The sequence below is a fragment of the Akebia trifoliata genome, chromosome 11 (genome assembly GCF_017979445.1).
Source record: "Akebia trifoliata isolate Shusen 1 chromosome 11, ASM1797944v1, whole genome shotgun sequence".
In the NCBI taxonomy this organism is placed as follows: Eukaryota; Viridiplantae; Streptophyta; class Magnoliopsida; order Ranunculales; family Lardizabalaceae; genus Akebia; species Akebia trifoliata.
Window position 1 is genome coordinate 15,854,926 of NC_141385.1, and position 72,089 is coordinate 15,927,014.

A 72,089-nucleotide genomic window follows, 5' to 3' on the forward strand; every position below is an offset into this window, starting at 1 on the left:
GGGATCAGATTAGGATGGTAAAAAGATGTTTCTTCTAAACCAATCAGACGGACATAGTATGATCCTTTGGTTCCTAGAACAGGGGGATCAGTCATCCACCAAGGGCACCTAAAACCAATATGACAGGCAAGGCGAGAGTCTAACCATTTGCTCCAAGCTTTGACTGAGTTGTGACGCACTAACAGGTTTCTCTTGGAAAAGTGTTCTGGCCCATATTCGAGGTTTGATGGAACCTCTACGATTTTGAGACGATCACAAAACCACATATAGAGTAAGTAGGGGCTTCCTTTGAAGCTTTCCCGCTCACCATTTTTTATGGCATCTAAACCTGAGAAAGTTTCAGCTAGGATGAGAGGTACTGGGTTGGCTTTCCTTGAGAGTTGTGAGGCTATATCTATGAAGGACTCAGGGATAGTTTGGCCATCACTATTGGAGGTCAGCATGTATTGGGTTAGGATTCCTAGACACAATCGAAAATCTCTAGTGGCTCGCCAGGCTTCGGGTTTTACATTGATAAGGTGACTGCGGGAGCGATACGGGCCCAGTAAAGGTACTAAGTTCAATCTTCCGTTATGAATTAAGGCCTTGGCTTCTTCCTTGGAAATGTTTAGTCCTGTGGCGAGTTCACCAGAATATCCGATCTTCAATGAGGGCCTGACTAGAGGTCCTGAAGTGGATATCCTCATGATGCCGCAATAATCTTCGTGAGTGGGGCACAAATGCATATACCCCATATGGAATATGTGAAGATAGGAGTTCCAACGCTTAGCCATAGCATGTAGGAGGTTCCAGTCTATCTCAAACTCATGGAAGTAAAGAGCACTCCTCAACATGAATCTCCCAAAATTGATCTTCTCCACAGGGTGCATCCCTACAACGGTCGTTTTGACTAACTGATTGATTGGGTTATCGCCTGCGACTAGCATCCTGGTTTGACACAAAAGGGTATTTTAGTACTCTTCCAATGGTCCATGTAAAAGATCAATTTTTTATTTTCTTTCAAAAAATCTTATTCTTCTGGAAAATATTTTTTTTTGGAAAACATTTCTTCTAAAGAACACTTCTTTTTGGAAAATAATCTTTTCTGGAAAATATTCTTTCGGGAAAACATTTCTTCTAAAGAACACTTCTTTTTGGAAAATAATATTTTCTGAAAAATATTCTTTCTGTAAACTATTTGTCTTCTTTTGCAAATTTGATTTCTATTTTCAATTTAAATAGCTCGGCCCGCCATGATTATTGGATCGGGATGGACTGTGTCATTATTGTAAAAGAATGGATTCTTTATTGGGTCGGTGCACCCATTTTAATTTTCAAAAACAACATTTGATCCTTGAGAACAATCATACACTCTGATCTACATCCTTCACAGCACTCACATACATTAATCAATTAACAGGTTCCAATCAATAAACAACCCGGGAACACCCATGATAAGTTCTAGTCGTGACCTACTAGGAAGGTTTCTAGACTCTAAGCTTACTACGTGCAATGCATTTTTATCTGGCCACCCTTACCCTTGCCCAAGTACACCTATATACCTTTCGATACGTGGTGACTTAGTTTGATATACCATGTAGGTGATAATCTAAAACCTCAATTCACTTCTTTGAAGCCAAAAACAGCCAGTTTGATCTCCAGTTGAGAGGTGGCGCACAATGCTGAGCAAGGGCCCACTTAAATACCTCTCGTCTAGAATAGACGTAGTCTATCCCCCTCGTACAGTAGGGTACAGCGGGGCAAGATCTGCTTAGGCACCGGTTTTGACCAAGAAGTGCAATTGATATACTTAGATTATTTTTTATACCTACGGGTACGAGTCAAGGGTTGTAGCTTTCATAAATGGTTTGGTATCCCACGAGGGGACCGACCACGTACTAGTACTACGTTGGCAATCGGGACATGTGACTGTGTGGCTCACAATAGGTCAAAGGCTCAGGTCGCTCCAGCCTGGATGCATCAATATATCTCTCAGAATCACCTGATCAGACGGTATTGATGCCCCAGTTTGATATACCCTAAGGTACGTGACTGGAGTTGTGGGTTTCATGAATGACGTCGCATCTCCGAAGAGACCGGGCCACGTACTAGTGCCACATTGGCTAAATGGGACGTGTAAGTGAGTAAAGCTATAAACGTGCATGTGGTGTGTGCCAAATAGGGTGGGGTGTGCCCGGGGCTTTTTTTCAAACAAATGGGCCCATGGGCCTGATCATACCATCATACATCGGATTACGTGAACATTTAATCAAGATCGACACCATTCACCTCATATGAACATTTAATCAAGATCAACATCATTTCAATCACATGAATATTTAATCACAATCAACATTATGATCAATATCAAACGTGTATTTCAAGCAAGATTATGGCATGTTAGAAGGGTGATTAACATGAACTAATAATATGGTCCGATTTAAGATCTAAACATGCACATCACCTTCCTACATCGATCATAGTAAATTAATCAATGGCATATGATAATCCATTAAATCCGATCATTGCAATAGGCGCAATTTTGATAATTTTTATAGTCCAATCAAGGGTGTTTTGGGGCTACTCTAACCAAATTAATATTTCTGAGGATATTGGGTTAAGAATGAAATATCAATCATCGGGATGAGAAATTATAATGATTAGATTGAGAAAGAGAGAAAAAAGTGAGACATTTTTTTAAGAATCAAGCAAATCGATTTCTTTTTTTTTGTAACCAATCTTAAAGGAAAACAATTTTTTTTTTAGAGCAACCATTGAAAGGATAATAAAAAATCAGTAGAGAAGAAACTAAAAAAATAGTAAAAGAAAACAAAATCAAAGGCAAAGTGGTAGGGCGCTGTTGAGTCATAACAGTTAATCATCGAAATTAATAAAGAGGGGGTGGCCTTAGTAAAACCAAAAAATTTTAACATTTGCACCATCTTCTCAAACGGCTCTCAGCCATGTTCGTCAAAAATTTATTTTAAGAAAAAAAAACAGAGGCTGGTTGAGTTTCTCAAACCAGTCGATTTGAAATCGGTTTGGTCGATTTAAAGTTCTTCGTTTATCACTGATTTCTCATGATTCCAACCTAAATTAACCACAATACCGCTGCCTTTAATGGCTCGTTTAACTCAAGATCAAAGTGGAACTGTCCCCACAGACTCCATGAGTCGTGGCTTCATCCATGATCAATTTAATGGTCGCAAGATTTTCGTGTTAAAAGCTGGTTGGAAAAGAAAATACCAAAGGGTTCTCGATTCGAGTTCGAAACCCAAAATCAATTTTTTTAAGGATTCTTCGTTTATCACTGATTGGGATCTTCCTATCTTGCTTCAAATCGAGGTTTCCATCGATTAAAACTTCGAAAATTCTTTGACAGACGAAAACAAAGAGAAAATCCGATAGAACCCTTACTCGAGTTGGTTGACGATACCAAGCTTCCCGAGGAAGAATCAGACATCTTCACGGGGAAGGATCGTGGACTGATTAGAACGAAGGATCTAAGATGATCGGCTTTGCCAAACCGATCAGTTTTCCATTCGGATCAGTCGGCCTTTGATGAGGACGAAGGAGCTTCGTTAGGATAGAAAACAAAACAGAGAAAATCTGGTTTAAAGCTTGTGGATTTGGCCGTAAAAAAAAAAAATTTACTTGAGACACCCCCCCTTTAGTAGTTAAACCGATGGGTAGCTTAACTCTTCAACAGAACCTCTAAATTATTTTATTTTCCTTTGCTTTTCTTTTTTTTTAATAATGGACAGCACAGCTTGGAAACAAAAAAAAATTTAAAAAAAAAAAAACAGCCAACAAATCGAACTCACATTAAAGAAAAACAAATCCACTTATACAAAAATTATTATCCCATCATTAATATCTCATCCTTAACAAAACCATTTACCTCGAACTATCGCATTATTTAGTATCATTCCGAGGGTCATTCCGAATGGCCCTTGATTGAACCATAAAGATTAACATATTATATCAAAGTACTCCGAGTAGAATCAGATGATTAATGACGTACTAAAAATAATAAACAAATAAAAAAACTAACTAAGAATTAAAAATAAACTAAAACAAAAACTAGGTCATCGGCAATACTCCCATACTTGGGGTTTTTCAAGTTTGATCCTCAAAAGTCCCCAGTGGAGTCGCTACTGAAAGCGCCCTCGATCCGCGGGGTGCGCGGATCCGCTTTTGACCCTTGAGGTTTGGGAGTCGCCACCTAGTTATTGTGGTCTAGGAACCAAACTGACCCTACAATGGATAAAAAAGAACTAATCTACTATAGAAATCTGAATCCGGGGATCATGTTACGGGGTTGGAAGGTGTTAGGCACCAACCCCGCCCGGTCAATGCCGGTCTCTACTTATCCCAAATAGATCTACATTGCCAATGAAAAACCTAAAAAAAAAAATAAAAAGCTTACCTTTGATCTGCAAAAGTGTTATTCCCTCAAATATGGTGAAAATGGCTCTTTGTACCGTGTTCCTTACTTCGTTCTATCTCCGGATCTGATTTCTGATCTCCGAGGTAAAGTATCTCTTGCTTAGATCTGGGTGCTTCGAATTTGTTGTGGATTTTTGGGATGTTTTTGAGAGATTTTTGGGTATTTTTTAGGCTAAAATAGGAGTATGGGTGTTAGGGAAGGAGTTGGGGCTCCAAAATTAGGGTTTTGGAGGGTTTGTGGAGGCTTCTTCACCTACTTTTCCTAGGATTTTTTCTTTGATACGAAAATAGGGTGTGGAGGCTCCTATTTATAAAGTTTTTAGAAGCATTAGGATTTGATTAGGATTTCTTTTTAGGGTTTCAATTAGGGTTTAGACTTTGGTCTCATGAGATGGACTTAGTTTTTAGGATTTTGACTTAGGATTTTGACTTTAGTCTTATGAGATTGACTTGATTAGATTAGGGTTTTGACTTTAGTCTTATGAGATTGACTTGATTAGTTTAGATTAGGGTTTTGATTTAGGGTTTTGACTTTAGTCTTATGAGATTGACTTTAATACTTGACTTTAGTCTTACTTAATCGACTTTAATTTTGACTTTAGTCTTATTTGATTGACTTTAATATCTTGACTTTAGTCTTGCTTGATTGACTTTAAATTTTTGGAGAACCCCCCTCTATTATATCTTTGATTCTTTGGACCCCCAAATGGAGGGGTCCTTAAAGAAATATCTTGCAAACCATCAACAATTTTTCTTGAAAGCCTGATTGATCAATTTTTTAGTTTAAATTTTATAATTAATTTTATTAATATTTCACTTTACATTATTTAATGATTTATTTATTAATTTTGAAATTTTTAATTATTAAAATTGTGAAATTACCATTTTGCCCTTAGAGAGGATTTTTTACGTTTTAAGTCATTTTTTAATGTTCTAGGATGTTTTGGAATCAGTTTTTCATAAGGAATTCAATGGGAATGTTGGTTTTTGTCATTTATGAAATTTTTGTGTGAAATGGTCGTGAATTTTATGAGGGGTATTTTTGTAATTTTGTCGAATTTTGTGAAAATTAGTGAAATGATTTATTTGGTTTCGATTTGTCGTTTTATGTATTTGAACGAATTTTCCTAAACGTAAGGTAGGCTCTAAGTTTGTTTTGATGTTAGGGGTATTTTGGTAATTTGGTCATTTTTAGTGATTATTATCGTGAAGTTTCTTTTTGGTTTGCAGGATGATGATTTTTATGTTTCTGGGGTAGTATTTTCCTAGCATAGCGTGGTTTCTAAGTTTTGTCAGTTCGAGATACCTCATCCGGATTTCTGAAACATATCTGGTAACAAAATAAAGCATTGGAATAGACATCCATCATTGGGAACATTTGCGATCGGGTTGACGACTTGATTAATCAGGCGGATGCAAAAATGGGGTGTCTACAGCAGTATAGCTACCAACTCTAAATCATGGGTCGGATAGTTCTTCTTGTGGATTTTCAATTGTCTCGATGCGTAAGTAATTACCTGTCCTACATTAGTACACACCCAAGTCCCGTATGAGAAGCGTCGATATAAATGACATATTTCTCTCATGGCTTGGGGACTATCAAAACGGGTGTCGTGGTTAATCGAGTCTTCAACTCCTGAAATGTTGTTTTGCAACTATTAGTCCATTCAAACTTGATCCCTTTCTGAGTTAACTTCGTTAATGACGAATCTATCTTCGAGAAGCCTTCTACAAACCTACAATAGTATCCCACAAGTCTAAGAAAACTCCTGATCTCAGTAACTGTAGTAGGTCTCTGCCAGTTCATAACCGTTTCAATCTTCGACGGGTCCATCGATATCCCATTCTTGGAAACCACATGACCCAAGAACTTCACTTCATCTAACCAGAATTCGTACTTGGAGAATTTAGCATACAACTTCTCCTGGTGCAACCTGTGAAGTATGACATTCAAATGATCCTCATACTCAAATTCCGTCTTCGAATAGATCAAGATATCGTCAGTGAAGATGATAATGAAGACATTCAAGAAATCCCAAAACACTCGTTGCATGAGATCCATAAATACCGCAGGTGCATAAGTCAAACCGAACGGCATTACTAGGTACTCAAAGTACCCTAATCGAGTTCGAAATGTTGTCTTCGAAACATCCTCCTCTTTGATCCTCAACTGGAGGTATCTCGATCTTAGATCAATTTTTGAGAAATACTTGGCACCTCTTAGTTGATCAAACAGATCATCAATCCTGGGGAGCGGATACTTGTTCTTTATTGTTATTGGTTCAATTTTCGATAGTCAAGGCATAATCTCATTGACCCATCCTTCTTTTTTATGAACAAAACTGGAACACCTCAAGGCGAGCTGCTCAGACGAATGAAACACAAACCTGTCAACTCTTCCAATTGACTTTTTACTCCTTCATTTTTGTTGGGGCCATTCGATAAGGTGGAATTGATATAAGTCTAGTTCCTGAAATCAGTTCGATTGAGAAGTCAATCTTCCTGATTGGGGGTAACCCAGGTAACTCTGTAAGAAAGACATCGGAATAGTCGCATACTATTTGGATTGCCTCCATGCCTAGGATGATGTCGAAATCTCAAAGGTCTAAGACTATCAAGTTCAATTCAAACGAACTGTCTCCTATCTTGAGAATGCACGAGTTACACACCCGATGTGGTATTGTTTTGTTTCCCAGGGGAGTCATCAATGAAAGTGTCATATTGGTGTCTATTGTAGAGAGTTTTAACTTATCTATCATGCCAGACGATATAAATGAATACGTAAAACCCGAATCCATCAGTACATGTGCTAAACAGTTGTATAACATAATTATACCTTTCACGACATCCTCGGAAGCTGTAGCATCAGTCTACGTCATAGCATAGACCCTTGCCTGGGTCATCGAATCACGGGTCTGTTGGGGAATCTTGGGGTACTGTCTCCTCAGATGTCCTAACTCTCCACACTCATAACATCTGATCGGCTTCCTACTGGCCTGACTTGTAGGTGTCCTCTGTGACAGTAGTGGAGGTCTAGTAGTCTGAACCTGAGGCCTCGAAGTCTGTCCCTGGCCTTTAGTCATCTAACTCTATGAACGAGTAGCCTGACCCCTACCCTAAACTAGTGCTGCTATCTTCTGTGGAACTAGTTTGTAGATACTGGGGGTCAAAAACTGCCCTAACCCTGTGGTTAGCTGGTCCACTGTTGTCCTGAACTACTAGGCCTGTAAATCATCTGCCTCTTGGTTGGTGGGGGTACCGTCCTCATCCCAACACTCTGCTCGTGAATGACCTCATCTGCTCGCTTTAACCTTTGGGCTCTCGTGACCACTTCAGAGTAGCTAGTAACCTCGAAGATTGCCATCCTACTCCTGAAGGTGACTTTCAACCCTCTAACAAACTTCTCAACTTACATCTAGTTGGTGGAAATCAACTCAGGAGCATAGCGAGCCAATTGGGTAAAGCGGGACTCGTACTAGTCCATAGTCATGTTGCCTTGTGCCAACCGATCAAACTCCATCTTCTTTCTGTCCCTCGAGCTAGCGGGAACATACTTCTCTAGGAACGTTCTTTAAAAGATCATCCAATTATTCTGAATCCTTGGTTGGTTATTTTTCACCGAAGTCCACCAATGTGCTGCACCCCTCTGAAGCATAAAAGAGGCACACAAGACCTTTTAGGAGTCTGAACACTCCATAGTGCACAAGTATTTATCAGACTCCTCCAACTACTCTTTCGCCATAACGGGATCCGCAGCTCCATCATAGCTGGGTGGCCTCATACTCCTATACCCTCTCAAAAGAGCACCCGTAAGACCCTGATATGGTGGTTGCACCAATTGCACATGTCTCGATATCTGTGTTGATGGAGGTGGGGGTATACCCTGATTAGGTGTAGAATCAGGAGTATGCTCCAGAGAAGCCTCGGGTATATGTGCATCTGACTGGTTCTGGCTTCCTATCAACCCGGTCAACTGTCTCATTAAGACCGCCTGATCCTCTATCATCTTCATCTGTCTTTCTTGTACTTTTTCCTGATTCTGGGATATCGTCATTATGGCTTGCATCATCAATTCCATCTCTGTCAACTGTCTAGTCTCAGATGTCCCTACATCTGTGGGTTGGTGCCTCTTGTCTGGCCTACCTCTGCTTGCCATCTAATCAAATTTGCAATTAAACAATCTTTATAATTTTTCCAAATCTAAAAGATATTTCATCAAATTTCAAGCAAAATAGTAATTACACATCAAGCATATATGCATTCAAATATATTTCATTTAATACTACTCAGTCCATTAATTCCTCAAATAATTATTTTCTCGTACTTAATACCTTTAAGAAATTTCATATTATTTCTTATCCTATCTCCAAATCTAGACTCTAATAGATCTCTAAACACAGAAGAGCTCTCGTCCCATTCGGAACTAATATTGAGCTCTGATACCACGCTGTCACGCCCCGAAATCCCAACATGAATCCCTATGATTCATCAGGCAGAATCTCGAGGTGTGAGGTAATCAATCACACAACCTGCTAGAACATTCACAAGTAATAATACTTATGGAAAAAAATATACGCAGTGGAATAAATATTTAACAAACATCTATACGAGAATGTAGAGTAAGCGGAAACAATCATCAAATACTGATATCATCCAAGTCCTCAGTCTTATAATATATGGGATTACCAAAATTTCTAAGACTAACATGTTTCTTATCTACAACCAAAAAATCGCTATGATCCTCTACTAGTCCTCAAAGGCATGGCGGCGGTAAGACATCAATCTGATCCTCCTCGGAGACTTCCTCAAAAAACTTCTCAAATAACAACTCCTCAAGAGCTGAATAATCTGAAATGTGAAGGATATGGTGAGTAACAAGAGAATGTTACTCAGTAAGATGAACGTCGTTCTAACAACGAGTCATACATGCACGAGTAATCATCAGAATAATTAAATGATGCAAGTTTTCATAATGTAACATACGATAAATGTCTAAGCATACTCAATAAACAGTTATAATAACTTTAATCTATCATTTTCAATCATTTAAAGTAGCATATGCATCTTTTAAATGAAAACATCTATCAATCATTACAAAATAAGGAAAAGATACATAATAAAAATACGGCGGTGTAATCGATAAGAGAGTAGAGGAACACGTCGATATTGTGGCGTCCCGCCGAACACTAACACAAATCCCCATGTCAGATCTCGAGGTACTGGTGGCACCTCGAAATTTCGGCATGGTCTCCTTTGTTTATGTTAGCATTCCAAGGCGTTCAACCTGCACCTAATAAACGAGATACAATCATGTATATAACAAACAAAATATAATACTAGCGGAAGCCTATATACGTCTAATAACGTACGAAAGATCAGAGCGTGGAAGAAGAAATTATAATACAGGATTATACGAAAATTTCTCACTTTAACATAAGTCCTATCGCTCAGAACAAAATCTATAATACTTTTTGGACAAATCGACACCACTAGTGGTAATAACCTTAATATTCACCAAGTGACAAACTCTGACTGTCTATCTGACCCACCAGATGATTCTCACTCGTGTTCTATACCTACCTCACCAAGTTTCGGATCCAAAACTAAAAAAATGGAGAAGGAAAGGGTGAGTAACAATGGTTACCTAGTAAGAAATAACACAATTTCTGCCAATAACCTCTTCTAACATGAACGAATAAGCATACTAAATCATTTTAAAATATCAAAAATTTTACAGAAGAAATTACGTTTAACTGGTACATATAGCCAGGGATGAATAACTAAACATTTTAAAACTCACATTACATCGATCAGTAGTACTCACTATAACATTCTCTTTTTATACAAATCTAATTGATCAAATGAAAACAATAAACATGGATTTCATTTTATATATCAAAATAAGCAACAGATACATAATACACAATGGTGGAGTATTGGAATTAGAGAGTTGGGATTCACGACTGGATCGCTCCCAGTTAGGACATGATGTTACAATTCTTCTCTGACTTTTAGTTCTTGATTTTGTAGTTGGTCGCTGTTTATCACGCTTGGTTGACCATTTATCCGGCTCAAGCAGGCCGTTTGACGTGACCGTAAGCAATGGGTTTTTCGATGTGTCAGAACGTTCGACTACAATAGATTGTTAGTGATCACTGACTAATCATCTTCGTCTATGCCTATCAGGCGTGCATGTGATTCTCAAATATACAAACCATTCGTATACGACCACCTTTACATTACAAGTTCACTGGTAAAGATAGAGACGAATATCTCGGATTCCAGTTGTGACTCCACTTTCATACGCGTCCCATACCACGTATGAGCTTGGTGGTTCCTACCGTACATCCCAGGATAGTACACCACTCCGGATGATATGATGCACTATCCCTTCAGGCATTCATAAACTCTTTAACAGCTCACAAAATAGTTACATATATATATTATTTTAATTTGAAAACAAAAGAGAAATTAACAATACAAGGTTGAGAATAGATATCCAGTTTCCTACCATGCAAGTGTGGCCACCCAGCCTAAAATAAATAACAAAACGGAAACGTAAACAGCGCCTCGCGCTAACAGAAATTTAAATAAACATGCAACTAGCAATATTATCCCTGGATATCTGTTCACCAACCTACACACAACATAACAACATAAAATGTAGACATCACCCCTCGGGTGTGACTTTGACATTTTACCGTTTCATACCCTTTTTCTGATTTTTACAGTTTTCAATCTCTTCATAAAATATCTATTTTTCTAATATTCATCAACTCAATATGAGTTCATTGAATATTAAATCACATTTTTCAACTATAGAATTTATTTCTATCAATAATATTGAAAAAAAATATAAATTTCATATCAAAACGGGGTCCGAGCAGTGCACAAGACCCAATTTATGGAAATAACCCGTTAAAATACCCTACCCACGTATAATTTATTAAAAATACAATTAAACATATCAAACATGCAATTTCTTGCGTGAATTTTTGAAATAACAAAAGAATTCTATATTTTAGAAATACATCCAAAAATTTTCGATAAAATTCTAAATGCAATTTTAACAATCTATGATTATTAATAGAAATTGAGAGTTCCTTACAATCTCTAGGCGAAAGGATCGAAGCACGTACGCAGAAATCGAGGTGATCGACATGGAAATCGAGACAGATCGAACTTCGAAGTGGCTGATTTTTGAATCTGACTTGATGATTTTGAAGATCTCAACGTCGTCGTCCTTTCTCCCTTCTGTGACGGAGGACAGTTTGACCCCGAAACCGATGAAATTCGAGGTCGAAGTTTTTGAAATTCCTGTATATAAATACGACTGATTTTTGACGATATCGGGTGAAATATGAAGTGAAACGAAAAAAGGTTGGGTGGGTTTTATAGATGTCGAGGCTGCGAACGTTTCTCCCTTCTGCTTCGGAAGACGGTTTGACCCAGAAACGACTGATTTTTTATGATACCGAGTGAAAGAGAAGATGAAATGAAGAGTTCTTGGGTGGTTTTTATAGATGTCGAAGCTACGGATCTTTTTCCCTTCTGCGGCGGTCGTCGACGGCGAGCTGTTTGCGAGAGATCTGAGGTAGAAGATCGAAGAAAAAACAAATCTTTCGTTTATATATATCGCGGTTTTTTGGGTGGGTTGGAGGAGATGAAGTTAAAAAAAAATTAAAATTTTTTATTTATATAAAATTTGGGACAAATTCGATATTTTGTCAATTATTTTGATCGACAATAACTTGACCATCCGGACTCTAAAACTGATAAATGAATACTCTATTTCGCCTAATTTTTCGTTCTGGATCTAATGGTACAGTTAATTTTTACAAATTATGTCTCCATAAAAAATTTACATTTTTTGCCTAAGGTGACCCCTAAACTTGATGTCGTTTTTGTTTTTGACGATAATTCGACTTCCTGATCTCCAAAAATGACAAATAAATAGTCCATGTTCAAAATTTTTTTGTTATGAACCCAATGGTATAATCGAATCTTAACAATTCTTTCTTTACCAACAAGTCACTATTTTAGCTTGGTCCGATCCGGTAATCGAGGATTTTGCAACTTTTATATTCGGACTCGCATTTATGCGTGCTTATAGGCTAAAGTATGTTTTTTGATCATTTTGAATCCAATGGTAAGGTCAGATTCCATTAAAAATGATCAGAAACATCCTAAAATTTTACTCCTAAGTCCCACTTGTAAGATTTTCTTAAAATTCCACTATTTATTTTTTCCTTGAGATACGAATCGAAAATTCGGGATTTTACAGATATAACTGTCTTGGCTATGGCAATACGATATTCCAAACTGAACCTCCGATGTGGAATCCCATCGTTATAATCTGATTTTGTGATCGGTCTAGCATACCACGGTTGGATGACCATTTATCCTACTCAGACTGGCCGTTGACCAAAAACCAATATTGATCAACTAACGGTGAGATCGACTGTTTGACGACTACAGACTAAAAGTGATCACTAACTAGTCTAGGAGACCCCTCGCGTCAAAGCTTATCAAGAGGCAATGCATGTGAACCCTGCCTACCTCTGCACTATATAGAGACCGCCTTTACACACAACGTTACCCAGAAAATAAGTAGGAGAAATTCCCGGATCTCATAAGCTATAATATGCTCTAAGGTATCCCATACTACCGAAGAGCATATGACATCTAACGCTATCCTAGATTGACTCGTCGCTTCCGGATACACAACAACACGTCACTCTTTATGGGTTTTCTACGAACCTTTTTCTGGTAAACAAAATAGTTTATTTTGTATATAGTATATCATTTCTTTTAATCGAAAAAACAAACAAAATTTGATAATGCCCCCCAATGACAATCATTTGTCATTTTCATCCATCAAATATCTCATATTTCTATCTATCACGTTTTACGTGGCATGGTCACTACGTAGAACTGGAGGCACTGTCCCATCAATTAGTCGAGAACATACGTTCTCTCTATCCATCCATCAATTAAATCGATCAATCTATCATCTAATTTCCTACATATCTATCAAAGTAATTTTACCTTTAGGGTATGTTTGATTGCATGGAAAGTCACTTTCCATGGAATTTGAAATCCATAGAAAATTAGTAGTGGAAAATAGGTAGGGTTGGAAAATCAAATTTCATTGTTTGATTTCACTTAGATAAAATCATGGAAAAAATATGAGAAAAAAGAAGAAAAGGAGAAGGAGGAAGAAGATGAGAGGAGGGGGAGAGGAAGAAGAAGATGACGAGGAAGAGGAAAAGGGGAGGATGTGGCGACGGTGACGGCGAAGGCGACGGTGGCGGCGGCGACGGCGACGGCTACGATAGTGGCGGCAACAACGGAGGTAAGTGAGGAAGATGGGGAGAAAACGTGGTGGTGGTGGTGGTGGCAGAGGAGGTGAGGGATGGAGAATAAGAAGAAGAAGAGAGAGAGAGAGAGAGAAAAAAGGTGGTCGGAGACGGAGCTGACGGCGACGGCGATGAAGACGACGACGACGACGACGAGGTTAGTGTAATGGTGGTAGTGGTGGTGGTGGTGATAGTGGTGGTGGTAGGGAAGAATTGAGGATGGAAAATATGGGTGGATTTCATTTTCCCACCCATATAGGTGGGAAAGTGAAATCCATGATTTAGTGGACTTTTTGAATGGGGTGGAAAATGATTTCCATTTCCATGTGCAATCAAACACTTGAAAAATGTCATTTTCCATGGAAATTGATTTTTCACCCTATTTTCCATGTGCAATCAAACATACCCTTAAAGTAATATGAAATCCATAGAGAATCAACCAATTCCATTCGGTGATTTTGGTTGAGTCGAAAGACTCAGAAACAAAGATTAAACCATAAGAAGTAAAAACTGGAAATCTGTGAAAATTTGGCTAAATTTTGAAAAAATGATTTTTCAAAGTCGAAATTGAAAACAAGTTATTATTTTTTTTTATATTCATTCCCAACGTTTCTAAATTGGAGGGTAAAATCTTCATTTTATTAAAGAACTTAAAATAATACTTAAGTGTTTTTAATGAAATAAAGGTAGGAAATAGGTATACATATTATATGGAAGAAACAAAAAAAAATTGGAACTAAACTCAACATTCAGATACTTTCTAAATTACTGATTTTTCATCGAAACTCGACAACAATTGATACAAACCTTATACTACTCATAAAATGCATAAAATATATCAAATGAACTAAAATTAATAAAAAATAACCATGCAAAAATGATCCAATACGTTCAAATATGTAAAAATATGATGAAACAATCAATTTATTGAAGATTGCATGGATTTTCTATGAAATTAGTGCATAACTAGAAGGTAGAAGGGAAGGCAACCTACCTCAAGCTATATTTAACGGTTGAACGGAGTTTAAAATCGCCTCCGGTCAATCTCCAAAATTTTCTTTCGGCGAAAATCGGATTTCTTTGCGTCCACGCGTAACCCTCAACGAGATGAACAACTTCCTTATTGAGGCTAAGCTCAGATCGTTCTCGTTTGGCGTAGATCTGAGTTTCAAATATCGAGGAAAAATGGTTGAGATTTATTTGGAGAGGAGAATAAGAAAATCTGATTTTTCTAATAGAATTCAGATATTTATATAACTTAAGTTGGGACATACTTATCATTTTAAGAATTATTTTTCTCGAATGCCAAATTGGACAAACTTATACTCTATTTCGGGTGATTTTTCGACACGAATCTAATGGTATGATCGATTTCCTTTAATTACGTATCTAAAGTATCATTTACCTGTTAGAAAAATATATAATGCAAAACTCGAGGATTTGATAACTTTTTTCCTTCGACTTCAGATTTAGGCGTACTTACAAGCTAACGTATGTTTTTCGATCCTTTTAAATCTATTGGTGAAGTTAATTTTATTCAAATATTAAAAATTAAGAATCCATACTTTTAAATTAATGCACGGATCTAAAATTCTTTGTTCGAAATACATTTTATGATTTTCAAGTCATTACATCAAACCTCGATCATCCAAATAATTATTGAAATTTTCATTGAAACTTCAAAAAAGAATTTAGTTATATATATATAATAAAATAAGCATCAACAAGATTTGTGAATTGGAGTTGTATGTAAATAAAAAATGTTTCCAAATAATGGTTTGTACCGGTACCATTGGCTTTGCGAGATAGCCAGAAATCCCTCATATGTACAATATATCTCTCAAGTAATGTTATATACTCTTAATTATTTCGAAATCCTTAATTTTGTTGTTTCTTTCCATAGTTATGATTTTGAATTTACTAATTTTTGTTTCAACAACGGAACTTGTATTATTTGCAAATACCATGTTAAAATTATTAATAATTTAAAATACCTCACGTCAATCGGGTTTTTAAACTTGAACTTCAAAATTTAGAATTTTTCTCCCTCTTGTGTATGGTTTTAGTATATTGGACTAGAACACACAAAAGAAAAATATGGTTTTAATCAATGGGTTGAACAACAATTGACTAATCAATGGGGTTTTCAATGGATTTTTCAAAATATATCAATGTTAAACTTGTAATAAAAAAGCACATCAAACAATGAAAAATTTTGAATGCAAAAAATGTGGCAAAATAAGATTTGGTATTGCCTATAATTGAACAAGATATTTTCTTTCAATTTTTATTCATTTACAATAATTTACTTTTAAATTAACAAATACATGCTAAATTTAGAGATTGATAACGCGACTATCACAATATGGGCCAATAAATTCCATAATGAGGTTGAAAAGCAATTTCAATATACTCATAAATAAATAAAAAAATCAATATAATGCTGATGACCTTAAAAAATTGAAGGTAAAAATTCTTTTACTTACAAATTTTAAAATTTTAATTTTAATTTTATTTACTTATTAAAGCAAATCTAACAAAAAAATTTATTTATTTTATGTATTTATATTTTGATCTCATTTACAGAGATCATGACTTTCCTAAATACATGAATGTTTTGAAAAATTGCCTGGAAAGATACTATTTTTTTCAACATTAAGACTCAATAATTTATAAATAGGGACCAAACAAACCTAAATTCTACTTGTGTGGATGGATGATATATTAATAGTTTTAAGAATGCAATTAACTATTTTGTATTGTTAAAACAAACTGATTTATTTGATGTTTACTTATCTATAGATTTACAGATAATATGATTGTGTTCTCTTCATTTAGTCCAAATAATGTATCTAAGCTTATGTATTGGTTCTTGTGTGACCTTATAAATTAACAACTTTCAAGTTTGAGAAGATCCATGAAAGGAGTTGTTCCATCAAATTTATTGATTAGATAAAGTAAAATCTATTTTGTGCATTATATCATAAATGAAAGAAATCCAATGGAGTTAATTGGTTGAATTGAAAATTATAAAAATAATAAATTTTATCTTTATGTTAAAAAAACATATATCCATGTGCAACGCACGTGCATTTTACCATTTTTTTTTAAAGATTAGATCACCCCATTTAAAGTTCAAACACTACAAACAAATAGATGAGTCTTACTAGTCTTACAAAATTAGTAAGGATTTCACCTTTACTAAGGGTCCTTGGTCTCATCTTGTGACATTAAGAGACATGGTATGATGATTTAGGATTGTAGAGGATTTTTCTATGAACTTTGAAAAAAAGTAAAAAATAAAAACATTCAAAAAGATTTATTTTTCAACGTTGAATTTTTAAAAAGTTGGGTGGAAGTTCGGTAGCAGTAAATTATTTTTATAAGAGTTTTTGGATGAAATTTAGATGGTTTTGGTGTTGGATTACTAATGTGATAATCCATTTGAAGAAAATGACCATTACAAATTAAGCCAAATTTATTTTTTTATTTTTTATTTTAATGGCATCCAATGGGTACCAGGTATTTTTTGTCTCATACATGAAATCAAAATTGATCGAACCGAAAATGATGTTCAAATTCAGGTACAGTTCTGGGTATATATAAGGAACTGACCTAAACTTAACCCATTGAGAACTCTAAGGGTATGTTTAATTGCACATGAAAAATAGGGTAAAAAATCAATTTCATGGAAAATGACATTTTTTAAGTATTTGATTGCACATGAAAATGGAAATTCATTTTCCACCCCAATCAAAAAGTCCACTAAAATATGGATTTCACTTTCTTACCAAAATATTTTCCATCCCCAATTCTTCCTCATTCATATCTTCTTCTTTCCTACCACCACCACCATCATTACACTAATCTCATCGTCATCACCGTCGCCGTCTCTATCATCACCATCTCCGACCACCTTTTCTCTCTCTCTCTCTTCTTCTCCATCCCTCACCTCCTCCGCCACCACCACCACCACATTTTCCTCCATCTTCTTCATCATCTTCTTCCTCACTTAACTTCGTCGCCGCCACCATCACCATTACGTTCTCCCTTCTTCTTCTTCACTTACCTCCACCGCCACCATTGCCGTCGTCGCCACCGCCGTCACATCCTCCCCCTCCCTCTCTCTCTTCCCCCTCATCTTCTCTTTTTTTTTTTCTCATATTTTTATTATGATTTTATCCAAGTAAAATCAAATAATGAAATTTGATTTTCCAACCCTACTTATTTTTCACCACTATTTTTTCATGGATTTCAAATTTCATGGAAAGTCACTTTCCATGCAATCAAACATACCCTAATTGAAAAACAAGACGAAAACATGCATTTGGAGTGCCTATTTTCAATTTCAAGGGTAAGTGGGTTACTCTAACCATCAGCATTTCAAAGTGCCTATTTTCAGAGCGCCTCAGAGTGGGGTGGGGGTGGGGATAATTTGGTGTCCATGTTGCCTTTTTCGAAGAGCTTTTGTAAGTAGAGATGACTTGGGCGAGTCAACTCGATTACTGATTCGTAACCGAGTTGACTCGCTCAAGTAATCAACTAACAGTAAAACTTCAGTAACCCAATTCACTGATTCAACAGAAACAGCAAATAGGTTTTAGCCATGACTCCGATCTTCAATTTCTATTTGGACGGGTGACGATGCCCCCATCTCAAAAATGTCTACAATTTTGGAGAGATACCAAAAGTTAGGATTGAGAGAATCCCTATCTCGAGTCTACGATTATCCATCTGCCTGCAACGAACTCAGCTTCATCTTGAGAGGTTCATACACTAAGGTTCCCAAGAACCTCCAATCCTTCTTGTTTCAGGACACTCTCGCTGCTTTTCGCCTTCTTCCCGAGTGAGTTCTTTGTTTTTTCTTCATAATTCCTCTTTGTATTAGTTTCTCCGTTGTTATTTTGATCTGGGTAATTGGAAAAATCGGATCTTTGATATTGGGTTAGCTCTTTATTTCTCAATTTTATGTGGGTTTGGTTCATTTTTCAGTTTAATTGTACATTATTAAAGAAATGAACCCTAAATTGAACTAATTATCTGTAAATTTTAAATTTTGGATCATAATTATCTTGATCTCAATTTTGGTTCGACTTGTGTCGATAACGATCCATCACATTTTTTTTATTTATTAATATAAGGTTGGATTGATCAAATTAATTTTCTAGTTCTGTTTGCAATTTGTATGATATTGGAGAATTTGGTAGCTATCATTGTCTTCGTCGTCACATCTTCTCTCAATTGTTGTGGTTGGTGACATGACTTTTATTTCGTAATCAACTACTCTATCTAGACCCATATGTCAAGAGTCTGAACTTGTTTCTTTTAGATATTTTCTTACTATCTCCATCCAAGTGATTTCTAGCCTTCCTCTCACTTGTGAATCAGAAATTCGTTTTTCGTTCCGAAATAAACAACCCCCCACCCCCCCCAAAAAAAAAAAAAAAAAAAATGTAATAATAATAAAAAGAAAAAAGAAAAGAACAATGATTTGAAGTTTTGTTTTTTAATCTGAAATAGGTTTAGCTTTAAGGAAATATGCATTCCTTCCACCCATTCTGTGTGTAGCAATACCACAAACCTAAGATCAAATCCCACCTTTACACTTGCACCAATTTAATATATATTCTTCAAATTTTCCAAAAAACTGTTGCTGAATCTTGAGACTATAATTTTATGACATTCCAACTTTTCTTCGTAATGTTGTCTTTTGACTGATCTTGGCACCTCACCTAGTTAGACATCCTTTCATCATCCATACCGCCCGTGCTATCATTCCCTATTAAAACTCCACCATCATCTAAAGAGCTTGGTGAATCTAAACATACCCCAGTTTCATTCTCCACCAATACACAAAAATTAGGTTGGTTGATAGATGTAGTACATATTTTAAATCTCTCTCATCAGTCTTAGTACAATTGATGTTCCCCATTGGTCTTTTATCATCCATCCATCCTAATTCTAGTATCCCCTCATTGTTTTTATATTTTAAGCAATACTTGCATGAATTAAATTTCCTTACATTGTGAATGTTGGGATGCTACAGAGTGCATACACGGCATGCGATATCAGCAGCTAACTTTCTCCTACAAGCAGCAGAGGTAGCATTGCCCAAGCAAAAGAGAGCATTGGCTGTTACAGAGTTCAAGCATGCAGTAGTTGCACATAAGAGACGTTGCAAATCCCATAAAGACAAAGAAGGTAGAGTAGTTCACTTTATCCTAGAGAATACTGATTTGGAATGTCCAACAGATAGAATTCCTTTTGGATGGGCCACAAGCCAAAAATCTGCTCACAGAGGAAACCGTCAGCTTTCTGATTAGTTGCTTTCTTTCGGATGGTCACCACAGCTATTTTGCATGAACCCACCAAGTTGTTCATTTAGTTTGAATTTTGGATTCCTTTGTGCTATAGCCCATCCAAAAAGTGGAAATTGTAGTCTTACATGTGCTCCTCCGCTAAGAGTCTAGGCTCTTGAATCCCTCTATGAGCCTACTAGGACAGTAGTTAAGAGCGAAAGGCGCATGCCTGAGTAAAACAAGGCATAATAAAATTTTAAAATAATAATAAAATTCAAGGAAAAGAGAGAGTGAAAGATATGTTTTAGATATTTAATTATAATTATAACATTATAAACATGAGTTTTATACATATGATATTCATTCAATAATTAAAAAGGAAGAAGGTTTGGTAGTAGCAGAAAAATTAGAGAGGAAGAACAAGAAAAGATTAGTATAAGCTAGCTAACAACATGTGTCGTTGCTGCTACAACATAACAACAATTAGGATTGTCAATGATCGGGTCCGGTCTGGGCTTGGATGAGCCCTAACCTATCCCTAAAGAGACAACTTGTACCTTAGGTCAACACTATACCCCTAGTGGGCGTAAGTTGATCCCTATCCCAACCCTAATGGGCTCGGGCCAAATACAAATGACAATGTAAAACTAAATATTTTTAATGGTAAAAAATGTATTTTTATTTTATTCAATTTTAAGTGAGGCGTGCGCCTTGCACCTTGACTGAGGCACAGTCAAGGTGTGCGCCTTGGTATGCCTCACTTACATTGCCCTGCCTCATATTTAATAAGACGTCTTCAGTCCACCCCGGCTTGAGGCGCTCCTGCGGCGCTAACCTTGACAACACTACTAGGACACCATACCCGACACTTGATAGTTCGTATGTATGAACCACTAAATAGACAATCCTCTGGATTGGCCACATGGATGTTGTCGTTTCTTCATTCTGCTTATACCTTACCATGTATTGTACTTTTCTCTTACAAATTGCAGTTTTTCCCCCTCCCCGACCACCCATCGACCCACTCACCCACCCTCTGAAATAAATAAATAAATAAATAATTGTCATGCCCCAAAATCTGACACTACATTGACTTGGCAACATGACTGGGGGATTGATGCAGGATGATGAGGGGATAAGAAAATGGAATTTGATTTTGGCAAAATAGGGGATTTTGAGTAATCTGGTTGAGGATTGGGTTAAGGATTTGGGCGACAATAAAAATGAAATTTGATTTTGGAAAAATAGGGGATTTAGGGTATTTGGTCGGGGATGGGGTTAAGGATGAAGTAAGGGTTAAAGAAAGTGGAGTATGATTAAAAGGTAACACAAAATGCTGTTTATAGGTTTCAAGAATCAAGAAAAATTAGGAATAAAGGATTAAAAGAAAATCAAAAACATCATTCTTGATGGATTCAAGAATTCAAGATTTCAAGAAAATCAAGAAAATTAAAAGAATGAAAAAAATAAAAATAAAAATAAAAATAAATAAAGATTAGAAGAAGAAAGAGATTGGCCTCACTCCAAAATGGCATCACACCACACCACTAATGGGAATAACAAAGCTTCAATCTCAATTTTATTCATCATTGAAGAAAATTATAACAAGAATCAAGTACTTATAATGTTTCTCTAAACCCTAAATTTAATCTCAACCATCCAACTAAAATAAGGAGATCCAATGGTTGTAAATAAACTTAAAGCAACTCATCTAAAACACAAGCAAAAATACCATTTATATCCCAATCCTATAATTTTATTTTTCTTGAATTTTCAGTCTGTGAAAACTCATTAAAGAATTAATATAAAGTTATCAAATTGCCCCTAAACACTTATATTAACACCATAGGCTAATAAAACATGAAAATAACCTCAAATACTCATCCTATACACTAAAATAAAGCCTTCAAACAGAAATTTAAATAAAAAATTAAAATCTATTCTTTAAGATTTGATGTCCTCATCAATTCTCCTTGATTGGGAAGATTTCGCCACTGGAAAAAAAAAATTGTAGTAATTCTCCTCATTGGTTACGTTCCACATTATGGATGCTCGACCTCGCCCCAAACCTCAAGACTTGAGATTTTGGGGCATGACAATAATAGACTAAAACAAGCAGGCCTCTTTTTGCTGTGTCGCAGAATGCATGGGGCTGAGAGTTGTCAAGTAGGATATGTTGAGGTGCTGAAATGTATGGGTCCCTTTGGAACTGCCACCTTTGTCATACATCTACTCCAACCGTCCACCTCCATGTAATACTGACCCAATAATTAGAATAATCCTAGTCAGTACCCTTAGACTTTTTTTTTATAGGTAACCACTGCAATAATTGGCTACCGTTTTATTGGATGGCATTAATTAATTCCCGAATTATGTACTATTTGGAAGACCATATTGCAGATTTCTGTGCTGTTTTGAACCATCCGTGTGAGCATTTATAAATTGCTTTGATTTCATAAGCATGGTTTAAACTTTATTCCAACTCGATGATTGAGGGGATTCATATAATCTGTTTTCTTAAAATGTTATGAACGATACTAGTGAATTATTCAATTTCTTTAAGAGAGGAAAAAAGCCGATCTACTTTTACATTGAGTGATTTAGTTTGCTTATTTAACCACTAATGTTCCTATTTTTCAGATTCTGCACAACTTCCCCAGGATGTTATTGTCCATGTCTTCAGTTTCCTGGATATGCGTTCTTTGGTTCGTGCTGGTTCAGTGTGCTGGTAATTTTTCTTTTTTTGTTCATTTCTCCGTCTAAAATACATTATGTGGCCTTCATGCTCTTTTTATTTTGAATTATTATTAACTTAGTGAATTCTCTCAAAAGGTTGTGGAATGCAGCGGCAAATGACAATAAGCTGTGGCAGTTGCAATATGATATTTTCTTTGGAAGTTCTGGTAGTTGTTCTAAAACTAACGGGCAGATTGATAAACCAGCCGATAAATTGAACAGAGTTTTATATCAGAAAAAAGAAAGCTTAGATCAGACAAGCATTGATGACTGGAGAGAGGCATTTAAAGGAGCATATGTAGGTAGGCTTGTCCAATGCTTTATATCTGAACTAACACCTTATATTAAAGGGGAAAACACGCATATTTCTTCAAAGTTGGTGGCATTACTTAGAGAGCATTGAAACTTGCTAGTTTTTTATTTTATTTTATAATTTCTTCTTTCCTTGTCAATCTTTATCTGCAAACATTTCTAATTCTTCTTTTCAGAAAGTCATCAAAGCATTGGGGAGAGAGAGGCGCCCCCCCCCCCCCCTACCTGTTTATGTATAGAGAAAAAGCTACTTGATTAATTAATTAATTTTTTTGTTATTTATTATTATTATTATTATTTTGGGGGAATTGAAACCCTGCCTTGATAATATGTTGGGTGGCTAGGATCAACATTAGGGGAATAAAGATGTGACAAGTGATGTTGTAAATAGGTGCTTAAATTCTTGAGTCTTGGTGCCACAACATGGGTTCTAATGAGGACATCACAAACATACCATTCTAATGAGGACATCACGAACATACCCTTTAGAGTGTTCCAAAGGAGGAAAAGACACTCATATTCATTGTGGATGGACGGAGTATGGACTTAAAGTTTATGGATGAGCGCTGTTGGATCCTTCAAATTGGATCATCATATTTCATGTTTTGATTTAATTTATGTCTAGGAGAGTCTGTTTTAGTGTTTAGGATGAGTATTTGCAATTGTTTTCATGTTTTATTAGCCTATGGTGGTACAAGTGTTTTGGGGTAATTTGGTAACTTTATGATGATTTTTTAATGAGTTTTCATAGATGGAAATTCAAGGGAAATAAATTATAGAATTGGGACATAGATTGTATTTCTGATTTAGTTTTATTTAAGTTGTTTAAGTTTTATTTACAATCATTAGATCTTATTATATCAGTTGGATGGTGGAGATTAGATTTAGGGTTTAAAGAACATTATAAATACATTCTTATATCACTGTAATTTTCTTTAATGATGAATAAAAATAGAGTTTGAGCTTTGATCTTCCCCACAATGGGTGTGGTATGAGGCCATTTTGGAGTGAGTCCAAGATAATATTCATTTTCTCTAACGAGGTAGGTATTTACAGTTTTCTTAACATCTTTTTCACTTTCTTTTTTACTTTTCTTGTTTTGACCCTTTTAAACCATCTATAAAACCTAGCCAATCCATTCTATAACTCAAAACCCCATGGAAATCCCTTCATCCATTGAAACCTAACCCTAATACCCATAAAATCCCAACCTAACACTTTCCTATTCAAACTGCATCGTTCCAGACTACCTTAACAACCACCCAAAACCTAATCACCTTCCATTTATAGCCTACAACTTCTCCAAACCTTTTTTTAAACTTGTTATCCAAAAAATCACTACTTTTTTTTTTTGTTATTCTTGCATTGAAATTGAACTTAGAAATCTATTTTGAGCATCTAGTTGAAATCTTAGGCTAGAGAAAGACTTGTCTTACATTGGAACCTATTGTTAGTACTTGAATTGCTATTACTGTGGAATTGTGATCTATCTTAGGACTGCTTTTTATTATTGTTCGGATTCTCTTACATATCTTTGAATGTATGAGCTTACGATTTATGTTTACATTGCTTATAATAATTAAGTTTGATATCAAATTCATCATCCAAGGGTAACATTCATGGTCCTGCATCAACTTTGGTATCAGAGCCTAGGTTTAGCTTAGGGTTTTATCATCACACTACTAAAATAAGATTCATATAAATTATTTTGTACATTGCATTAAGTTTAAGGACAACATCGAGTCTTAGGTTGCACATATGTCCACTTGTAGTGTTAAGGGTGACCAGCCTGAGATGGATCTCGCTAAGCTTATCGGAGAAGTAGCTGTCCTTTCAGATCGTGTGGCTCAAAATACCACCGAGATCAATGCTCTCTTGACTGCTTTGGAGTCTGCCTTAAAGATCAACCCTGATGCTGTTAATGACACTGAGTTCCATATTGGAGGTCAAGGAAGAGGTTTAGGTTGAGGTCAAGGTGGAGGACGAGGTAGATTACCTACACCACTACGTGTTGAGGTTTGAGATCCATATGATCCCGATGATAGTGTTATGTATAACGTCAAGGTTGAGATCCCAAACTTTGACGGACGACTTGACATAGGCCTTTCTTGACTGATTATCAGACATGGACCATTTTTTTTACTAGCATGAGATGTTTGAATGTCGTAAAGTGAGGTTTGCCAAGATGAAATTAGTGGGCCAAGCCAAACTCTATTGGACTAATGTTGAATGTAGAATTGAGATAGCTGATAAGTATCCCATTGTCAATTGGGTTGAGATGAAAGAGAAGTTCAAGGAGAAATACCTTCCCCTGTCCTATCAAGTTAGACTTCTTAGACCAATGGCAAACCTTTCATCAGGAATCTATGACTGCTAATGAATACCTCGCAAAATTTGATGAGTACATAATGCGATGCGATGTCAATAAAAATCCCCATGTGATCCTCTTTAGATTTAGGATGGGCTTACATCCTGAGCTCCAGAAAGAGCTCATTCCCTACGACGTTAGTTTCTTAGATCACGCCTATTAGATGGTGCCAGAGTTAGAGAGGTATTTTGTGGTGCCCCGCCAAATGCTAACACAAAGCCCCATGTCAGATCTCGAGGCACAAGGTGGCGCCTCGAAATTTCGGCATGGTCTCCTCTATTTATGTTAGCATTCCAAGGCGGTTAACCTACACCTGATAAACGACATACAATCCTGCATATATACATATAAAATATCACAATAGCGGAAGCCTACATACATCTAATAACGTACGATAAATCAGAGTGCGAAGGATAATAAAATACAGAATTATACAACTATTTCCTCACTATAACAAAAGTCCTAACGCTTGATAAAAAAAACCCATAATACTCCTAGACGAATCTGACACTATTAGGGGTATAGTCCCAATACTTACCAAGTGATGGATTCTGACTGTCTATCTGACCCACCAGATGATTCTCACTCGTTTTCTACACCTGCTTTGCCAAGTTTCGGATCTGAAACTAAAAAATATATAAGGAAAGGGTGAGTAACAATGGTTACCCAGTAAGGAAGAAAACAATTTCTACCAATAACTTCTCCTAATATGAATGAATAAACGTACTGAATCATTTTAAACTAAGCAAAGTTTTATAGAAGAAACTACAATTAATTAGTACATATAGCCAGGGAGGAGTAACTAAACGTTTTAAAACTCACATTACATCGATCAGCAGTACTCACTATAACATTTTCTTTTTATACAAATCTAATTGACCAAATGGAAACATTAAACATGCATTTTATTTTATATATCAAAATAAGGCAACAGATACATAATACACAATGATGGAGTAGTGGAATTAGAGAGTTGGGATTCACGACTGGATCGCTCCTAGTCGGGACATGATGTTTCACAATAAAGTATTAGTTCCTGATTTTGTGGCTAATCGCTATTTACCACACTTGCGGGATCATTTATCCGGCTCAGGCTAGCCGTTTGACGTGACCGTAAGCAATAAGTCTCTTTTCGATGTGTCAGAACGTTCAACATCTATAAATTGTTAGTGATCACTGACTAATCATCTTCGTATATGCCTATCAGGCATGCATGTGATTCCCACCTTTACATTACAAGTTCATTGGTAAAGATAGAAAGGAATAAACTCGGATTTCAGTTGTGACGCCACTCTCATACGCGTCCCATACCACGTATGAGCTTGGTGGTCCCTACCGTACATCTTAGGATAGTACACCACTCCAGATGATATGACGCATTATCCCTTCAGGCATTCATAGACTCTTTCACAGCTCACAAAATATATATATATATATTCATTTGAAAACAAAAGAGAAATTAACAATACAAGATTGAGAATGGATATCCAATTTCCTACCATGCAAGTGTGGCCACCCGATCTAAAATAAATAATAGAACGGAAAAGTAAACAGCGCTTCGCGCTAACAGAAAGTAAATAAAAATGCAATCAGTAACATTATCCTTGGATATCTGTTCACTAACCTACACACAACACAACAATGTAAAATGCAGACATCACCCCTCGGGTGTGACTGACATTTTACCGTTTCATACCCTTTTTTCTTTTCTTTTTTCAACTTTTACCGTTTTCAATCTTTCAAACAAAATATCCACTTTCTGATATTCATCAACTCAATTTGAGTTCATTGAATATTAAATCATTTTTCTAACTATGAAATTCATTTTTATCAATAACATTGAAAAAGTACCAAAACTTATATCAAAACGGGGTTCGAGCGGTGCACATGACCCAACTGACGGAAATAACCTAGTGAGATATCCTACCCACGTATGTTTTGTTATAAAATATAGTTAAACATATCAAACATACAAGTTCTAGCGTGTATCTGAAATAACAAAAAGAATTCTATATTTTTGGAAACACACCAATTTTTTTAATAAAATCCTAAATACAATTTTCATAAATCTATAGTTACTGATAGAGATTAAGAGTCCTTATAATTTCTAAGCGACGGAATTGAAATATGTGCACGAAAATCAAGGCGATCGGCACGGAAATCGAGATGGTTTGAACTTCGAGACGGCTGATTTTTGAATCTAATCCGGTTGTTTCGAAGATCTCGACGCTGTTGTCTTTTCTCCCTTCTGCGGCGGAGGACGGTTTGACCTCGAAACTGGTGAAATTTGAGGTCAAAGTTTCGAAACCCCCGTATATAAATATGGCTGATTTTTGACGATATGGGGTGAAAAAGAAAGTGAAACGAAAAGATCTTGAGTGGGTTTTGTAGAGAATGAGGCTGCAGACGTTTCTCTCTTTTGCATCGGAAGTCGACGACGAGCCGTTTGCGATGAATACGAGGTTGAAAATCGGAGAAAAATGATTAAAAAAAAAAAAACTGTTGGCTGATTTTAGACGACTTTGGAAGATGAATAGTGGAAAAAAAATTAAAAAATTTATTTATATAAAGTCTTGGGATGAAATTGGTATTTCGCCTATTGTTTCGATAGACAAGAACTTGACCGTCCGGACGCAAAAAGTGACGAATGAATACTCTATTTTGCCTAATTTTTCGTTCCGAATCTAAGAGTGTGGTCAATTTCTATAAATTCTATCTCTAACAAAAATTTACATTTTTGGCCCGATGTGACTCTAAAATTGACGTCGTTTCTGTTTTTTACAATAATTTGACTTTCTGGACTTCAAAAATGACAAATAAATAGTTCATGTTCAATAATTTTTCTTTACGAACCCAATGGTATGATCGAATCTTAAAAATTCTTATTTTAGCAAAAAGTCATTATTTTAGCCTAATCTGACTCGATAATCGAGAATTTTGTAACTTTTCTGTTTGGACTCGCATTTGAGTATGCTTACAGGCTAAAGTATATTTTTCAACCATTTTGAATCCAATGGTGAGGTCAGATTCTATTAAAAATGATCAGAAACATCCTAGAGTTTTACCCCTAAGTCCCACTTTCAGGATTTTCTCAAAATTTCACTATTTATTTATTCTCAATATACGAATTGAAAACTCAGGATTTTACATTCAAGACAATTTATTGGATGCGTTTAAAGAAGAAGTGTGGGTTGGTTGATGTAAGGTAGAATGGGAAGTACATATATATATATGGGTCGGGTTCCTGCGACACACATTGCTACACACATATAGACAACGTGTTTGTCTTATATGGGCAAAAATGTTTGGAATGGGCTGATTTTTTGTGAGGATGATCTCTGTGATGAGGTGATCATCCTGGCAAAAAATCATTCCATTCCAAAACTTGTAACCCCATCAAAATTGATTTACAAAAATTGGACGGTCTATAATTTTTCAACAAAAATTGGACGGTCTAGAAGTTTCATAATGAGCTGATTTTTGGCAAGGATGATCTCCTCACCATAGAGATCATCCTCACAAAAAATCAGCCCATTCCAAACATTTTTGCCCATATAAGACAAAACACGTTGTCTATATGTGTGTTGAAATGGTTGTCGTTTGAACCTGACCCTATATATATATCAAATTAGAGTTGATGCGTAAAAAGATGTGATGTAGGATTTATCCCCTCGAGTAAGATTTTCAATTATAAAGGTTATGATAGAGGTTTTACGAAAATATCACAATAAGGGTATGTTTGATTGCATGGAAAGTCACTTTCCATGGAATTTGAAATCCATGGAAAATTAGTTGTGGAAAATAAGTAGGGTTGGAAAATCAAATTCCATTGTTTGATTTCACTTGGATAAAATCATGGAAAAAATATGAGAAAAAAGAAGAAGAGGAGAAGGAGGAAGAAGATGAGAGGAGAGGGAGAGGAAGAAGAAGATGACGAGGAAGAGGGAGGGGGGAGGATGTGGCGACGGCGACGGTGGCGACGACGACGGTAGCGGTGGCGACGGCGACAGAGGTAAGTGAGGAAGATGGGGGGAGAACGTGGTGGTGGTGGTGGTGGCGGAGGAGGTGAGGGATGGAGAAGAAGAGAGAGAGAGAAGGTGGTCGGAGACGGAGCCGACGGCGACGGCGATGATGACGACGGCGATGACGACGACGGCGAGGTTAGTGTAATGGTGGTGGTGGTAGGGAAGAATTGAGAATGGAAAATATGGGTGGATTTCATTTTCCTACTCATATGGGTGGGAAAGTGAAATCCATGATTTAGTGGACTTTTTGAATGGGGTGGAAAATGAATTTCCATTTCCATGTGCAATCAAACACTTGAAAAATGTCATTTTCCATGGAAATTGATTTTCCACCCTATTTTCCATGTGCAATCAAACATACCCTAAGTGGAAAATGTAATATTGAATTGAATATAAAGATAGTGGTGTGTTTGCGGTAAGACTGTAATATTCATAGCAATTATGAGTAAAACATAATAGATGGTGTAATTGGTGAGAGAAGTAAAGATAAAGAATAGAGAAGATGTGATGGGTGATAAGGTTTTGGTGGGGAAGTGATAGCATTGTTGTTGATAGATATTGGTGGGGGAGTGATATAATGTGAGTTGATTGTTGTCTTAGGGTTATACAAATAATGGATTAATTGGAGTATAAGTTTAAATTGGAGTGATTAATAAATGAATGTGTTGGGTTGACGCAATATAGGTGACATAAGGTTATGAGTTATAAATGAGATTGACTTGGGACTAAGAATAGATGATAATCGAAAATAGGTGTTGTTTATTATACATGTCGTGTTAGTGGAATGATAACAAATCTTGATAATGTATGATTTCAATTTCGAGGATAATTTTTATTAGGGGGGAGAATGTAAAATCCCGAGTTTTCGATTCGTATATTGAGGAAAAATAAATAGTGGAATTTTGAGAAAATCCTAAAAGTAGGACTTAGGGGTAAAACTCTAGGATGTTTTTAATCATTTTTAATGGAATCTGACTTCACCATTGGATTCAAAATGGTCAAAAAACATACTTAAGCTTGTAAGCATGTTCAAATGCGAGTCCGAACAGAAAAATTATAAAATCCTCGATTATTGAGTTGGATTAGGCTAAAATAATGACTTTTTTCTAAAGCAAAAATTTTTAAGATTCGATCATACTATTGGGTCCGTAACAAAAAATGATTGAACATGGACTATATATTTGTCATTTTTGAAGTCCAGAAAGTTGAATTATCGTTAAAAATGGAAACGACGTCAATTTTAGGGTCACATCAGGCCAAAAATGTAAATTTTTGTTAGAGATAGAATTTGTAGAAATTGACCACACCATTAGATCCGGAACGAAAAATTAAGCGAAATAGAGTATTCATTCGTCACTTTTGGAGTCTGGACGGTCAAGTTATTGTCGATCGAAACAATAGGCGAAATATCGATTTCGTCCCAAGACTTTATATAAATAAATTTTTTAATTTTTTTTCACTATTCATTTTCCAAAGTCGTCTAAAACCAACCAATGGTTTAAAAAAAAAAAATCATTTTTCTCTGATTTTCAACCTCGGAATCATCTCGAACGGCTCGCCGTCGACTTCCAACGTAGAAGGGAAAAACATCCGCAGCCTCGTTCTCTATAAAACCTACCTAAGATCTTTTCGTTTCATTTTCTTTTTCATCCCGTATTGTCAAAAATCAGTCGTATTTATATATGGGGGTTTCGAATCTTTGACCTCGAATTTCACCAGTTTCGAGGTTAAACCGTCCTCCGCCGCAGAAGGGAGAAAAGACGACGGCGTCGAGATCTTCGAAACCACCTGGTTAGATTCGAAATCAGCCGTCTTGAAGTTAGAACCCTCTCGATTTCCTTGCAAATCACCTCGATTTCCGTGCATGTGTTTCAATTCTGTCGCTTAGAGATTGTAAGGACTCTTAATCTCTATCAGTAACTGTAGATTTATGAAAGTTGCATTTAGGATTTTATTAAAAATTTGTGGTGTATTTCCAAAAATATAGAATTCTTTTTGTTATTTCAAATTCACGCCAGAACTTGCATGTTTGATATGTTTAACTGTATTTTATAACAAAATATACATGGGTAGGATATCTCACTAGGTTATTTCCGTCAGTTGGGTCCTGTGTATAGTTCGGACCCTGTTTTGATCTAAGTTTTGGTACTTTTTCAATGTTATTGATAAAAATGAATTTCATAGTTGGAAAAATGATTTAATATTCAATGAACTCAAATTGAGTTGATGTATATCAGAAAATGGATATTTTGTTTGAAAGATTGAAAATGGTAAAAATTGAAAAAAAGGGAAAAAGGGTATGAAACGGTAAAATGTTAAGAGTCACATCCAATGGGTGATGTCTGCATTTTACATTGTTGTGTTGTGTATAGGTTGGTGAACGGATATCCAGGGATAATGTTATTGGTTGCATGTTTATTTACTTTCTATTAGCTCGAGGCGTTGTTTACTTTTCCGTTCTGTTATTTATTTTAGGCCAGGTGGCCACACTTGTATGGCAGGAAACTGGATATCCATTCTCAATCGTGTATTCTTAATTTCTCTTTTGTTTTCAAATGAAAATAATATATATATATATATATATATATATATGTAGCTATTTTATGAGTTGTTAAAGAGTCTGTGAATACTTGAAGGGATAGTGCGTCATATCATCCAGAGTGGTGTACTATCCTGGGATGTACGGTAGGGACCACCAAGCTTATACGTGGTATGGGATGCGTATGAGAGTGGCGTCACAACTAGAATCCGGGTTTATTCCTTTCTATCTTTACCAGTGAACTTGTAATGTAAAGGTGGTCGTATACGAATGGTTTGTATATTTGGGAATCACATACACGCTTGATAGGTATAGACGAAGATGATTAGTCAGTGATCACTAACAATGTATAGTAGTTGAACGTTCTGACACATTGAAAAGAGACCCATTGTTTACGGTCACGTCAAATGGCCAGCCTGAGTCGGATATCTGTTGCCTTATTTTGATATGTAAAATGAAATGCATGTTTAATGTTTCCATTTGGTCAATTAGATTTGTATAAAAAGAAAATATTATAGTGAATACTGTTGATCGATGTAATGTGAGTTTTAAAACATTTAGTTGCTCATCCCTAGCTATATGTACCAGTTAATCGTAATTTCTTCCGTAAAACTTTGCTTATTTTAAAATGATTCAGTACGTTTATTCATTCATGTTAGGAGAGGTTATTGGTAGAAATTGTTTTCTTCCTTACTGGATAACCATTCTTACTCACCTTTTCCTTATCTCTTTTTTTTTAGTTTCAGATTCGAAGCTTGGCGAGGCAGGTGTAGAAAACGAGTGAGAATCATCTGCTGGGTCAGATAGACAGCCAGAGTCTGTCACTTGGTGAGTATTGGGGCTATACCCCTAATGGTGTCAGATTCGTCTAGGAGTATTATGGGTTTTTCTATCGAGCGTTAGGACTTTTGTTAGAGTGAGAAATTTTTGTATAATCCCGTATATAAATTTCTTCTTCCGCACTCTGATCTATTGTACGTTATTAGATGTATATAGGCTTCTACTAGCAGGGGCGAAGCTACAGAACTTTGAGACACCCTTATATTTTCAACTAATTACATGCCCCATTTGTCCCCACTCCCTCACCTCTCTCCCCATTTGCCCCTACACCCTCATCTCCCTCTAATTTTTGCCCCCACACCCTCACCTCCCTGCATTCAAGTTCTTCAACTATACAACTAATCATAGTTTGCCCCCACTACAAGAAAATCCTGGCTCCGCCCCTGTCTGCTAGTATTATATTTTTTTTATGTATATATGTAGGATTACATGTCGTTTATCAGGTGCAGGTTGAACGCCTTGGAATGCTAACATAAACAGAGGAGACCATGCTGAAATTTCGAGGCGCCACCTTGTGCCTCGAGATCTGACATGGGGTTTTGTGTTAGCGTTTGGTGGGACGCCATATATTTGAAACTGCAAGTTATCATTCGATATGATTCTTATAGACAAGAGTTTCAACCTATTACTCTTGGAGCTAGACTTAACTTAGGAAATCCGCTACCTAGGAATCAAACAGTTACTACTTCCAATGTCAAAGATGACAAAGGAAACGCCATAGTTGGTGAGCGTCAATGAGGGGATGACAAAGAAAAATATTACAAGTACCATGGTTATGGACACCATGCATACCTATTCCCCTTTAGAGACCCCAATAAAACATTGTTGATAAATGAAACATAAAAGGGTGAAGGCGATAGGATTGGACTGGATGAGGAAGTTTATAATCCCGAGGTTGGTGCTAGTGACGAGGAGGGTTATGATGACCCTGATAGTTACTTGGGTTGTGTTAGGCATGCTCCGTATGTTGATGAGGCTCAAGAGTCTTAGTAGGTCGGTGTGTCCTAGCACAGGAGAAGAAAACAGATGACTGGCGCAAGACTTTTATCTTCCATATTTATGCTAAGTGTGGGGAGAAGAACTGTAAAGTCATTGTAGATAACGGGAGTTACACAAACGTTGTATCAACTCATACCATATCCCGTTTACGCTTAACCCATGTACCCCACCCCCAACCTTACAGGGTCGCGTGGGTAGATATATCATTTATCCCAGTTTTCCAGAGGTGTCAGGTCCCCATTCAGTTTTCATCTTACAAAGAGATCTTGTGGTGTGATGTTGTACCCATAGATGTAGGTCATATCATTCTTGGTAGACCGTGGTTGTACAACAATGATGTAACCATCTTTGGTCGTTCTAATTCATACTATTTCACCCACGAGGGCAAGAAAATCACACTCTACCCTTTGCCGCCCAAATCTCTCTTGGAAAAGAAAGAAAATCAACCAGAACAAAGGTAAGTCAAGGGCCAAAGTCAAAGTCTTTCCACATCATAGAAGCAAAAGAGTTTGAGAAAGAGACGAAGGATGAGACTATCATCTATGCATTAATCACAAAAGAGGTCTCTCCTGCCTCAAATATGGAGATTCCCAGACAAGTGAAACCGTGCTTAAAAATTTTCCGGATGTCTTTCCTGATGATCTTCCAAAAGAGCTTCCCTCAATGCGTGCTATTCAACATGCAATTGATCTCGTCCCCGAGAGCAACTCTTCCAAATTTTCCACACTATAAAATGAACCCTATTAAGCATGAAGAATTAAAGAAGCAAATTGACAAGCTTCTAGAAAAAGGGTTCATCAGAGAGAGTATGAGCCCATGTGCTATAATTGCCCTCCTCACACCTAAAAATGATAGTTCTTGGCGAAAGTGTGTGGATAGCAAGGCAATCAACAAGATTACTATCAAGTATAGGTTTTCAATACCAAGACTTGACGATATGTTGCATTTGATGGCAAATGCCACTATCTTTTCAAAGATAGATTTTAAAAGTGGCTACCATCAAATTCGCATCCATCTAGGGGATGAGTGGAAAATCGCCTTCAAAATGAAGGATGGCTTGTACGAGTGGTTAGTCATTCCCTTTGGGTTAACTAACGAGTACCTTTTTGAGGTTATGACTTATGTATTGAAATCCTTTATAGGTAAGTTCCTGGTAGTTTACTTTAACGATATTTTGATTTACAACCATCCTCAGTAACAATACCTAGACTACTTGAGACAAGTCTACAGTGTTCTTAGGAAAGAACAACTCTATGCTAACCACAAGAAGTGTTTGTTCATGTCCAATCAAGTTATCTTCTTAGGTTTTTGTAGTTTCCTTTAACAGGTTGTCTACAAATCCCAAGAAAGTCAAAAGTCATAGTGGAAGTGTTCTTAGGAAAGAACAACTCTATGCTAACCACAAGAAGTGTTCATTCATATCCAATCAAGTTATCTTCTTAGGTTTCATAGTTTCCTCTGACGGGTTGTCTGCAGATCCCGAGAAAGTCAACGCCATAGTGGAATGACATGAACCACAAAAAATTTATGAGGTTCGTAGCTTTCTTGGTCTAGCTACATTTTATAGGCGGTTCATTAGAGGATTTAGTTCCATTATGTCTCCTATTACATATTGCATATGCAAAAGGGAATTCAAATGGACAAATGTCACAACTAAGGCATTTAAGAAGATCAACTCAAGGATGACTAAAGCTCTTGTCATGCTCCTCCCCGACTTTTCTAAAGTCTTTGAAGTAGTTTGTTATGCTCCAGGGTAAGATATTGGTGGAGTCTTGAGCCAGGAAAATCACCCAATTGCATACTTTAGCGAGAAATTAAATGATGCAAAACAAAAATACTCCCTACCTATGACAAAATTCTACGCGCTAGTCCATTCCTTGAGATATTGGAGACATTATTTATTGCCGCAAGAATTCGTTTTGTTCTCAGATCACGAGGTTCTGAGATACCTTAGCTCCCAAAGGAAATTAAACCCAAGACATGCTAAGTGGGTTGAGTACTTTCAAGAGTACACATTTGTACTTAAGCACAAACTGGGAGTTGAGAATAAACCTGCGGATGCACTAAGCCGCAAGGTTGCACTACTACATTCCATGAGTGTAGAAGTGACTAGGTTTGAACAGTGCAAGACATGTCTCAAGCGAGACGTAACTAAGATTCTTGCACAATGCAGGACATGTCAGCTGACAAAACAAAAAAAGGCAAAACACGAGTTTGTATACCCTTTTGCTAATGCCACATTCTCCTGGCAAGACATCGGCATGGATTTCGTGTTAGGCTTCCCAAAGACTATTTGGAAGATTGATTCTATATTGAGGGTAATGAATCGTTTATAAAAAATGGTTCACTTCATTACTTGTTCCAAGACCTTCGATGTGTCTAACATAGCAAATATTTTCTTTGAGGATATAATTCATTTACATGGGTTGCCTAAGACCATAGTGTCTGATCGGGATGCTAGATTCATGAGTTAGTTTTGGAAGGCATTGTCGCACATGATGGGCACCTAGGCTCCAATTTTCATCGGCTTACCACCCACAGACAGATGCTCAAATTGAGGTTGCCAATAGGAATCTAGAAAATTTATTGAGGTGTTTAGTAGGAGAGCATGTTAGATCATTGGATTCATTACCGTCCATAACTAAGTTTGCATATAATAGTTCCATTAATAGGACCATTGCCATGATTGCATTTGCAGTAGTACATGGTTATAAACCTAGGAAGCCTATAGATTTTATACCCATGACAGTATCGCAGGCCTTATGAGTCAGTAGAGTCTTTTGTACCTCACATTCATAAATTGCATTATAAGATTAGAAAAAAATTATTATGAGCAATGCACAATATAAATTATCTGTTGATGCACATCGTCGGTTTAAAGAGTTTCAAGTAGGTAATTCAGTAATAGTTCACATGAGGCTTGAGCGATTCCCATAAGGAGTTGTGAAAAAGTCAAACCCATAGTGCTGACCCATTCAAAATACTCAAACGATTTTGTCCCAATGCGTATTACATTGATATTCCGACATACATGAGGATTAGTCAGACCTTCAATGTGGAGGACTTAGTTCATTTTCATGGTCCAACGACTGTACCTAGTAATCCTTACCTAAGCTATATCCTTGATCATCCCCAAAAATTCCAATTTCACCTGATCATGCTAGACCTACTACTGATTTGGCCATTGAGTCCTGGCCTGGTCCACAATATATACCATCCCAGTTTTCACAGCCTTTACTTGCAGTACCTACTTTGCCTCCCATGAGTGAAAAAATAGAGAATATCTTGAATTACCAAGTGGTCTCCACCAGATATGGAGGTTATAAAAAATACCTTGTCAAGTGGAGAAACAGACCCGATCCGGATAGCGCATGGATTACAGAGACTACAACGAATTGATCCAGACATATTGGAAATGTATCATAGTTTTATCTCACCAAAGGTGAGTTCTTTTTGGTCGAGGGAAGTTGATGGGGACATCATAGGCATATCCTTCAGAGTGCTCCAAAGGAGAAAAAGACACTTAAATTCATTGTGGATGGATGAAGTATGGACGTGAAATTTATGCCGAGCACCGTTGGAATCTTATTGGATCATCATATTTCATGTTTTTATTTAGTTTCTGTTTATGAGTCTATTTTAGTGTTTAAGAAGAGTATTTGAGGTTATTTTTATGTTTATTAGCCTATGGTGTTAGTGTAGGTGTTTAGGGGCAATTTGTTAACTTTATATTGATTCTTTTAATGAGTTTTCATAGGTTGAAAATTCAAGAAAAATAAAGTTACAGGACTGGGACATAGATGGTATTTCTGCTTTTGTTTTATTTAAGTTCTATTTGCCACCTTTAGATCTCCTTATTTTAGTTGGATGGTTGAGATTAGATTTAGGATTTAGAGAACATTATGAATTCTTGTTTCTTGCTATAATTTTCTATAACGATGAATAACATTGAGATTGAAGCTTTGATATTCCCATTAATGGTGTGGTGTGAGGCTATTTTGGAGTAAATCCAAGGTAACATTTATATTCTCTATCGATTTCTCAATTGAGGTGGGTATTTTTTTTCTTAACATCTTTTTTCTCACTTCCTCTATTAAATTTCTGTTTTGAACGTCTAAAACACCCATAAACCCTACCTAATCCATTCTATAAACCAAAATCCCACCAACATTCTCTTTTCCGTTGAAACCTAACACAATACCCATAAAAACCAGACTTAACTCTTCCCTATTTGAACCACATCATTCTTTATCACCCAAAACCCTAATCACCTTTAATTTTTTTTAACCTACAATTTCTCTAAACATTGTAAACTTGCTGCCCCTATAAATCAGCACCACTTAGTTGACTATTTTTGCATTAAAGTTGAGTCTAGAAATTTGTTTTAAATATCTAACTGAAACCCTAGGTTAAAGGAAGGCTTGTCTTCCATTGAAACCTATTGTTAGTACTTGAATAGCTATTATGATGAGAATGTGACGAATCTTAGGACTTTTTTTTATATTATCGTTTGGATTCTCTTGCATATCCATAAATGTATGAGCTAATGATTTATATTTGCATTGCTTGTGTTAATTTAGTCTGATCTCAGATTTATCATCCGAGGGTAACGTTCACGGGCCTGCATCAAGATAAAAATAAGGAGATTAGGGTTCTAGTTAGGGATTTGGGTAAGGATTTAAAAGAAAAAAAGTGGGGGTTGTTTCCAAAATCGCAATTGGCTATTGAAATATAAAATGCAATGTGTTGTAAATTACAACATTTTCAATATGGTAAAAGAAAGGGTTATTATCTGAATCCAAGTCAAGGGGAGTTGAAGAGGACATCATTAGCATACCCTTCAGAGTGTTCTAGAGGAGGAAAAGACACTCAGATTCATTGTGGATGAATGAAATATAGACGTGAAGTTTATGGACGAGTACTGTTGGATCCTTCTCATTGGGTCATCATATTTCATGTTTTTATTTAATTTATGTTTGGGAGAGTCTATTTAGTGTTTAGAATGAGTATTTGAGATTGTTTTCATGATTTATTAGCCTATGATGTTAGTATAGGTGTTTAGGGGCAATTTTGTAACTTTATAATGAGTTTTCATAGACTGAAAATCCAAGGGAAATAAAGTTACGGGATTGGGATGTAGATGGTATTTCTGATTTTGTTTTATTTAAGTTGTTTAAGTTATATTTACAACCATTGGATCCAATTATAATAGTTGGATGGTTGAGATTAGATTTAGGGTGTAGAGAACATTATAATAAATACATGTTTATTGGAATAATTTTCTTTAATGATGAATAAAAATAGAATTTGAGCTTTGATCATCCCAACAATGGGTGTGGTGTGAGGCCATTTTGTAGTGAATCCAAAGTAACATTCTTTTTCTCTATTGAGGTAGGTATTTACAATTTTCTTAACATCTCCTTTCTCACTTTCTTTTTTAATTTTCTGTTTTGACCCTTTTAAACCATCCATAAACCACCCTAGCCAATCCATTCTATAACTCAAATCCCCATCGAAATCCCTTCATCCATTAAAACCTAACTCTAATACTCATAAGACCCCAACCTAACAATTCCCTACTCAACCCGCATCGTTCCTAACCACCTTATCAACCACCCAAAACTTAATCACCTTCCATTTTTAGCCTACAACTTCTCCAACCCTTTTTTTTTAAAACTTGCTGTCAGAAAAATCAGCACTACTTATTTGATTATTTTTCATTAAAATTGAGCATAGAAATTTATTTTGAGCATCTAATTGAAACCCTAGGCTAGAGAAAGACTTGTTTCCATTGGAGCCTATTGTTAGTGCTTGAATTGCTATTACTATTGGATTGTGACCAACTTTAGGATTTTTTTATTATCGCTTGGATTCCCTTGTATATCTATGAATGTATGAGCAAACACGATTTATATTTACATTGCTTATAGTAATTAAGTCTGACCTTAGATTCATCATCCTAGGGTAATATTCACAGTCCTGCATCAAATTCAAAACCTGCGTTCATCTACTAATTACTAATGTCAAATTGAGATTGCTAAATTGGTTTAAAATCCCGAGTGTTGAAACCAAGACTTGGGTTCAAAACCAGCCTTCACCTACTAATTACTGACCACTAACTCGCTTGCCTAGAAAAAAAAAAGGTAATGCCATAAATGCCCATTTTTTTGGAAATATCATCGGATGGATATTCTCTTAAATTGTAATAAAATACTCAAATAGATTCCCTCTTTCAGGGAATTCATCTAGGAGATTTGCATCAAATAGAGGATACTGTGGGAATTGCAAGTCAATAGTTTGGCTCTGTAATATGAAGTGTTCCAGTGTACACCATGGTTTAAAGCTTGAGAATCAGCAAATCAAGCCCATATCACCTCGACAGGTATTGTGATATTGCAGCATTCTTTCAGTTGGTTTTCAAATTCTAACTGATTTTTCTAGTCATTGTAGTTGTAAAATGTGGTGATTCATGATTGTTTCCAATGCTTGGAAACTTGGTGACTATCCCATAGGATGTAAGTTGATCACCCCACAACAACAACCGGAAAAAAATACACAATTGAAAAAAACCCATATTTGAATGACCAAGGCGTCAATTATTATTATTTTAGACGGGCTGAAACCATTAAATTAATGGTGGATGAGAGAAATTAGATAGCTCTAAGACATCGAATCTGGGGAACAAAAAAATTTTCAACAGCCCTAGGCTGTCGAAATTCAGTTCTAAAATTCGGGGGCCTTAGCCTGTCGAATTTTCCAGTTTTCACGTAGTGCCAAAACCATGAACTCGCCTACATTTTTTCCTAAACACGAACGATTTTCCAGTCCGACATGAAATTCAGCTCTCTGTGATTGCCTTGTAGAATTCAAAGAAATTGGCTGGAACAGTCGCAATCATCCATTTTGGTTGAATTTCACATTGCAATTCTCCACTTAGGACTTATTTAATGGTTTCCTGCCCCTTTACCTGTGTCAAATATACATGGTTTCCAATTATAGCCCATTTTAGTGACCTTTCATATCAAGCACGCTTGGCAATTTACATTTGTTTCAGACTCCCATACGTCTATGATACTTTTCTGCATGTACCATATTCAAGAATTTAATCTCTTCATACATTTTCTCAAATATTTTGAACAATTAAATGAGTGATCATTGTGGGTTTTTGTTGGCTAGGTGGTTGAGTATTTGCTTGAAGACTCGTTATCAACAATCTCCTCATCTGATAGCGATAGTGATTCAGATGGAGAATCAATATCCAAGCTATGGGCCTATTCGAGACATTGGTGACAGCAGCAAGAAGCCTTTTGTACGAGTCCAGGTGATCCTTCCAGGTACATCTTTGGACAAGTCATCGTAGGCAACACCACCATCATCATTGTCACTGTAAATGGTAATAAAATCAGAAATAAAGGAAAAAAGATGGGACATCTTGCTTGCTCAATGACCTTTTGTAATCTATTGAAAGTAATTGCCACGATCTGGTGCACCATCCTTTCATAATTGTTTATATTTCTAGGTTGGATTTAAAAAGAAAAAAAAAAGTTATATGATAAGATTAAGAGAGATTTACCCGGCAGACCTAACTGTTGCATTTCTATTGATTGAGTTGGGTGTTGCGATTCGGCCTCCATTGATGTTGAATGTTCGTGTCCCATACTGGGATAAGCCAAACTTTCGCTGGTTGAAGTTCAATATTGATGGAGCATGTCTTGGAAATGCTCCGCGTGAGGTGCTGATGAGCACATTGAACCATACATGTGGTTGAGCCCTCACAGCCTAGTCACAACACTGCCATTATCAGGGGTGCACTCAACAATTGAGCTAATAACCCATCGTGTGGGCTTCCCATTGGGGACCTGCTATGCCGAAAGCAAGAGAAACCCCATCCCTCTTTCTTTTTTGTGCCCCCATGTCACCACGCGGGAGGGACATGGGGACATAAAAAGGGGATCCTCTAAATTTGTTCCGATCTAGGATGATAAGCTTGTGAGCTTGGTCTGTCTTTACCATCGAGAAACAAAAGCAGACTTCCATCTCCAAGCTTAGCTCAAACATAGCTTGCTTCTTTTTGGGTGTGAAGCAGTGCCAAACCAAAATACCCAACAAGATTTGCTCTCCTTGAAAAGGAGGTGATCTAGTCATATTGGAAGCCTGGTCCAGGTGGTGGTGGTGACGAAGATGGTGTTGTGATTCAAGCTACAATCTGGTTTTTTTTTTTAGTAGTACAAATGACATGGCTGAATAGATGGCCCTGTTTCGTGCTTGTGAGGAATTTGATATTTTTAACAAGAATGTTCTCATCGAATCCGACTCCATGCTCTAAGTCCAAGATCTTTTGGGTGGCACTATTTCTTGGTATTTAGATCACCTGTTGCGAGGCATTCATAGTAAATTATTTTCCATGATTTGGGAAGTCAAGCACCTTTGGAGAGAAAAAAAAAATCCAAATGTATGCGGCTAACATGGTACCTAACAAACCTTTGAGTGGATTCTAACCTCATCAATTTGTGGCATCCAAAAACATGATCGGGTACCAATGGGTTATAAATGACAAAATTCTTAGAATTTTGAAAATAAAATTTGAAAAAAAATGAGACTTAATTTTCACAGTTAAATTTTAGTTTAAAATTTGGGAGTTTGGTAGCTATTCATTTTCAACACCAAAGATCAAGCTCAAAAAGGTTTTCAACACCAATGATCTGGTGGGGAAAAGTTGTGCTCAAAACAGATTTGATCTAGGATTTTTAACATGGGGTCGGGTTATTACACCTGAGAGTTGCACACAGTGATTCAAGTAAAGTCGAACGATCAAGGTAAGTCGGTTGATCGAACCCAAGATTTGTTGGGGTGATAGGTTGGTCGACCAAGGTTGTGGGTCGACCAAAGTGGGTTGATTGAGCACAATAATTTTTCTTGTCTTTTTCTCCAGTTTCACCTCAAAATCACCCACAATCGTAAAAACTAATAGATCTACTTTTTTTTTTTTACTTTCTAACACAAGATTTACAAATTTAAAACCATCTAATCATTTATGTTTTTTATTATATATATAAGAATGTGCCCCTAGATTGAAACTCAAATTTAATTCTTTTATGTAAAATGATTTTTCACTAAAAACTTAGCAATTAAAGGGTAGAAGGGAAGAGTTCGCGTCTTTTACAAAGAAATAGCTCCGAGATCTAGCTCCAAAGGTCTTCTTTGTTCACTTTTTAACATTTCTCTTTGATGAACACACGATTTACTTGGATCGATGTGCAGTCCCCGTCAAGACGAATCTTTTATTCTCTTTTGTCGAGTCTTGAATCCTACTCTACAGTCTTCGAATTGATTCTTTGACTCTCTAAGAAGGTTAGGATTAGGGTTTGTCTTTGGAGATGAGAATGAACATTCTGTAAATTTCTAATAAGTTTGTTATTTATAGTGACTTAAGGACATAAAATTTATGTTCGAGTTTGTTATATTTTATTTTAAAAAAAATCTATGTCCGGACTCCGTTTTGTGTAAACTTATGGTCTATCTCAAATAATTTTTTGATACTAACCTAATGGTGTCTTTGAATTTTTTTAAAAATCATTTTCTTGAAAAATTATTTCTAAGTGATCAAACTTAACCATTAATCATAATTTCTTAAGATACATAATGGATATCTAAGACATGAGAGAGAGAGAGAGACAGAGAGAGAGAGAGAGAGAGGGAGAGAATTCTCTTTATTTGATTGGATACATTCTAGTAGGAAGAGATGTCAAAAAGAGGGTTTCCAATGAAAGTTGGTGTAGAGAGAGTGAGAATTCTCTTTATTTGATTTGTTGTATTTTGAAACTAAATGATTTTTGATTTGTCAAGATCAAATGATTGATTATGAAAGTGATTATTGAACATACAAAGAAAATCTCTTATCAATTTTGTGGTTGATAATCAATTAGTTATTCCATAATAAATTATGATAATGATATATAACCAAAGGGGCTCTTAATGCCAACGTCGATCAAGTGGTAATAATAGAGAAAAGGTATATTATTAGTGTTTCCACTTGCATTATAAAGACTTTTCATATTAGTATAAATAAATAAAAAATTATTAAATAAAGGTCAATTTTTTAATTAATTATAAAAATACTAATTTTAAAAATTACAAAAACGAGAGATGATCTTATGATGATTAAATCCCACACATCCCTCGAGATTTATGCAGATTTAGATTAATTTTTTCGTCCGAACTACTTTGCTTCTTTCCAACAATTTCTTTAGTTGAGATTGACACTGATGTGATGTCTACCGAAGATGCTCTGATTAAGTTAATAAATGAACACAAGGATTGCGAAAGAAGAATAAAAATTCAGGTGGTATTAATGAAATTTTCAAAAGATGGTTTAGTGTGATTTCAAAAGAAAGTAAATGTGCTTATTTTCAGTCCTCCAACCCCATCTTTCTCTTTCATTATTGTATTTATAGTTATGAATGTAGGTGAAACAACTTTGTTTGGATGAGAATTAAGCTTAACTTTTTTTTTATTACAGTTAATAAAATATCAATCTTCATTAATTGAGATGTGATTGTTGTTTTATTTAATGTATCATAGCACAAGGTGGTGTATGAATCTTATTTTATTAACTTAATTGAAATTGCCGAGCTCTTTGATTATATATGTAATTAGACTTTGCCAAACTGATTTGTTCTCTATTTGAATTTAAGGGCGTGTTCGATTGTAAGGAAAATACCATGACAAATCATTTATCGTGGAAAATTGATATTTTAACTTGTAATGGTTTATTTTAGACTTTTAAATTACAAATAAGCTCTTTTGATACATGTGCTTTAACACATACCACCTTCTATTTTAATTAAAAAACCAAAAAAACTTAAACAACAAAAAATGTAGAAGGTGGTATTTTTTAATTATTTTTAGTCTAATTAATTTAATGGAAAATAATAATAAAATAATTTTATTTTAGAATATTTTTGAAATATTATTTTTAATATTTTTAAAAAAATGTTATTTGATTGTTTTTAAAATGTAATTTTGTTTTTTAATTTAAGTAGCAAACTTGAATAAAAAGAGCCATTTAAATATGATATTTAATATATGGATGAGACCGATAAAAAAAGTAAACATATGGATGAGTATATTACATTAAAAATCATAGATTAGATTTATTTGTTAACATTTTTTTAAATGTTATTTTATCATTCAATAAATATTTGCATTTTTTCAAGGTTATATTTTTAAATGTAAAAGAAATATGTATTTCATATATTAAATAATAAAATAACATTTAAAAATCTAGTTTTTCGCATGATTTTCCATGATGTGCTCAAACTATGGAAAAGGATTTGTCTCACAAATGATTTGCCAAGTAAATATTTTTCTTGCAATCAAACATGTCATAATTAGTGTCTTTCATACTCTGAATTTATTTATACTTTTGTCTACTTATTTTTATCTTTATTATGTAAGGAGTAAACATTTACTACATGCACTATAATGATCTTTTTTTTTCGTAGAGAATACTACAATGAATGTCGAATGAATCTTATATTCAACGTATAACATTACTTATACTGATCGGTTATTTGTAATTTCGAGCTTACTATTACTTCATCTTTGTTGTAATGATGGTTGGTCGTATAAACTGCTCGGTTGTTTCATAATTCTGTGCTTGTATATTAACACTTAATAACTCATTAATTACTTTACACGTGTCATCATATTGATTAGCTACTTCAAATTATGGTATCCATAGATATCACCTTCGTTAAGCTCGCTAGTAGTGTTGAAACCCAAGAAACATACAACTTTGAGAAAGGTAAGTGGGTTTATAATGCTGACAAAAAATTTACTATCGTAACATAGCCAGATGTCAATGGAAGAGTTGTTATCTAAAAATTATTATATAACACATGTAACTTTATGTTTAATGAACATTATAGCATTTTCATTTTTTGACAAACAATAAAGAGAGATTGGACGTGAAGCAATAAAAGGTCTAAATCTATGAAATTAACAAAACGATACCACCTGTGGGTAACTTTAGTTTTAATGTATGAATCTGACTATCCCATGTGGCACACTCAATTGACTTTCTTGACATTACAAGTTCGGGTACCATAGATCTGTATGTCTGTAATATCCCGAATTTTTGACTCGTATCTCAAAGAAACTAAATGGTGATATTTTAAGAAAAATTTCGAAATAGGGCCTTAGAGTAAAATACTCAGATATTGTTATGTTCATTTTCAAGAAAAATCGACTTCGCCATTAGATTCAAAAAGGTCGAAATATGTACTTTAGCTTGTAAGTAAGTTCGAATTCGAGTTCGGATGAAAAAATTATGAAATCCTCGAATTTTGTGTTGAGTGGGACCCAAAACAGTGACATTTCGTTAGAGCTAGAATCAGGAAAATTCAATATCACCATTAGATTCGTAATGAAAAAAATACTCAAAATGGAATACTTATTCGTCATTTTTTGAGTCCGAATAGTTAAGTTATCGTCAAAACTAGAAATAATGGAAAAATTACAAAGATGCCCTCAGCCATTTTTTATTTAAAAGAAAGTTGACTTTCTTTTAATTCTTCCTTTTCTTCTCTAAAGAACCAAAAACCAGCCCACTCTCAACCCAAGGGTTTCGACCCATTCCCGTCAAGTTCTAGCGCAAATGAGGCCGAGTTGAACCTTGACGAAGAAGACAAAATTGTCAGTTACGATGAAAGCTACAACCTCATCCTCTTTGTTTGTCCATTCTCGTTCGTCTTCCCCATCCTACATAAAAAATCAGTCCTTTAGTTCGAATGAACCTCAACACACTCCATCCGAAAGCTTCATCGAGTTAGGAGTTAGGTCTATCTTCATTGTAGAAGAGAAGGAGAGCATCGTGGTTGGATGCTTTGTAAACCCTCGCTCATTTTGCATCCCAGTCAGCTCAATCTCGACTCTCGTGCCATCTAACCTTGATTTGTAGTGCTAGCTCATTACTTTTGGCTTGCACGAACTTCAATAGGGGACTTTCACTTCCTATTGGAAATCGTAGTTTTTGAAATATGCATTTAGGAAATGTTATCGAACATATGTCGAGTTTATAAATTGTATAAATCTTTATTTGATTTGCAATCCATGTTAGAAATAGAGTTTTGATGTGTTTTTATCAAGCTTAAACATTAAATTCGTGGGTGGGTTGAAGGATTCGAAGAATGGAAGAGAAATCCAAAAAATAGATCGAAAAATCGAAAGTTCATGAATTTGTTCAGTGTTGTCGGCAGGAGTTGGCAGTGTCACTGCTATTTGCCGCAAGCCATTCTGGCGATTCCACCGCCAGAATCAAGCTTCTGCCATTGACAGCCACTGTCAGAAATGTTTGATCAAAACTAACTTCTGACTTTCGGGTTACTCTCCTCATGACTTACACATGTTTTCCCACCCTTTATTTCATTAAAAATAATTTAAGTAAATGTTCTCTTTAAGTTCTTTAATGAAATTAAGGTTTTACCCCTATTTTGGAACAATGGGAATGGTTTCGAGATCCAAATCTCAAAGGATCAAAATCCGAATTTTGGTTTCAAGAACAAAACGTAAATTTTGACGTTTTCGACAAAATTTCAAAAGTTAATATCTTTCGCGTTACTTTGAATTAAGTTATAAAAATTATATGGTGTCGAATCTGGTGTTCAAGGCTTTCATTTCCAAAAATCTGTTTTTGATTTTAAGAACTTTGAAAATTTGATTTTTCGACATTTAACAACCAAATTTTCACCAACTTTTTCAATTTTGACAGTTTGAATTCGCGTACTTATTTAACAAAAATTTGATAGTTTTTTTTATTGGATGATCAAAATGAAATTGAAAGCTTGAAAAAAAGGTTTTGTTTGAAAAGTTAAGGAGTGAAAATATCGAAAAATGGGAAAATGGATGAAATGGAAAAATGTCAAAATCATACTTGAGGGGTGATGTTTACATTTTATAATGATGTGTTATGTGTAGGTTGGTGAAGGGATATCCAGGGATACTGATTGATTGCATGTTTATTTAAATTATGTTGGTGTTGAGGCTCCGAGTTCAGTTATTTATTTTAGACCGGGTGGCTACAGTTGCATGGTAGAAAATTGAGTATCCATTCTCAACCTTGTATGGTTAATTTCCCTTTTGTTTTCAAATGAAAATGATATATATATATATATATATATATATATATATATATATATATATATATATATGTGTGTGTGTGTGTGTGTGTGTGTGTGTGTGTGTGAGCTGTTAAAGAGCCTGTGAATGCCTGAAAGGATAGTGCGTCATATCATCCGTAGTGATATACTATCCTCGATTGTACAGTAGGGACCACCAAGCTCATACGTGGTATGGGACACATATGAAAGTGGAGTCACAATTAGAATCCGGATTCATTCTTTTCTATCTTTACCAGTGAACTTGTATATGAATGGATTTGTATAATTTGGGAATCCCATGCACACCTGATAGGCATAGACGAAGATGATTAATCAGTGATCACTAACAATCTAGTAGTAGTCAAACGTTTCGACATATTGAAAAGAGACCTATTGTTACGGTCACATCAAACGGCTAGCCTGAGCCTGATAAATGGTCTCGTAAGTGTGGTAAACAGCGACTAGCCACAAAATCAGGAACCAATGCTTTATTTTGGAATATCATGTCCTGACTGGGAATGATCTAGTCGTGAATCCCAACTCTCTAATTTTACTACTCCACCATTGTGTAATATGTATCTGTTGTTCTATTTTGAATTATAAACTGCAAATCATGTTTACTACTTTAATGTTGTCAATTATATTTGCATAAGAATGAAAATGTATGATGACTATTGATAACTGATGTTATGTGAACTTTTAAAATGTGTAGTTGCTCATCCCTAGCTATATGTTGTTAATCGTAGTTTAATTTGTAAAATCTTTGCATGTTTTGAAATGAATTAGTATGATTACTCGATCATGTTAGGTGAGGTTATTAGTAGGAATTGCTTGTGGACCTACTAGATAACCATTGTTACTCACCCTTTCCTTCATATTTCTCTTTTAATTTCAGAACTTGCAGTAACCGAGGCAAGCGCAAAGTCGACAAGTGAGGAGTACTTGGTTTGTTAGATCAGCAACCAGAGTCTGTTGTATGGTGAGCATTAAGGCTATACCCTTTAGTGGGGTCAGTTTCATCGAGGATGTATATAGATTTTGGGGTTGAGTATTAGGATCATGTTAATGAGAGCATTTTTATAATTTTGTATATTGTAAACTTCTTCACTCGGATCTACTCATGTGTTGGATATAGTTAGTCTTCCGCTATTATTTTCGTGTTTGCATTTTTATATACAGGATTCATTGTATATTAGATATTCAGGTTTTCGAGTTCCGTAGAACGCTAACATAAACAGAGGGAGCCATGTCCAAAATTCGAGGTGTTACCTAATACCTTAAGGTTTGACCTTGGGTTTTGTGTTAGCGTTTGGCGGGGCGCCACAGATGGTATCACAACATAGTATTAGATCCGTATGAGATACAAATCTGCTATGTTTTGGAAAATAGGCTGATGCCACAAATATTAGAAATAATTATAGAATGTCAATCGGTATCCGACATCCGAGCTCATCAGTAGTTCCATATTAGGAGTGCGAGCTCTTCTGTGTCTAGAAGTCCGTAGAGCGTAGGTCTAAGATAAGATTCTAAGTTCATTTTGTTAGTAATGAAAATGATATTCATTACTAGTTTTCTTTTTATAATTGTAGTTAATGTTTTCATAAGAATGATGTTGGCATGGTTCCGAAAAATACCTTGCTTCTGATAAATAGTAGATTACTGAACTTGCAGGTTAGGAAAGATGCAAGGAAATATAGTTACAACGGACCCGTGACAAGGAGTCAAAATGGTGGGGAAGACTTACCTAGGTTGAATAAACTTACAAAGATAGAACAGTTGATAGAAACAGTCTCTGAGTTATCCTAGAGTCAGGTTTGCATGGAAAGAAGACAATCGGAAATGTTTGAGGCGCAAATGATCATGGTGGGTCAATTGACAAAAAGATTAAAGATAATCGAAGAAAAACTCGACCACCATCTTAAGGATGAATCCCAACAGGACCTAAGAGAAAATTTCCCAACATAAGGAGTACCACGAGAAGAAATAGGGATGGTATAATCATCGCCTCAAAGCCTAGTAGAAGAAAGGCAGTTTAGACCTAATAAGAGGCAAACAATTACAAAACTAGCAAAGTCGCAGGAAAAACAACCATACATAAGAAGCGAGACTATAGAAATACCTGCTCAAAAGATGAAAGAATTTTGCAAGAAACAACAACACATGCTACTAAATCAGTCAAAAGAAAGAGTAGTGGCATGCTATGAATATGGTAAGTTGGGACATATAGGAGAGCAATGCTAGAGTCAACGTCGACCGATTAAAGATGCGTGCTCAAAAAGATGTTAGATGGGCCAATTCAAGGAACAATGAGGTCATCGGATTTTAACAAGGTTGATAACATACTTATACCATCACCGACCGATCGAACTAGCGGCTGAAAACAAGAAGGGATGGAATTACAGATGTCCCAAGGATAGACTATTTGACCCCCGGCCTTTCTTCCTTCTAGATCAGACCCGGCCAAAAGGCCGATGTATTTGAGGCCAATCGCCCATGGATTAGTTTACCCACAGTATAGAGCTACTCTCACATTGAGTTGTAGGGTTCCCTCATCACTGAGTCATAGAGCAGTTGGAACTCCGATGATGCCAACAAAGCTAAGAGTACCAACAAGGTAGGCTCTAGTTTACCAACTGCCCACACCACAGAAATCTATGAAAAAAAATCGTTGACATGTTACACGTGTAGTCAGGTGGGACATATCAGGAGAGAGTGCCATCAATCATAGTCGCCAATTGGGGTTGTGACCCAAAAGAAAGCACCTGTCTCCAACGAAGTTTTGGAAGGTATAGTTTCTAATTATAATAATAGAAATTGGAGTTCTATTCAATACTGACTCCTTTAGATCATATACTTCTGCTAAGATTTTGCACACTTGCTAAAGCTAGAAATTATCGAGATGAGTCGAGTAATAAAACTATCTACACCTCTGGGTGACTATGATTGATAAAAACTTATTGAGTACTATGAGACAAAGAATATTGATGAGATAGGCACAATAAGGTAGGGTAGAAATAAATATTGTGAATGGAGATGCATATTGTGGGGATGAGTGTGTTTATAACATGATAATAATAGGGAGTTGAATTGTGTGAGTAAAGGCTAAAAGTAATTGTTGGTAAGTGATATTTAGAATGATATGGTGTCAAATGATGGGAGTAAGGCAGTGTGTGGTGATGGTAAATATTAGGGGGTATAGGCAATATGGAAAGGTTAATAATAGTAACATATTGAATGAGGGTAGCTTAGACCTTTCGGATCGGAAAGATTGGGAGAAAGGATTTTATTTTCTTGTGAAGCCTTGTGAAGAAATAACGTGGTTTGGAAGATTAAGTAGGCACCTACAGAATATAGGTGTGCAATTTGAAACTGAAATTTTGTATGTGACAAAAATGAACGAGTATTTGGAGGTAAACTTGATGTGTAAAAGATGCATTTCATTAGGAGAGGTAAGAAATAAATTTATGAATAGTGGAGCATGTTGGATTTGAGGATTGTATAAGTTAAAAATATTGTTAAAAAGATTAGAATTACAGTAGGGAAGAGTTAGATAGAAAATGTGGTTTTAAAAGCAAGGTGAGTCAATGTAAGATGCGTGAAAGAATAATTTTGTGACAATGTTGCATTAATAGTGACGAAATGGAGTTGTGAGAAAATGGATGAAGAAGGTAAGATAACAATATTGCTTATGAATGGAAATTCATGAGAGATAGTTGTGAGATTTGTAAAGGTTAATTGTAGTAATATCAGTATTGGATGATAAGTGAAAATATGTATGATTTAGGCAAAATAAACTTTCATGAATAAGGATTAATTGATGTTACAATGATATCGAAGCAGTAATTAGTCAATACTGTGATTTTAGGAGTTAAGTAAGAAAGCGTGTGAATTGCAACTTATGTGACCGTTTGAAGTAGTTGAACAGATTTTGAGCAGGTTCATTGCATGTTCCACGTGTCCATACTGAAGAAGTATTTTCCAGACCCTTCACTCGTGGTTAGTTTGCGAAACAATTTATTTGATGTAGGATTTATCGTCTTGATTAAGGTTTTAAATCATGAAGATTATGACAAAGGCCTTGAGGAGATATCAGGGTAAGCAGAACATAGAATATTGAGTCGATTGTAGAGATATTGGTGTATTGGGAATAAATGTTTTGATTAGATTTGTGAAGTAGTGTTAGTAAATACTTGCATTAAAGTAGTGGTGTGTTTGCAGTAACATTGCGTATTGAGGAGTAATTTTCATTGTAAGTACAAGCAAGCGTAATAAACGATATAGTTGGTGAGAAAAATGAAGATAAAATATAGAGAAGATGTGACAGGATTATTGATAGAGATTGGTGGGAAATTGGTATAATGTGAGTGGATTGTCGTCTTAGGGCTATACTAATAATGGATTATCTAGAGTATGAGTTTGAATTGAAGCGATTAATTAATGAATGTGTTGGGTGACGTAATATAGGTGACATAAGGTTTATGAGTTATAAACGAAATTGACTTGTGACCAAGAATAGATGATAATCGAATATAGGTGTTGTTTTGTACATGTCTGATTAGTAGAATGGCAGCAAAGCTTGATAAGGTATGATTTCAATTTTGAGGAAATTTTTTTTGTTAAGGGGGGAGAATGTAATACCTTGAATTTTGGCTTGTATCTCAAAGAAACCAAATGGTCATATTTTAAGGAAAATTCTGAAATAAGGACTTAGAGTAAAATACTCAGATATTGTTATGTTCATTTTCAAGGAAAATCGAATTCGCCATTATATTCAAAAAGGTCAAAATATTTATTTTAGTCTGTAAGTAAGTTCGAATTCGAGTTTGGATAAAAAAGTTATGAAATCCTAGAATTTAGTGTTGAGTGGGACCCAAAACAGTGAAATTTTCTTAGAGTGAGAATCAGGAAATCAACGTCACCATTAGATCTGCAATGAAAAAAATACTCAAAATGGAATACTCATTCGTCATTTTTCGAGTCCGAATAGTTAAGTTATCGCAAAAACTAGAAATAATGGAAAAATTACAAAGATACCCTCAGCCATTTTTTATTTAAAAGAAAGTTGACTTTCTTTTAATTTTTTCTCTTCTCCAAAGAACCAAAAACTAGCCCATTCTCAACCCAAGGGTTTTGACCCATTCCCGTCAAGTTATAACGCAAACGAGGCTGAGTTGAACCTTGACGACGAAGGCAAAGTTGTCGTCTACAACGAGAGCTACAACCTCACTCTCTTTGTTTGTCCATTCTCGTTTTTCTTCCCCATCCTCCATAAAAAACAAGCCATGTAGTTCGAGTGAACCTCAACACACTCCATCCGAAGGCTTTATCGAGTTAAGAGTTAGGTCTATCTTCATTGTAGAAGATAAGGAAAACGCTATCGTTAGATGCTTTGCAAACCCTCACTTATTTTGCATCTAAGTTAGTCTAACCTTGACTCTTGTGCCATCCAACCTTGATTTGTAGTGCTAGCTCATCATCTTTAGTTTCCACGAAATTTGGTAGGGGACTTTCACTTCCTGTTGGTAACAGTAGTTTTCGAAATATGCATTTAGGAAATGTTATCGAACATATGTTGAGTTTATAAATTGTAGAAACCCTTATTTGATTTGCAATCTATGTTAGAAATAGAGTTTTGATATGTTTCTATCAAGTTTAAATGTTAAATTCATGGGTGGGTCGATGGATTTGAAGAATGGAAGAGAAAACCCAAAAATGGATCAAAAAATCGAAAGTTTGTGAATTTGTTCAGTGTTGCCAGCAGGAGCTGGTGGTGCCACCGCCACCTGTCGCAGACCATTCTGGCGGTTCCACCACCAGAATCAAGCTTCTACTACAGACAGCTACCATCAGAAATGTTTGTCAGTAGGAGCCGGCGGTGCCACCGCCACTTGCCATCGACAACCACCGTCAGAAATGTTTGATAAAAATTGACTTTTGACTTTTGGGTTGCTCTCCTCATGACTTATACATGTTTTCCCACCTATTATTTCATTAAAAACATTTAAGTAAATGTCTTTTTTAAATTCTTTAATAAAATTATTGTTTTACCCCCCATTTCAGAACAATGGGAATGGTTTCGAGATCCAAATCTAAATAGATCAAAATCCGAATTTTGGTTTCAAGAACAAAACGTAAATTTCAACGTTTTCAGCAAAATTTCAAAAGTTAATATCTTTCGCATTACTTTGAATTAAGCTATAAAAATTACATGGTGTAAAATCTCGTGTTCAAAGCTTTCATTTTCAAAAATCCATTTTTGATTTTAAGAACTTTAAAAAATCAAGTTTTCGACACTTAGTCAAATTTTCATCAGTTTTTCTAGTTTTGGCAATTTGACTTCACGTACTTATTTGGATCCCGTTTTAACAAAAAATTGATAGTTTTTTTATTGGATGATCAAAATGAAATTGAAAGCTTGAAATGAAGATTTGGTTTGAAAAGTTGAGGAGTGAAAACATTAAAAAAATAAGAAAATGGAAAAAAAGAATTACACCCGAGGGTGATGTCTACATTTTACAATGACTTGTTATGTGTAGGTTGGTGAAGGGATATCCAGGAATAATGATTGGTGGCATATGCTCTGAGTTCTGTGATTTATTTTAGGTCGGGTGGCCACAGTTGCATGGTAGAAAATTGGATATCCATTCTCAAACTTGTGAGTTATTAAAGAGCCTGTGAATGTCTAAAAGAATAGTGCGTCACATTATCCGTAGTGGTGTACTATCTTGGGATGTACGGTAGGAACCACCAAGCTCATACGTGGTATGAGACACGTATGAGAGTGGATTCACAATTGGAATCTAGGTCCATTCCTTTCTGTCTTTACCAGTGAACTTGTATTATAAAGGTGATCGTATATGAATAGAGTTGTATAATTTGGGAATCACATGCATGCCTGATAGGTATAGACGAAGATGATTAGTCAGTGATCACTAACAATCTAATAGTAGTTAAACATTCTAACACATCAAAAATAGACCTATTGTTACGGTCACGTCAAACGACCAACCTTAGCCAAATAAATGATCCCGCAAGTGTGGTAAACAGTGACCAACCGTAAAATCAGGAACTAATGCTTTATTTTGAAATATCATTGTGGCGCCTCGCCATATGCTAACACAAAGCCTCATGTTAGATCTCGAGGTACTAGGTGGTGTCCCGAAATTTCGGCATGGTCTCTTATGTCTATGTTAGCATTCTAAGGCGTTCAACTTGTTTTACTTGATAAGCAAAATCTACAATATCTTGTATATACATACAAGAACAGAATAACATCGAAAAATCTATATACATCTAGCCATGTAAGGTAGATTATAGTGTGAAAGGATAAACAATATATATGATTCTACTGAAAATCCCTACTCTAAGAAAAATCCTAATGCTCAATACAAAATCTATAATACTACTTCTGGTCTAACCGACACCACTAGGGGATATAATCGTAGTACTTACTAGGTAATGGACTCTGGTTGTCAATCTGATCCACCAGATGGCCCCCACTCGTCGGTTCTACGCCCGCCTCGCCAACTGCAAGCTTTGAAACTAAAAAAATAGGAAGGAAAAGGTAAGTAACAATGGTTATCCAGTAGGGAAATAAACAATTTCTGCCAATAACCTCTCCTAACATGAATGAATAAGTATATTGAATCATTGTGACTCCCCGCCAAACGCTAACACAAATCCCAAGGCCACCTCGAGGCATTAGGTGGAGCCTCGAAATTTCGGCATGGTCTCCTCTGTTTATGTTAGCATTCAACGGAACACAAAACCTGATAATCCAAGTTATAACAGAACCTGTATATAAAGATGTAGATACAGGAAAATAACAGTGGAAGACTAATTACATCTAATATATCAATAGATCAGAGTGCGGAAGTTTAGCGATATACATGATTACAAAAAATTTAACCTCACTCTAACACAACCCTAAGACTCAACTTCAAAATATGTATACACCTGGACGAACTAACTACACAAAAGGGGTATGGCCCTAGTGCTCATCATGCAACAAATTCTGATCGTCGACCTGACCGACCAGGTATTCCTCATTTATCGACTCTACCCCTGCTTCCGTAACTGCAAGTGCTGAAGCTAAAAAAAAATAGGCAGGAAAGGGTGAGTAACAATGGTTACCCAGTAGGTCCACAAACAATTCCTACTAATAACATCACCTAACGTGATCGAATAATCATACTGCATCGTTTCAAAACATGCAAGTTTTACAATTGAAACTACGATTAATTGGTAAATACAGCCAGGGATAAGCAACTAAACAGTTTAAAAGTTACACATAACATCAATCATTCATACTCATTATACATTTGCCCTTTTATGCAAATACAGTTGACAACATTGAAATAATAGACATGTTTTACAGTTTATAATTTGAAATATAACAACAGATACATAATACAAGTGGTGGAGTAATGGAATTTGAGCGTTGGGATTCATGACTGGATCCGTCCCAGTCGGGACATGATGTTACTACATAAATCTGTCTTTTAGTTCCTGATTTTGTGGCTGGTCGTGTCTACCACGCTTGCGAGACCATTTATCCTGCTCAGGCTGGCCGTTTGACGTGACCGTAAGCAATGGGTCTCTTTTCGATGTGTCAGAACGTTCGACTACTACTAGAGTGTTAGTGATCACTGACCAATCATCTTCGCCTATGCCTATCAGGCGTGCATGTGATTCCCAAAATAGCACTCCACTCGTATACGACCACCTTTACAATACACGTTCACTGGTAAAGATAAGAAAGGAATGAACCCGGATTCCAGTTGTGACTCCACTCTCATACACGTCCCATACCATGTATAAGCTTGGTGGTCCCTACCGTACATCCCAAGATAGTGCATCCCTCCGGATGATGTGACGCACTATCCCTTCAGGCATTCACAAATCCTTTAACAGCTCACAAAATAGCTACGTATATATATGATTTTTCATTTAAAACAAAAGGAAAATTAACAGAATAGGGTTGAGAATGGATATACAGTTCCTACCATGCAACTGTGGCCACCCGGCCTAAAAATAAAAAACAGTACTCAGCGCATGCGCTAACATAATCATAAATAAACATGCAACCCTTTCATTAATAACCTGGATATCCTTTCACCAACCTACACACAACATACAATGTAAAATGCAGACATCACCCCTCGGGTGTGATCTGACATTTTACCGTTCATTCATTTTTCCCATTCTCTCGATATTCTCACTTTTCATCTTTTCAAATCAACCATCCATTTCCAATCTTTCAAAGTCATTCTTTTGGTCTTTCCATTGAAAACTATCAAAGTTTATTCAAAAACAAGGTCCCGGTGATGCACGAGACCAAAGCTGTTAAAAACAAGGAAAGCTGATGAAAATTTGGCTAAGTGTTGGAAACTCAAATTTTCAAAGTTCTCGAAATTGAAAATGAGTTTTTCGAAATGAAAGTCTCGATCACGAGATTTGAGACCATATAGTTTTTGTAATCTAATTCAAATTAATGCGAAAGTTATTACATTTTGAAAACTTGCCTAAAACGTCAAAAACTACATCTTGTTCTTAAAACCAAAATTTAGATTTTGATCCTTTGAGATTCGGATCTCGAAACCATTTCTATTATTCCGAAATGGGGGGTAAAATTTTAATTTCATTAAAGAACTTACAGAGGACATTTACTTAAATGTTTTTAATGCAATGAAGGGTAGAAAATCAAGTATATGCAATGGGGGAGTCAGGCCAAGAGTCAAGAGTTTGTTTATAACTCAAAAAGATGTTATTGGCAGCAGAAGCTTGTTCTGTCGGTGGAACCGACAGTTCCTGCCGACAGAAGATACTTATCGGCGGCAGAAGCTTCATTCTGTCGGTGGAACCGACATAATGGTCATCGGTGAGTGTCGGTGGGACCGACGGTCCTGCCGTCAACACTGAACTTCCTTGCGATTTTTGGGTTTTTCGATCCCTTCTTCGGATCTTTGTTCCGTTCTTCAAACCCCTCAGCCCACCCACAAATTCAACATTAAAAACATAGATAAAACACATCAAATCCCTATTTCTAGCATAAATTTCAATTCAAACAAAGATTTCTACGATTTAACAAACAATAAGTTTTATTGAAACAACCTAAATGCACATTTTCATAAATCTAAAGTTACCAATAGGAATCGAAAGTCCTCTACTTGTTTGTGGTTGCCAATGGTGATGAATCAACACTAAGGATCAATGTTTGATGGCTCGAAGTTCCGGAAGTGGTTGAACTCGGGTGCCAACGGAGTGGTTTGTTGTGAAACCCTCTTTGAAGGTGTTCTCCCCACTTTCTAATGACCAACAACAACTCTCCTACGATTTGTATGAGGTTCCAAGTGATTATAAACAAACCCACTTGCTGATTCTTGTGGGAGACCAAGAGAAAAGAAGAGGAAATGGAGGTTGGATGGGGTGAGGACGTAGAGCTCGACAACACCGACAATATTTCCTTCTTCGTCGAGGTTCAACTCGGCTTCGTTCGCGCTAGAACTTGATGGAAATGGGTTGAAACCCTTTGGTTGAAAAATGGCTGTCGTTTGGGATTTCTTAGAGTAGAAGAGAAATGAATGAAATAAAAGAAATCATATTTCTTTTATAACAAAGCTGAGGGCATACTTGTAATTTTCTCATAATTTCTAGTTTCGATAATAAGTTAACTATTCGGACTCGAAAATTGACAAGTGAGTTTACCATTTCGAATAATTTTTCGTTGCGAACCTAACGGTGTCATAAAATCTTTCTGATTCTTACTCTAACGAAATTCCACTATTTGTGTCCCACTTAACGCGAAATTCGAGGATTTTATAACTTTTCCAACCGAAATCGAATTTGAACTTGCTTACAGGCTAATATATATATTTCGATCATTTTGAACCTAACGGCGAAGTCAATTTTCCTTGAATTTAATCATAACAATATTAGAGTATTTTACTTTAAGTCTCTCCTTCGATATTTCTCTCAAAATCTCACCATTTAATTTCCTCGAGATATGAGTTGAAAATCCAGGTTGTTACAATCATTTTAACATATACAAAGTTTTACAGAAGAAACTACGATTAACTGATACATATAGCCAGGGATGAGCAATGATGGAACTATTGTTGTTCTTCCCACCGGAGTTAATAGTAATCTTACTTTTACCTTACTTGTGGGGCAAGTAGGGGATCGAACTCAAGAGAAAGGAGGAGTAGAGTTAAGCTAAGAGGATAAAATTTAATTAACCAAAAGAAATTAAAACTATTTTTCTTTGTATTTTTGAAGTTATAAGAAGATTTAAAGTTGCTAAAAAATTAACTAAAGTAAATGAAGTTAAAAGCAATTAAACTTATGAAATTAAAATACCATTGGAGGTGGATCTACCTAGAACATGTTGATGAGAAATTCCTAATCTCTAGCTTTTTTATAACTCAATCGTTAGGGCTTGTGAAAGCGCCCTCGATCCGCGGGGTGCGCGGATCCATTTTTGACCCTTGAGGTTTGGGAGTCGCCACCTAGTTATTATGGTCTAGGAACCAAACTGACTCTAAAACGGATAAACACTAATCTACCACAGAAAATCTGAATCCGGGGATCATGTTACGGGGTTGGAAGGTGTTAGGCACCAACCCCGCCCGGCCAATGTCGGTCTCTACTTATTCCAAATATAACTACATCGCTAATGGCAAAACCTAGATTAAAAAATAATGAAAAACCTTACCTTCGATCTGTAAAAGTACTATTCCCTCAGATCTGGTGAAAACAGCTCCTTGTACCGTACTCCTTACTTTGTTTAGTCTTCGGATCTGATTTCTGATCTCCGAGGTAAGGTATCTCCTTCTTGGATCTGGATGCTTTGAATTTGTTGTGGATTTTTGGGGTGTTTTTGAAAGGTTTCTAGGTTTTTTTTAGGCTAAAATCAGAGTAGGGGTGTTAGGAAAGGAGTTGGGGCTCCAAAATTAGGGTTTTGGGGAGGTTGTGGAGGCTTCTTCACCTACTTTTTCTAGGATTTTTTCTTTGATACGAAAATAGGGTGTGGAGGCTCCTATTTATAAAGTTTTTAGAAGTATTAGGGTTTGATTAGGGTTTCTTTTAGAGTTTTAATTAGGGTTTAGACTTTGGTCTCATGAGATGGACTTAGTCTTTAGGGTTTTGACTTTAGTCTTATGAGATTGACTTGATTAGTTTAGATTAGGGTTTTGATTTAGGATTTTGACTTTAGTCTTATGAGATTGACTTGATTAATTTAGATTAGGGTTTTGATTTAGGGTTTTGACTTTAGTCTTATGAGATTGACTTTAATACTTGACGTTAGTCTTACTTAATTGACTTTAATTTTGACTTTAGTTATATTTGATTGACTTTAATATCTTGACTTTAGTCTTGCTTGATTGACTTTAAATTTTTGGAGAACCCCCCTCTATTATATCTTTGATTCTTTGGACCCCCAAATGGAGGGGTCATTAAAGAAATATCTTGCGAACCATCAACAATTTTTTCTTGAAAGCCTGATTGATCAATTTTTTGGTTTAAATTTTATAATTAATTTTATTAATGTTTCACTTTACATTATTTAATGATTTATTTATTAATTTCGAAAATTTTAATTATTAAAATTATGAAATTACCATTTTGCCCTCGTAGAAGATTTTTTACGTTTTAAGTCGTTTTTCAATGTTCCAAGATGTTTTGGAATCAATTTTTCGTAAGGAATTCAATGGGAATGTTGGTTTTTGTCATTTATGAAGTTTTTTTATGAAATGATCGTGAACTTTATGAGGGGTATTTTCGTAATTTTGTCAAATTTTGTGAAAATTGGCGAAGTGGTTTACTTGGTTTCAATTTGTTGTTTTATGTGTTTGAGTGGGTTTTCTTAAGCGTAATGCAGGCTCTAAGGTTGTTTTGATGTTATGGGTATTTTGGTAATTTAGTCATTTTTAATAATTTTTATAGTGAAGCTTCTTTTTGGTTTGCAAGATGATGATTTCTATGTTTCTGGGGTCGTATTGTCCTAGTGTAGCGTGATTTCTAAGTTTTGTCAGTTCGAGATACCTAATCCGGATTTCTGAAACATATCTAGTAACAAAATAAAGCATTGGAATAGACATCCATCATTGGGAACCTTTGCGATCGGGTTGACAAGTTGATTAATCAGGCGAGTGCAAAAATGGGGTGTCTACAGATGCCCCTCTTTGGCAGAGGGTTGAAGCAAACTAGATAGCAAATCTATTTTGATAGATAGTGCGATATCTGAATGTCAAAGCTAGTGACAGTTCATTTTGCAGCCTGATTTAGCAATTCGTCGAGGCGTTCGGATCCTTGAAGGTAAAGCTCTCCCCGAACTAAAAAGTTGTCAGGTCCTTGAGCGAGAGCTCTCACTGATAGTGTCAGATCCTTGAATTTTAGAAAATTCTCCTTAACTAATAAAATAAATGTGGAAATGTGTGCACTGTGTGAAACTGAGTAAAACAAAACTCGAGAAAATTTGAATGAGATTTGAGACAAATCTGAGCAAAAGTTAGGAGAAAGTTGAATGTCCTACTCTACCTACTCTAAGTGAAAGAGTAATGAATTTATATATTTTTTTAGAGTCCTACTCTACCTGCCCAGGGTGAAATAGTAATGAACTAATTTTTTTGGGAAGTTCTACTCTACCTACTCGGAGTGAAAGAGTAATGAACTAATTTTTTTGGGAGTCCTACTCTACCTGCCCAGGGTGAAAGAGTAATGAACTCAATTTTTTTTTTTTTGGAAAAGTTCTACTCTACCTATTCTGAGTGAAAGAGTAATGAACTAAGCTTTTTGGGAGTCATACTCTACCTGCCCAGGGTGAAAGAGTAATGAACTATTTTTTTGGGAAGTTCTACTCTACCTATTCGGAGTGAAAGAGTAATGAACTAACTTTTTAGGAGTCCTACTCTACCTGCCCAGGGTGAAAGAGTAATGAACTAATCTTTTTTTTTTGGGAAAGTTTTACTGTACCTACTCGGAGTGAAAGAGTAATGAACTAAGTTTTTTGAGAGTCCTACTTTACCTGCCCAGGGTGAAAGAGTAATGAACTAATTATTTCGGGAAGTTCTACTCTACCTACTCGGAGTGAAAGAGTAATGAACTAATTATTTTGGGAAGTTCTACTCTACCTACTCGGAGTGAAAGAGTAATGAACTAAGATTTTTGAGAGTCCTACTCTACCTGCCCAGGGTGAAAGAGTAATAAACTAATTTTTTTGGGAAGTTCTACTCTACCTACTCGGAGTGAAAGAGTAATGAACTAACTTTTTTAGGAGTCCTACTCTACCTGCCCAGGGTGAAAGAGTAATGAACTAATTTTTTTTGGGAAGTTCTACTCTACCTACTCGGAGTGAAAGAGTAATGAACTAAATGTTTTTTTGGAAAGTTCTACTCTACCTACTCGGAGTGAAAGAGTAATGAACTAAATTTTTTTTGGGAAGTTCTACTCTACTTACCCGGAGTGAAAGAGTAATGAACTAAGCTTTTTAGAAGTCCTACTCTACCTGCCCAGGGTGAAAGAGTAATGAACTAATTTTTTTGGGAAGTTCTACTCTACCTACTCGGAGTGAAAGAGTAATGAACTAATTTTTTAGGAGTCCTACTCTACCTGCCCAGGGTGAAAGAGTAATGAACTAATATTTTTTTTTTTTTGGAAGTTCTACTCTACCTACTCGGAGTGAAAGAGTAATGAACTAATTTTTTAGGAGTCCTACTCTACCTGCCCAAGGTGAAAGAGTAATGAACTATTTTTTTTTTTGGGAAGTTCTACTCTACCTACTCGGAGTGAAAGAGTAATGAACTAATTTTTTTAGGAGTCCTACTCTACCTGCCCAGGGTGAAAGAGTAATGAAATAAATTTTTTTTTTGAAAGTTCTACTCTACCTACTCGGAGTGAAAGAGTAATGAACTAATTTTTTTGGAAAGTTCTACTCTACCTACTCGGAGTAGAAGAGTTATGAACTATTTTTTTCTTTTTTAGGAAGTTCTATTCTACCTGCCCAGGGTGCAAGAATAATGAACTAAGTTTTGAGGGAACAAACAGGAGATTAACCTGGGATTTGAATTTTTTATTTTTTTTTTAAATAAAAAGTTAGATTTTATGAAGGTCCGATAAACATTTTAACTCTCTTTGAATCTGAGGAGTTTTCAAAATTGCTATCAAGAGGGTAACCTTTAATTCAAAGTTTACCTTATCCTTTGGGGTTGAAATTGACCAGGCATCAGAACAAAAATGCCCCTAGTTTGACAAGGAACATTGCATTGGGGATAATTGAACATAATTTGAAAATACATGCCCTTAGTGTAAGGGGGGAAATTATACTTTTTAGAAAAAGGAAGTGCCCTTGTTATGAAAGTTTGAAATCCTTGACTACCGCAAGCGCAATAAAGGTTTAACTTTTAATTTTGACTTTTTATATTGAAGATTTTGAGTTAGGCTCAAAGAAATTGGAACAAAATATTTCTTTATGAAATTCATCATAGAATTTGTTCTTTCTCCCCGTCGGTTCGCTTAGGGACATGAAACTCTTCAGATCAATCATAGACGAGATACTTGTATCCACTGAGTCTATATTTGGTTCAAACTGGGTATTGAAACTGATTATTCGGACTTCTAATGTTTCAGCTCGGACCGCTCTCATCTTGGGATTTTCTTCTGTTTTTCTTTGTTGCTCTAACTTTTGCCTAGATCGCCGTTTCAGGTTTTCAATCTATCGAGCTTACTCTAGCTTTTGCCTAGATCGCCTTTTCAGGTTTTCGATCTCGCGAGCTTTTTTTTTTTCTCTTTTTTATTCTTGGCTCTGATTGTTGCCAAAGTTGTTTTTTCAGATTTTCAACCTTGCGAACTTGCCTTAATTTTTGCCTAAGTTGTTCTTTTCGGATTTTCAACTTAGCAGGCTTTATTACTTTTTATCTTTTTCTTCTCCTCTGAAGTTCTAGAATTACTGTCTGATCATGCTTTGCTACCCTCCTTGACTTTTTCACACGGTACTTAGGAGGACTTTTATATGTAGGCTTAGGACTAGGCATAAAAAGAAAGGAATTTTGAGGCTCAAAAACCCAAATGCCCATTGTGTGGCATTTCATTTAAATTTTTTGCTTGAACTTTCTTCCCCATTTTGGATGATATTTCTTTTTCTTTTGAATTTTTTCTTTTTAGATTTTTCCTTTGTCGGGGAATCTAATTTTTTTTTATGTGGTCGGGCCTGAAATAACTTCTCTGGTTGCCTATGTACCCCAAATTTTTGGGATCAGACCAAAACGTAGTTCGGATTTTTTCCTCCCCTGGATTAGGTAATCAGGCTAAGAAGTAAAAGGCATAATTTTTCTCTTTTTGAACAAGCTGCAAAGGGATTGAGAAAGGAGATAATGAACTAGGTAGTAGGAAAATTGATTCGACCAAAAATGGCCTCCTTAAATGTAGTACCGTTTGATCTGGTCAAGGTTGGTTGACTTTGGTAATTCAATTCGATCATGATTTTGAAGTTTGACAGCTTTTCTTGGTAATATTTCCTTGATGATGAACGGACCTCTCCAATTTGGTCTGAACTTCCCTCTAAGATAAAAAATAGGTGTCCGATTTTCTTTAAATCATAAATCCTCGACTTGCAAGTGAGCGGCCTTGATCTTTTTGTCAAACGCACGAGTGATTCTTCTTTGATAAGCTTGCAAGTGGTACAAAGCTCTTAGTCGTTTTTCTCCGATCAAGTTTAATTCTTTATGCCACTGACTAGCCCAATCTGTTTCTAACAATTGACTTTTCTTGAAGGCCTTGAGATACGGGATTTCCATTTTAACTGGTAAGATTGCTTCCATATCATACACTAGAAAGTAGGGAATAGCTCTAGTAGAAGATTGTATTGAAGTATGATGTGCCCCTAGTGTGAATGGTAACTTCTCTAACTCATCCTGGTGTGATTGATACATTTCCTTGATGATTGTTTTGAGATATTTTATTGGCTGTTTCAACCTTTCCATTAATCTGAGGGCGGTAGAGAGATACTGTGATGTTGAATCTCGAGCTTTGAACACAGAGTGATAACTTAAGCTTTGATGTACGACCCATTATTAGAGATCAATACTGCTTCAACTATTTCATTAATCTGAGAATGAGAATCTATGCTGGGAGCTCTACCATGTTGAGAAGTCTAGCACTGATACATTTCGTAAGATCTTCTTTGATATCATTTTATCAATTCAATATCTAATCCGTGTAAGACAACACCCAAGCTTGCACCTAACATATCCTCATAGGCCCACGCGAACAAGTCTTTTGAAATTTCTGAGAAAATTCATTATCCCCTTGTGTTCCTCTAGAGATAAGATGGTTTCTATTTGAATCTCTTTGGGAATTTATTTCTGTTTCGAGGTCAATGACCTTTGCTTTCTTGATTAAAGGTTGAGCCCGACTCTTATCTTCTTGTTCAGAAACGAAATCTATCAAATTATTAGTTAATTCGTTAATGTGCTCGAGGTATTCAAAAATTTCTTTTATCCGATCAATTTTAGATAGGCAACAGACACCTCTATAGACTCGATGAACTAACTTGACTCAATAGGAAATAGTAGACTCAATCTAAGGAAGACATGACCTTGCTGGAAAAAAGGACTCGAGTTAACCCAAATGACTTATGAAAATTCAAGACAAGTACCCACACGAGTGTGATTAGGACTGAGGATTGAGATATTGCTTATAAGCGGTAGGATTGAAGCACTATGATCTTTAAAGAACAACTGGACGATGTTGAGAAATTTTGAGGTCATTTCTGACTGTTTGACTTGATATTGACGTTTACTCTAACTGACTGGATTTACAGCCCTAGCTAGACGATGGACGATTGAACTTACATACAATGATAACCCTTAAAACCTCTTTGAAGGTGAAATTAACTAATTTCAGTGTCAACCCCTTGAAAACATTTTAAATGAACCCTGAGATTTTATTGAATTTTGTGCACCAATCCATTAAACAATTCATCCATTCAATGATTATTTAGAAGGAAAATAATTTTATTGCACTCTTGAAAATAATGTTTTTATTGAATAACAATTTTCACAATTCTGATTATTTTTTGCAATCAATTTCTTTTTAGAAAAACATATTTCGATAATTTTACAAGGTTAATGCAAAAAATAGATTTTTGGTAAAAAACATATTTCAATAATTTTCCACGCAAAAATAGATCTTTTGTAAATCATTTTTCCTTCATCTTCTTTTCTTTCGAAAAATATTTTCTTCTGAAAAATAGTTTGTTATTTGGAAAGCATTTTCTCTTGGAAAATCTTGTTCTTCTGGAAAATATTTTTTCTTAGAAAACATTTTTTCTGGAAAATACTTTTTCTAGAAAATACTTTCCCTTTGTAAACATTTTTCTTCTTTGAAAATTTGATTTCTATTTCAATTTAAATGGTCCAACCCACCATGATTATTGGATCGGGATGGACTGGGTCATTATTTTAAAAGAATGGATTCTTTATTGGGTCGGTGCACCCATTTTAATTTTCGAAACAAATTTTTGACCCTTGAGGACAACCATATACTTTGATCTCATCATTCACAGCACTCACATACATTCATCAATCAACAGGTTCCAATCAATAAACAACCCAGGAACACCCACGATAAGTTCGAGTCGTGACCTACTAGAAAGGTTTATAGACTCTAAGCTTACTACGTGCAATGCATTTTTATCTGGCCACCCTTGCCCAAGCACACTTATATACCTTTCGATACTTGGTGACTTGGTTTGATATACCGTATAGGTGATAATCTAAAACCTCAATTCACTTCTCTGAAGCCAAAAACAGCCAGTTTGATCTCCAGTTGAGAGGTGACGCACAATGCTGAGCAAGGGCCCACTTAAATACCTCTCGTCTAGAATAGACGTAGTCTATCCCCCTCGTACAGTAGGGTACAGCGGGGCAAGATCTTGTTTAGGCACCGGTTTTGACCAAGAAGTGCAATTGATATACTTAAATTATCTTTTATACCTACGGGTACAAGTCAAGGGTTGTAGCTTTCATAAATGGTTTGACATCCCACGAGGGGACCGACCACGTACTAGTACTACGTTGGCAATCGGGACATGTGACTGTGTGGCTCACAATAGGTCAAAGGCTCAGGTCACTCCAGCTTGGGTGCATCAATACATCTCTCAGAATCACCTGATTAGATGGTATTGATGCCCCAGTTTGATATACCCTAAGGTACGTGACTGGAGTTGTGGTTTTCATGAATGACGTCGCATCTTCGAAGAGATCGGGCCACGCACTAGTGCCACGTTGGCTATATAGGACGTGTAAGTGTGCAAAACAGTAAACGTGCATGTGGTGTGTGCAAAACAGGATGGGGTGTGCCCGGGGCCTTTTTCAAACACATGGGCCTATGGGCCAGATTATGTCATCACATATGGATATCAAATGAATATTGATCAAGAAAATAATACAAAACCTATCACATCGAAATTAAGATGAAAGCAAACACATCACAAATATATCTGTAGAGATCATGGCACATTATATGGCATATAACACAAATAATAATTAATCTGATCCAACATTAAAAAAGCTCATAAATTTGTTGTCTATGGTCTAATCAAGGGTTATTTTTGAGTGATCCAAAATAAATCGAGATTCCAATAGATGTTACATTTAATTTAAAATTCAAATCAAATTCAAGTCGAAAATCAAATTAAAATCTAACTAAAAATCATATTAAAATTTAACAAAAAAAATAATTAAAATGCAAAATCAAAATTAAGTTTAAATTAAAATTATTCAACCAATTAAAATGCAAAATCAAATTAAAAAAAAACAATCAACCAATAAATTCAAATTCAAATCGGAACCTAACTAAATTAACAAATTCAAAATCCAAAATCGAACTCAATTGACCAAATAAAATTAAAATTAAATCTTAATTGAACAACCAAAATCCGAAATAAAATATAAATTCAAATTAAAAGGAAAACTTAAATATCAAATTAAAATATCAAAATTCAATTCAAAATCGGATTAAAAAAATAAATTCAAATTAAAATGCAAAACCCAAAACAAAACAAAACAAAAAAATTTATCGTCCAATCACGACTCGTTAGCAAAGGACGACCAATGAGGTGAGTAATGTGGGATCTCCACCCCCCATTCTTCAATAAATAAGTAAATAAGAGAGAAAAAAAATGTGGGCATAACCACTTTTTCTTTCCTCAACTCCTCTTCTTCTCTAACGTCTCCTATCTTCCCTACAACCTCTTCTCCAACGGTTCTCATGACCCCACGACCCTGCAACTGCCTAGCCAACCACCTATGGTCTTTCATCATCTTCATGATCTCTATAAAAGAAAAATGGAGACCATTCAAAGGGGGAAGGAACCAACACCCACATTTTTTACCTTCTTCTTTTTCACAATAGAACTAACAACACAGACCCTCTCTTCTCTCTCCTCTCTCTCTTCTCTCCCATCTCTCCCTTTCTCACATTTTACTGTAGAACTACCATAAAATAGCCTCATCAAGCAACCATTAGAGAAACGTTTTCTACCCTTCACAAAGAATTTTTTTTCTTCTTCTCCACCATTAGACCTGCAACAACAGTCCCTCTTTTCATATTCATTACGTTCTACATCCTATTACTCTCACCTCCCTTATCCCCATTAAACCTACAACTACATCAAGTCCCCTCTAAAAAAAAGAAAAGCTCCATTAAAAAGGAAAATCTGCAATACATCTTGTTCTCCATTTGCACTTCTTCTCTATAAAAATTCAACAACCATCTTTGTTGTGGAGGAGTACTTTCACATCTCTTTCATCTCTCTCACACTTTGCAACAACCTAATCCATTTTGGAGTTATTTATGGTTCCTAGACCTAAATTAGGTGGGGACTCCCTACTCTTTAAAAATCATCGATTTATGTAATCGGACCCTTATTTGCTATTTAGTGAAAAAATGGGTCGAGACGATTTTCATGGCAACTCAATTGGGGATTCTAGGGATAAACTTGATCCTATCCGAGACTATCATTAGGTTGACTTTTTACTCAAGTCAACTCAGTTGACTCAAAAAGACTCTTAAATTAGGCTAGATTTTGTCATTTCTTTCATTAGCATGTGATTAGATATTTTCAATTGTTTATCTTTTTTTTTATGTATTTAGTTTGTATGGTTGGATATTCGCGAAAATACCCCGATCGCACTTTATCCCTTCGCACATACTCACGAGCATGCATACTCATACTTGCATCATGACATGTTCTTATAAACCCAGTAGTTGGATCTAAGCTAACCTGGTCCTTCGGGACATAGGGGACGCCCATGAACACTATAACTTCAGTACAATACCTTCGGGTATATCAAATTGGAGCATCACGTATTGCTTGACCAGGTAAAACTTGGATAGTATATCGATGTTTCGGATTGAAGTGACCTAAACTTTATCCCAACCTAGCCTCAATCATATAGTAAGCCTAGAACTTAGGTGCGGTCCCACTAGGCCACGACTTGAATTGACCATTGGTACTCCCGGGTTACCTTTCTTTAATCTAACCAAAAGGCAAGTGGGTAGAGCAATCCACAACTTTCAAATGGAACCCGCAACATCGATCCAACCTAATAAATGTAATTGAAAAGTTGTATTGGCCAATCAATTTTCATCCTATTAGCCCGATTGGTAAATTGATCATTTAGATCAATATACGAGCCGAATGAGGTGATATAGCATTTTTTGAATCCATTGGGTAGAATCGGTCCAAATGTGGTAATTGAACTTCTTTTTTTGATCAATTCTATTCAATGGATCAGATATTTTTTAAATCAAAATTGTTGAATCACATTAAAGATCGTACCAAATAAAATATAGATGTGACTTATTTTTAATGTGTCGGTAATGGGAGTTAGTTTTTGTTAAGATGGCTCGTAATGATGTACGATTGTTGATGGATCGAGCCTTAGATGCATTCACCACTATCGAGAAGTGAAATTTTGGTGCATATGGACTTCAAAGCATATTCTCCTTCAAGTCATTGACTACCAACTGGAACCTCTTATGTGTCGCGGTCAATTTTTGGGACCCGAACTACCACGTATTCCGTTTTGGTTCAGTCACGCTTTGTCCAACTCATGAAGATTTTTACAATATTATGAGGATAAGCACATTGGGTCCAATGATTCGTCTTCCATTGAAATTCAAATTCACAAAAGAACTCTCAAAAAAATTAGAAGTTAAGCCTAAAAAAGTAAGAAGATTCACAGATTACGGTTTACTGAACATGCAGAGACTTCTAGAAGTACACCGAACTCCTAAACACGAAAATCCTGGGGATTTCACTCCAGAATCTCACAAGAAGGCTTGAGATTTTACTTTATGTCTAGGGGTATTGTCAATATATTTTCTGGTTTCATTTAGGACAAGTCATCAGTTGTCGGGTTTCTTCGCAAATATTGTCGAACAACTTAAAAATAAGGTTAACCCAGTCCCCACAATACTTGCTGAGACTTTTGAGGGATTATATAATGAGAATACGCCAGAAGGGCCAGGATTTCGAGGAAGTCCACATTTACTATATATATTTTTATGTATCCGACTTCACATCGTAGAATTCCCACAAATCAAGGAAATTAAATGGGAAAAATTCGCAGGAAAGGAAACATTAGTGGACTTTGCAGCCATGGAAGACTAAAATAACTGGCTCTCAAATTTGACTACACGAGATATAAATTGGGACAAATTGGGATCAAGAATGGATGAAGGCATTATGTTTGCTTTAAAGGGATCTGATTATGTAACACTCACTGGACTACTAAATACTTCCTTTTATTGCCCAATGATGATACTAAAACAGATAGGATTCCTTTATGGACCCCAATGCCCTCAGGAATCGACACCCTATTAAGGAGCTGACTGTGCACTTGGTGGAACGCATAACTATAGCTTGGGATCATCAAATACTTACTGAATCAGAAGATTAACAAGCATTCAAGAAGTAGAAAAAAGAAATAGAAGAGCATATCTAAAAAAGTAGAGTCCTAGATCGAGTCGTTTTTGCTTTAAGAGGAGAGTCTCCTAATTTCTTTTGTGTTTGCATGCTCAATTCTTATCATTAGTATTTTAATGAAAATTCTCTTTAAATAAGGCCCTAATTAACAATAAATCACCTCGTCAGACATAAGCTTGACAAGCACAACTCGTCAATTATAATAATAAAAGCAAATGCTATCAAGAGAGATCATTTACCCACCACCAATTCCTAATTCACCTTTGATGGAGTTTTAGGATACTATTGCTCCCAAATTTAAGCGTCCACCACCTAGTTGGAGTCGAGAGTCAGGTCATTTGGGAATAACATCAACACCAAGTGAACCATCAGAAATGGCTTCTGAATCTAAACACGCGAAAATTCGTAATATCTTGACGATCTTTGCAATGGATATGAACAACATAAAGAGTAAGGTAGAAGTGCTAGAATAGATCTCTGAGTCAACAAGAAACCACCCTGAAGATCAAAGGGGTAAGAGATGTGAAGGTAGCATGGCTAAGAATCTGGATGAGATTTATGAGCTTAATTGAGAATCCGATGTTAACCAATATAATGACTCAATTGGAATCAGTCGTGAAGAACATAAAAAAGATTGATGAAATCGTAGCAAGAATAGAGGCTTTAAATTAGATCCTTAAGATCCGTCTACCCGAGAAGTTTATAATGCCAGAAATGAAAAAATTCAATGGAGTAGACTGCGCAAAAAATGCATTTTAAAGTATATGTCACCAACATACGCACAATGGGTCTCAATAACGAATAGATGATATTGTTGTTCCAACATACCTTATTAGAATCAGTGCTACAATGGTTGATATCCTAATATCCAGCTATAATAGGGACATAGGAAAATATGTCAAAGTTGTTCTGCTACCAGTACAAGTATAGTATTGAGATCGAAACATCTCGAAGGGATTTGGAATCAACTAAGCAGAAGAATTGAGAAACATTTACTGATTTCATTAGTCGTTGGTGGGCTATGCTCAGCATTTG

The 72,089-nt window shown here is 35.8% G+C and overlaps 1 protein-coding gene across 3 annotated transcripts; it reads left to right on the forward strand.

Moving 5' to 3' along the window:
• Positions 1-18,341: 18,341 nt before the first annotated feature.
• Positions 18,342-41,484, forward strand: LOC147391045 (F-box family protein). Of its 3 annotated transcripts, none has more exons than XR_015182614.1 (6): positions 18,343-18,633; positions 19,834-19,988; positions 22,727-22,814; positions 22,919-23,120; positions 40,142-40,287; positions 41,082-41,484. XR_015182614.1 is itself a non-coding variant. In XM_086457777.1 (6 exons), exons 1-6 carry the CDS (start codon positions 18,449-18,451, stop codon positions 41,193-41,195), a joined length of 894 nt encoding a protein of 297 aa, XP_086313903.1. In that variant the 5' UTR covers positions 18,351-18,448; the 3' UTR covers positions 41,196-41,484. The 3 variants fall into 3 exon arrangements, 2 of the variants coding, with proteins under 2 accessions (XP_086313904.1, XP_086313903.1); XM_086457777.1 differs by having other exon boundaries at positions 18,351-18,633; positions 22,919-23,124; XM_086457778.1 differs by lacking the exon at positions 40,142-40,287 and having other exon boundaries at positions 18,342-18,633; positions 22,919-23,124.
• The last annotated feature ends 30,605 nt before the right edge of the window (positions 41,485-72,089 follow it).

Coding starts and splice junctions, on each gene's coding strand:
- LOC147391045 (XM_086457777.1), top strand. CDS start 18,449: ATGTCTACAATTTTGGAGAGATACCAAAAGTTAGGATTGAGAGAATCC. Junction 19,989..22,726: donor ATCCCATAAAGACAAAGAAG/GTAGAGTAGTTC, acceptor CCTATTTTTCAG/ATTCTGCACAACTTCCCCAG. Junction 23,125..40,141: donor ATTTAAAGGAGCATATGTAG/GTAGGCTTGTCC, acceptor TCCCTCTTTCAG/GGAATTCATCTAGGAGATTT.